The sequence below is a fragment of the Rutidosis leptorrhynchoides genome, chromosome 9 (genome assembly GCF_046630445.1).
Source record: "Rutidosis leptorrhynchoides isolate AG116_Rl617_1_P2 chromosome 9, CSIRO_AGI_Rlap_v1, whole genome shotgun sequence".
Taxonomy (NCBI): domain Eukaryota; kingdom Viridiplantae; phylum Streptophyta; class Magnoliopsida; order Asterales; family Asteraceae; genus Rutidosis; species Rutidosis leptorrhynchoides.
Genome location: NC_092341.1, coordinates 277,946,718 through 278,018,806, shown reverse-complemented (window position 1 = coordinate 278,018,806; position 72,089 = coordinate 277,946,718). Strand labels below are relative to the sequence as shown.

The following is a 72,089-nucleotide window of genomic DNA, read 5'->3' as shown; positions in this document are numbered from 1 at the left end:
AGTGTCTATGGTGATTCCAAATAATATATATAGATGTGTCGATATGATATGTCAAAACCTTGTATACGTGTCCCGATATTTAAAGTGCGTAAAAAAATAAATAACAGAAATTTAAATGACGATAAATAAAGTGCGTAAAGTAAATAACAGAAATTAAATGACGATAAATAAAATTGCGAGAATGTAAATTGCGATAATTAAATTGCGATAAATAAAATGTAATCAGTTAGCTAGGAACAATTAGCTAGGAATAGTTAGCGTGGATTCTTAACAAAATTTCTCATAGTTAATTTGTTTGTTTCTAACAAATTTTATTTTGTCAAATGTTTTCTTCATTATGCCACTTGTTGGATTCTGATAAATCAAAATCCAAATATAAAATTGGATGAATATGGTTATTCGGTGGTGAACGGATTTTTATATCGGTGAATGTAAGTAGGATAGTAAATGACTGTTGAATCAGCTTCGAAGAATGTACAGTATAACTTATCAATGTGAAATCTGAATATTCCTCTGGTATTACCTACCCGTTAAAATATTTTCACCATTAACAATTTGTACAAAAGATTTTTTTTTATTACAATCTTTATGAAAACATATATACATATATATTTTCTTCAGATGTAACCATGGGTTTAATGAGTTAATATGATATTAATCTCATTTGCTTTTCAGTTAGAATTAGAGTACATAATCTCTAAAGCATTAGAGATTACATAATCATCATGTCGAACGAAGATAATTAATGTAGAACGATACGTAGAACGATGATTATATTCGAGGTACAGAATGTGGTGTCGAAGCTGGTGATGCGGATGTTGTTGCTGGTGGTACTGTTGGTGCCGGTGATGTTATTGAAGCTGGTAAATTTTGCACCATAATCTCCAAATTGATTACTCGAGCATGAATCTCATTGACTTTTTCCATTACTCCAGGATGATTGTCGGTCGGAACGAGCGGATGAATCAGTGATAAGGCTAAAAAGGAACATATATTTCATAGCAAAATCCCCCAAGAAAGACAAGATTTTAGTTGCAATTGTTCCATTTTCAAGTAATATTCGTTTATTTTAAATAAGTGCGAAGACAAAAGGCGAAAACGACGAATTGAAGACACAAAGGTCCAAAAAGCTCAAAAGTACAAGATACAATCAAAAAGGTTCAAATTATTGATGAGGAACGTCTAAAAATGACAAGAGTACAAGTTACAAAACGCAAAGTACAAAATATAAAATTGTACGCAAGGACGTTCGAAAATCCGGAACCGGGACCAGAGTCACCTCTCAACGCTCGACGCAACTGTGTAAAAATTACGAGTCAACTATGTACAAGAATAAAATATAATATTTAAATAATTCATAATAAGAATAATATTAAATAATAAAAAGTTGTTAATTGAGCATAGTTCAGGGGTCATAAGTGAAAATTCAATTTCTAAATTCGCCTATAAAAGGCTTTGTAATCGTAATGTAAAAACACACCTTTTTCTATCTTTTTCTTATTTATCAATATCAATTATCAATATCTATATTCTATATCTCTATCATAATGTTAACTTAATAAGATATAACAATAATCTTAATTTTAATTTTAAATTATGATAATAATAAGATTTATGATAGAGATCGTTTGAGTGTGTAAGTCGAAATTCTGTCCGTGTAACGCTACGCTATTTTTAATCATTGTAAGTTATGTTCAACCTTTTTACATTAATGTATCGTAACTAAGTTATTATTATGCTTATTTGAGCCGAAGTAATCGTGATGTTGGGCTAAAATATTAAGAAGGGGTTATTGAACTTTGGACCATAATTAAGGTTTGGGCAAAAGACCGACACTTGTGGAAATTGAACTATTGACTATTAATAGATGGGGGGTATTGTCTAATTGAGTGACAACTCATTGGAGTCTGTCGAACCTATCTTCAAATTAATTAATCTAATAATTAATAATGATTATGGTTGTCCTATTTAGTGATGTTCATATGGAATCTGTTATAATCATTTAATTAATCAATTGGGTTGGGTAATTGATTATTCATTCTGATCAAGTGGATGAATTAATATTCATAAACTAATTAAAACAGGGGTGGATTACATACAGTGATAACTGGTGTAATTGTTGACAGAAGTGATAACTGCGTCACAGTTTAAATCCTTAATCAGTTGGAATATTTGACTTCGGGTATAAGGGTAATTTGACGAGGATACTCGCACTTTATTTTTATGACCGATGGACTATTATGGACAAAAACCAGATAGACGTATCAAATAAACCAGGACAAAGGACAATTAACCCATGGTAATAAATTAAAATCAACACGTCAAACATCATGATTACGGAAGTTTAAATAAGCATAATTCTTTTATTATATTTCTCATCGTATCTTTATTTACTGTCATTTTATTACTCGCAATTTTATTTACTGTCATTTTATTTATTGTCATTATTTTACGCACTTTAATTATCGTCATTTATCTTTACGCTTAAAATATAGAATCGACAAACCGGTCATTAAACGGTAAAACCCCCCTTTTATAATAATATTACTACTTATATAATTATATATATTTTATATAAATATAGTTAAAAATATAGTAAGTATCACCAGCTCCCTGTGGAACGAACCGGACTTACTAAAAACTACACTACTCTACGATTAGGTACACTGCCTATAGTGTTGTAGCAAGGTTTAGGTATATCCCATCCGTAAATTAATAAAACTTGTGTCATATTTTGTAGTATTTTGTATTAAAAATAATACTATTTCGTACCCTCACGCTACATCATCAAGTTTTTGGCGCCGCTGCCGGGGAGCGCTAAAACGCTATATTTTTAATTATAATAATATTGAAATAAAATATAATAATATTGAAATAGAATATAATAATATAATAATATTGAAATAGAATATAATAATATAATAATATTTTAGAATATATTTTGAATCGTAAAAGTTTTAAAAAATCGTATTTATTAAATACTTCAGGGGTATATTATGTAAATTGTAATTAATAATTTCTATAATGTCGCTTTCATGTGAATAGTAAATTAATTAATTTCTTTTCATTTACTATTCATGAATAGTAAATGAATTAAAAAAAAGTTTTGAAAAAAAAATAATAATTATAAAAAAAAGTATTAATTTGTAAAAAAAAATCATTTTTTTTAAAAAAAAAAAAAAAATTGTAAAAAAAAAAACGTTTTTTTTAGAAAAAAAAATTCGTTTTTAAAAAAAAAACGTAAAAAAAAAAAAAAAAAAATTAAAAAAAAAAGTTTTTTTTTTATTACCTTTAGATTTTTAGACTCTAGTTACAATTTTTAGTATTAAGTTTAGTTTTGCCATAGTTATTTTTTTACTTCTAGAATTTTTAGGCTTTGCCGTAAAATCCCTTAAGTGCTTATTCCTTAGATTAAGTTTTAGGTGCTTTAGAATTTTACGACGCCGTATTTCGCACTACTTTCTTATTTTTATTTTTCGACGCCTATTTTTCGACCTTTTTATTTTTCGACCTTTTTCGACGCGCAATCTTTTTCTTTCTTATTTCTCGCCATTCTAGTTTTTAGGACTTAGATTTTTTTCTACTTCTTCTCTAAATTTCTTAAAATTACGAAAATTTATTTTAAGTGGTTAAATTGATAGACATCAAAATTTTCTGGTTCGTAGTAATAGTTGGATTTGTACGTGGACCGGGTTATTGGAGTCAAACAGTACTCAATTATATTGAGACCAAACGAATCCTGCCCCTCTGCTGCATCTTTTGGCTATTCGAAACGTGGGCAAAATCAGAAAAGTCTATTGATTGGACAACTTATATAAGTTTTTCTTATTTTTATAACTAATAGGATATTCTGTGAATGCACCGAGCAAAACGTTCACCACCTTTCATACGTTCACCACCTGTAACTCGATCAAGACATCTAGCAAATATTGTCGCCGTTGATTTTTCTTTAGAATCGTCATCTAGTCGAACAAGAACTCCAACTCAAATTTCCGATAATCCATCTTTTGAACCCGACTTCACAATTAAGAACCCGGAGCATATTCAAGGACAATTCCAAGATCCTGAACCACTAATTATTCCTCCTGAGCCACAAACCATTAAATCAGAATCCTCTAGTGATTCGTATTCAACAAATTCAATTATGGAAGTAACGGAACCTCTAAGTATGGAAGATCGAATGAGAGCCACACGCACGGGCCAAGGTCACGCCATTATTAAGCCAGAAGTTAATGCGCCAGATTATGAAATCAAAGGACAAATTCTACACATGGTAACTAACCAATGCCAATTCAATGGTGCACCGAATGAAGATCCTAACGAACACCTTCGTACGTTTAAAAGAATTTGTACACTATTCAAAATCCGAGAAGTGGAAGATGAGCAGATCTATCTCATGTTGTTTCCCTGGACTTTAAAGGGAGAAGCCAAAGATTGGTTAGAATCGTTACCTGAAGGGGCGATTGACACATGGGATGTTTTAGTTGAAAAATTTCTTAAACAATTCTTTCCGGCATCCAAAGCCGTGAGACTTCAAGGAGAAATTGTTACGTTCGCGCAAAAGCCAAATGAAACTCTATATGAGGCGTGGACAAGATTTGGAAAGTTGTTGAGAGGATGTCCTCAACACGGTTTAGACACTTATCAAATAGTACAAATATTCTACCAAGGTGTCAACGTTGCTACACGAAAAGACATCGACATAACAGCTGGTGGTTCCATTATGAAGAAAACCGCAACTGAAGCTTACAAAATTATTGATAACACAGCCTCCCACTCTCATGAGTGGCATCAAGAAAAAGATATTTTTCGTTCATCTAAAGCGGCTAGAGCCGATTCTAGCCATGACTTTGATTCCGTTTCCGCAAAAATAGATGCTTTCGAAAGACGAATGGAAAAGATGAATAAAGATATTCACGCAATACGAATCAGTTGTGAGCAATGCGGTGGACCACACTTAATGAAAGACTGTCACATTGAACAAACGATGGAACAACGTGAGAATGTTGTCTACATGAACCAAAGGCTGGAAAATAGTTATCAGAATAATTATCAACCGCCAAGGCCAAACTTCAATCGAAATCAAAACATTCTTTACAATCCAAAAGGACCCGACAATAACTCGTATAACCAACAAGGTCCGAATAACCAACCAACTCAAAACAACACTTTCAATCAACAAAGACCTGGCTTGTATAAACCACCACAACAAACCGACGAGAAGAAGTCAAATCTGGAAGAAGTGGTATTTAAGCTAGTTGAATCTCAAACACAATTTATTGAAACTCAAACCCAAACGAATGAGAGGTTTGATCAGTCATTTAGAACTCAACAAGCTTCCATTTTGAATCTAGAAAAACAAGTAGGTACTCTTGTTAGATTGATGAGTGAAAGGGAACAAGGAAAGCTACCGAGTAATAATGAAGTAAATCCTCGGAATGAAAATGTTAACATGATATCAACAAATTCTGAAAAACCAATACCAGAAGATGGGAAAGTTTTAGATGTAAGTAACAATGAAGAAGTTACACCACCACCACCACCCGAGTATGTAAAGCCAGTGGTGGCACAATACAGACCACCCATCCCGTTTCCAAGAAAAGGAGTTGAGTATGAGCAAGTAATAGGTAATAAAGTTTGTGATACCTCTGGAAAGAAGAAGAAGAAGAATAAAAAAGTGCAAGAAACAAAAACAGTAGAAGTAAACCCGGTGAAGACAGTTCCACCAAATCCTCCACCTAGGGTAGGTGATCCGGGTGAATTTATTGTTCCTTGTCTACTTAGTGACTGTGTCATGTATGATGCACTAGCAGATTTAGGTTCAAGTGTGAGTGTTATGCCTCTTTCATTATATAAGAGATTAGGTGTAGGTGAGTTAACTCCAACGGATATGAGTGTTCGACTCCTTGATCAAACCATTAAGCACCCAGTTGGAATTGCTGACAACCTACCCGTTCAAGTAGGTAATTTAACCTTTCTAGTCGAATTCATTGTCATTGACATAGAAGAGGACTCAAACGTTCCTCTAATTTTAGGTCGACCATTCTTAGCGTCCACCGGGGCGTTATTTGATGTAAGAAAGGGTAGAATGACACTTAGTAATGATGAGAAATCGATCACCTTTATGATTCGACAGTCTAAATATCCACAAACCAAAACCGTTGAACCCACAAAAACGATTGGTAAGAACCATGTTGTTTTACCAACTCCAACGGTAATGCTTAACAATAATAGAACGCCTAAGTGTGGGGAAAATGAAGTAACACCTAATGATGACTTGATAATAAAGAACCCCATAGTTGATACGAAATTAATAACCCCGTTATTAACAGTTCAATGAAGAAACTTTTTAAACGGGTTATTGATGCTAAAAGTAAGGGAAACTTTAAGTTATATAACCGGTTAGTATCCAATCTGTCGCCTAAAGAAAAGGCGAAGCTAGTTGAATTTGTGGATATTACGGAAAAAGCTGGTCACTGGCTTAAAGCAAAAAGTCACGGATATGCAAGTTGATTATGGACCAAGAGAAATTAACGATGAAGTTAATCACAATTTTGACACCACGGCTACCTAAGTGTGGGGAGATTCAAATGTTCTAAAAAGAAAATGCTATCTAGAGTTAGTTGTTCTGTTCTCGTGTAGTTCCGAGAATGGAACCCGATTGGTCTTTTCCGCTAGCAGACACTAAAGAACTAGTTTTCTCCCTCCATTCTGAATTTTTGTTTTGTAGGTTTTTTTTATGAAATTAATATGCATTTTAATTTAAGTTTTTAAAAACAAAATTTACTTTAATTCATTAAGTTTAAAAAATGATTTCTAAAATTTGTCGTGAGTTAAAGACTAGGTCGTTGAGCCGAAATTACTTTACCCGAGGGCGGGGCGAAAATTTTTTTCATCATTATTTTTAATTTTATTGATTTAAAGTATGCCAAAAAAAAATATATTTGATTTTATAAATTTTTGAACGTGGGGTAATATACCCAACTTCAAAAATATGTATATATATGTTTGTATTTTATATTATGTACAAAACAGGGTAGAACAACGCACTTTCAAAGACTAACATTAAGTTCAGCAATAGCTACTGATTTTGACGACAAGAAGCAAAATATCAAATGTGATGTAAAATAATATGCTTACAAACTGGGTATTTTTAATCACTTTTCTACACTAATCACCCTCATGAATTTATAATTATAGTCTGATTTCATGCAAATGAGGGCATTGCATGATCTCAAGTGTGGGGAAGGGTTATAAATTCTCTCGGGTTTGCACTTAGTTTATTTGCCAAATTTTGTGAAAATTTGAAAAATTTTCAACTAAATGAATTTAAAATCATGTTTATACATATTTATGAACGGTGAAAACTAGGTGATAATACCGAAATTATCGTTACCTCGGAAAGGACATAAATTGAGAAACAACCTAAAATGCTTGAATTCATTTAAAATGGAATAAAGGAGAATAAAAAGGCAAAGAAAGAAACTAAGTGTGGGGAGAATGTACCAAGTTATTCAATTAAAAATTATCTATCACATATCTTTGTACAAGATTATTGCAGGTACTTTTGTTTTGGATGATACTAATCAGTTTTACCCGGTTTACTGTAATATATTTGAAAGAAAGATGGATCTACACGATGAATCAATTCCATCATTAAAAGGAAGTAAAGTCTTCCGAAAAAGACACGCGCTTCTTGATTTAGGTCAAGAAGTTGTCGTCCAGACCAGCTGTAGGTTGACGAAAAATCTAGAAAAGTCATCTCTAAAATCAGCATGAAATCCACAGACCTCAGCATCAAACAGGGTCGCCAAGTGGTCAGATTTATCCTAACCATGAGAAGGATTTATCTCGTACAATGGGGAGGCACCGTGCAAATTAGCTTGATAAGACTAATGAATCAGATCCCCAGAAAGGATAATCTCCTTAAAGATTAAAAATCAGCTTTTAAGACTGATATTACTCAATCCTTGAGATTGACCTTAAAGATTGAGAATTCAAACTCATGGAATTCAATGATATCTAAACTCGAGCTTGAACGAGAAAATATTTTGATCAAAAATACAAACCGATTTGTTTTCTGAAAACCCATTTTCAATGCGTTCATTACCATTGAACGTAAAATCCTAGGAATTCACCTGGAATTCATTAGGTCACCTGAACCAAATCGGGTGTCAACCGTAAGAACGGTGGTTGCATAGCATGGTCGGAGACAGGACCTTGTGCCAGACCGAAAAATCATAGGATGATCGTTACTATCGCTCCTACCAAGGATAGTTCTAGCATCCGACACGTTAATAAGACCATAATCATCTGCATGTCACGGGACATTGCCTTAACAGTTTCTTGCTCATCGCTTTCCTTTACAACCGGACGGTAGTTTACCGAAAGATAATATACGGAACAAGTAAACTGGATGTGTACTTTCCGATACCGGGATAGCAGTGGATTACACGAACCTAAAAGTTTTAGCCAAAATATTGATCCACAAATATATTTTGCAACACCGATGATGGATCAAATCAGAAAACTTGTCTAGGGTAAAATCTAGCTTGAATTTTCAAAAGATCAAATGTTTTCATAAAGATCCAATTTCCTTAAAGGATCTAAATTTTTATAGTCATGTGGGACTGTAAACCGCCTTTCAAATGTGCACTTTGCTTTGGAAACCGAAAGTAAATCGGCTATTTGATTGCAAGTGTCGTTGTCCTAAACCCAAGGCAACTGTGGATGACACACCCACCTTTAACCATATCGTTACTATCATTGTTTATACCGCTCTATCAAAATCACTGATGTACAAAGTGTGAAGAATAAAGAAGTGATTCGTGTGATGTATTATATTATTTCAAGACTGTATTGCTTGAGGACAAGCAACGCTCAAGTGTGGGGATATTGATAAGGCTAAAAAGGAACATATATTTCATAGCAAAATCCCCCAAGAAAGACAAGATTTTAGTTGCAATTGTTCCATTTTCAAGTAATATTCGTTTATTTTAAATAAGTGCGAAGACAAAAGGCGAAAACGACGAATTGAAGACACAAAGGTCCAAAAAGCTCAAAAGTACAAGATACAATCAAAAAGGTTCAAATTATTGATGAGGAACGTCTAAAAATGACAAGAGTACAAGTTACAAAACGCAAAGTACAAAATATAAAATTGTACGCAAGGACGTTCGAAAATCCGGAACCGGGACCAGAGTCAACTCTCAACGCTCGACGCAACGGTGTAAAAATTACGAGTCAACTATGTACAAGAATAAAATATAATATTTAAATAATTCATAATAAGAATAATATTAAATAATAAAAAGTTGTTAATTGAGCATAGTTCAGGGGTCATAAGTGAAAATTCAATTTCTAAATTCGCCTATAAAAGGCTTTGTAATCGTAATGTAAAAACACACCTTTTTCTATCTTTTTCTTATTTATCAATATCAATTATCAATATCTATATTCTATATCTCTATCATAATGTTAACTTAATAAGATATAACAATAATCTTAATTTTAATTTTAAATTATGATAATAATAAGATTTATGATAGAGATCGTTTGAGTGTGTAAGTCGAAATTCTGTCCGTGTAACGCTACGCTATTTTTAATCATTGTAAGTTATGTTCAACCTTTTTACATTAATGTATCGTAACTAAGTTATTATTATGCTTATTTGAGCCGAAGTAATCGTGATGTTGGGCTAAAATATTAAGAAGGGGTTATTGAACTTTGGACCATAATTAAGGTTTGGGCAAAAGATCGACACTTGTGAAATTGAACTATTGACTATTAATAGATGGGGGGTATTGTCTAATTGAGTGACAACTCATTGGAGTCTGTCGAACCTATCTTCAAATTAATTAACCTAATAATTAATAATGATTATGGTTGTCCTATTTAGTGATGTTCATATGGAATCTGTTATAATCATTTAATTAATCAATTGGGTTGGGTAATTGATTATTCATTCTGATCAAGTGGATGAATTAATATTCAAAAACTAATTAAAACAGGGGTGGATTACATACAGTGATAACTGGTGTAATTGTTGACAGAAGTGATAACTGCGTCACAGTTTAAATCCTTAATCAGTTGGAATATTTTACTTCGGGTATAAGGGTAATTTGACGAGGATACTCGCACTTTATTTTTATGACCGATGGACTATTATGGACAAAAACCAGATAGACGTATCAAATAAACCAGGACAAAGGACAATTAACCCATGGTAATAAATTAAAATCAACACGTCAAACATCATGATTACGGAAGTTTAAATAAGCATAATTCTTTTATTATATTTCTCATCGTATCTTTATTTACTGTCATTTTATTACTCGCAATTTTATTTACTGTCATTTTATTTATTGTCATTATTTTACGCACTTTAATTATCGTCATTTATCTTTACGCTTAAAATATAGAATCGACAAACCGGTCATTAAACGGTAAAACCCCCCTTTTATAATAATATTACTACTTATATAATTATATATATTTTATATAAATATAGTTAAAAATATAGTAAGTATCACCAGCTCCCTGTGGAACGAACCGGACTTACTAAAAACTACACTACTCTACGATTAGGTACACTGCCTATAGTGTTGTAGCAAGGTTTAGGTATATCCCATCCGTAAATTAATAAAACTTGTGTCATATTTTGTAGTATTTTGTATTAAAAATAATACTATTTCGTACCCTCACGCTACATCATCAATCAGGTTTAGAATTTTTGATAAAATATTATCGTGGCGAGATATTCTGGAAATGAGTGTGAAAATGGTGTTTCGAATGGGTTCGCCGGTAAATGCTTCATGTTCATCGCCAAAAGGTAAATTCGGCTGGTGGGAGGGATCGCCTTCTTCGCGCCTCCATTGATTGAATCGATCACGAACTCATCATATGAATTGGGGATGGATGATTGGTTGATTTATTCTGGTGATGCTGCTTTCGGAGCTTAGGTGAACGTCCATGTCGGAATAGCCGTCGGAATAACTATCGGAATAGCTATCGGAATTCGAGGGAATCAAACTGGTTGAAGAATTCATCCCGTACGATCAGATGAAGGATTTTCGATAAGAAATAGATTATAGGATGTATATTAGTACCCTGCAATGCATAATTTACATATGCATATATAATACTAAAATCCCATAAGTTACGGAGGAATCTACGGAAGCTGTCAGGAAAAGTCTACAGTAACAGATACACTAAGATATAAACTTATCTATACACTGTCTATGCAATAGAGGCAGTAAGATGTGTTTAGACTTTAAGGATGATAAGCAAGTAATTTCGACACGAAATGATAAGCAAAACTTTTGACATGCAGACACGGTCGAAGTCCAGACTCACTAATGCATCTAAACAACTATTAGTTAGACACACTAATGCAAGACCTGGTTCGCTAAGACCACCGCTCTGATACCAACTGAAATGACCCGTCCTAATCCATCTGGACGAAGTCCATATCGATTACAAACGATTCACAATAGTTGATTACATCGCGAGGTACTTGACCTCTATATGATACATTTTACAAACATTGCATTCGTTTTTAAAAGACAAACTTTCATTTCATCTACAGTTGACGACTTGCATATCATTTCATAAAATATCTAACTATAATTGACTTAATAATAATCTTGATGAACGCCAATGCAACATCTTTTAAAATATGTCACGAATGACTCCAAGTAATTTCTGTAATATGAGCAAATGCACAGCGGAAGATTTCTTTCATACCTGAGAATAAACATGCTTTCAAGTGTCAACCAAAAGGTTGGTGAGTTCATTAGTTTAACATAAATAATCATTTTCATCATTTTAATAGACCACAAGATTTTCATTTTCAGTTCTCATAAAAAAAAACGTCCCATGCATAGAGACAAAAATATCATTCATATGGATGGAACACCTGGTAACCGACATTCACAATATGCATATAAGAATATTCCCATCATTCCGGGATCCTCCTTCGGAAATGATATAAATTTCGAAGTACTAAAGCATCCGGTACTTTGGATGGGGCTTGTTGGGCCCGATAGATCTATCTTTAGAGTTCGCGTCAATTAGGGTTTCTGTTCCCTAATTCTTAGATTACCAGACTATATAAAAAGGGCATATTCGATTAGATAATCCAACCATAGAATGTAGTTTCGATCACTTGTGTCCATTTCGTAAAACATTTATAAAAGCAGCGCATGCATTCTCAGTCCCAAAAATATATATTGCGAAAGCATTTAAAAAGGGAGTAATGAAAAATCACAATACGATATTTTGTAGTAAAAATATTCATACGACGATACTGAACAATGCAGGGTTGGCCTCGGATTCACGAACCTATATCAAGTGTATATATATTAACATATATAATCATAATCGAACAAATTTCTATATATCATTAGTGATATAATGGTTAAATTATATGTTTTATTAATAAATTAATTAAATATATTTATTTTATATATTTTACAAACAAAAATTAATATTTATTATAAAGATATTAATATAGTTATGTTATATGTGTTAAATATTTTTTTTATATAACTAATATTTATTTGATAAAATAATAACAATAGTAATAAATAAATATTACGGCTCTATTGAGTCGACAGCAATTGTCGATTTATTGGCGACTTGACTGACTCTTAGAGCATAAATTAAATTTTAGGCAGGATTTAAAACTCATGGAAATTTGATTCTACCATTTTCATGGCGTCTATTATTATTTTTATTTTAGTATTTTTATTTTATTGTTAAAAAAAAAAAACTTTTTCCCACTTAAAGGCCGGAGGTCCACTCGGAAGCAATATCTTTATCCGTCGAATAAAGGGAGGGATGACTTTCTCTACTTTTGAGAGTGTTTCATTCTAGATGGAGAAATGATTTGTCTTTATTCTCGGATAGGGGAATGATTGTCTACATCTTACCTCCCCCATACACCACTCATGATGTATTGGGTTTTGTTGTTGTTGTAGTAATAAATAAATAAAAAAATTTCATTTTAATAATAATAATAATAATAATAATAATAATAATAATAATAATAATTTATCTTTAAAATGACCCAATTAAATATGAGTTCCTCGGTGCATTTTTTTTTTTTTAGTCGAACAAACAAGTTACTCCGTATTAAATTATTTAGCAATATTTAGGTGTATAAAGTGGGTGATATGTAAATCTATGAATCTAATAATCTTATTTGTAACAATATATATAGTTTAGGGGCTAAAACTGTAACTTGGTAATTAAATCCAATTGCTTCATCTCTTTAAATTTCGTGTGAACAAAACCCAGATTAAAGTATGTTTTGATATGTCCCTTCTTTTGTTTAATTTTTCTTCTACAACTAAAATAATTTAAGAAAACTCATCGTAACACACTGGAATATATTAGTCTAAATTTTCATGTCCCGATTCGCAAGAAAAGTTATCGATTTTAAGATGGGAACTTCCCGTATCATTATCATTTACAATATCGACGATTTGAAAATATGTACATCTACATACGTATATGTATAGATGAAAAAGTCTAGATTAACAACTAATAAATAATATTCTTTTGTGTTTAGTTTGAAATATACCTTATATATAAAAACAACTTATGAAGGCCTTCTGCTTCGTTTCCTACTCGATCAGCTCGAAATTTCTTTTTATTTTATTTTATTTAATTTCATATGTGATATGTGATGTGAATATATTACCACATGGGAGGATTAAATGGATTCTCTTTTTTATAAGTGAAGTGTATGTAGTATATGGATATGGCCATATAGGTTATATATAAAGAGATAAAATATAATAAAGTATAAAATGAGTTGGAAGGTTAGGAGGCTTTTGAATGTTTGGTGGCTTTGTATGGTCGGGAGGATTTCGAGGGTTGGTGTAGTAGTTTTTTGTCAATTAAGCATGTGTAGCAAGTATAGTGTCCTACAGCCTTCGAATATTAGCAGCACAAGGACGATCAGAGGTAACCAAAATGGGTTGTGGGTACGTGGCGGTTGTTGGTTTGAGATGAAGTGTTGGTCGATAGTTTATTGTATGGTGTGTGGATTTTGAAGTTAAATGAAAGTGGTGGCGGTGGAAGTGGTTTGTAGGGTGGTGGCGGGTTTAGGTGGTTGACGATGGATGTCGGTGGAAGTGGGTTTCACGAAACAGAAAAACAAGAAGGAAGGTGGTCGTGGTGTTTGCCGATGGTTCATCAAATTTAATGAAAGTGTTGGTGATCCCATGTCTTAGTATATGTACATATATATAAACTAATTAGAGTTATAATATATATAATATATAATATAATATATAATATATAATTATAATAATTATATCATGTTATAATGATACCTAATCATGCGATAATGGAGTCACCAACTCAAATAGTAAGACATCGGATAATTTAACTTCATCTACCGACACTCTTCTACGGATATTATATCGTGTCCTTTGCTAAACAGTTAAAATATAAAAGTGTTCTTAAAAATCCCAAATTTTTAGATTAACTATATTTATTTATTTCACTCAATAACTGTTTGAAACCTGATCAAAAAGGTTCAATAATTATTTATTTTATGTTCCAATTTATATGTACGGAGTGCTAATATTTAATCTTAAAAGGGTAAAAATATTTTTGACAAATCTAAAATCTTCGTAATCAATTTACAGTTCAACTTTTATTTCAATCCTTCATGGACATGTATAATATCTATATTAAAACTAACAAATCTTCAACCGAGTGCTACTGACGTTTACTAATTAAACTCGAAATCATTTATTTTTAATATATTTTCTTTCTATATATAAAGAGTTTTAAATAGCAAGTTTAACTACTAAAAAAAATATATTATATATCTTTAAACCATTGAATTTAATATAATTTATATATTTACAAGTAATATTTATATACATATTTATATATATAAATATATATCTATATATTTATAATCATAGTTTTCATTACATCGCATATTATTTTTCATATTTATATTTTCAACAATTAAATCATATATTATTTCAAATAATATTTTCAAATTAATGTATATGTATCTATTTACAAATAGTGGTTCGTGAATCGTCGGGAATGGTCAAAGGTCAATTGAATATATGAAACAGTTCAAAATTTTTGAGACTCAACATTACAGACTTTGCTTATCGTGTCGGAATCATATAAAGATCAAGTTTAAATTTGGTCGGAAATTGCCGGGTCGTCACAACAGGACTTATGGAAAAGTTGATTTCCAGATAGTTCGATTCGAGTAGATGACTTTTCGTTTAATACTTGCCTAAATCCGATATATGGTTTAGGATTTATAGCCTCCCGAAAGTCACTACGCCCTTGTAACGACGTGCTGAAAAATTCTGACATGCTCGCGCTTGAACCGTCGCCAGGGTCAAACGACATCGAGTTAGGATCTGAAAATTGGAAAGCGGTAAAAGGACTCACATACGGAGCCTTGGCCACTGACCGCGCGTCATTTTAGATTGTATAGAGGTTGTAACAGCTGAACGAAGTCAGCCTTTGTTTCGATCTCTATTCTTGATTGAAAACTTACTTTACTTTTTACGTACGATGATGATGATGATGATGATACCTAAGACTTAATTTAGTTACTTTTAAACCTTTGGGGAAAACATACTGACTTAGTGACCTTTGACTTAGGTTGACGACCTTTCGGACCGACTTACTACTTGCATACTTTGCACATCGACTTTTACCGCATTTATCACTGGGAGTAATAGCTTCCTTTTTACCTTACTATTTTTGGGACTGAGAATACATGCGTTTTTTATGTTTTACTTACTAGGCACGAGTACTTAAACTTTATATATGTTTGGGTGATATAACGGCATAAATTTTCCCCTTAGCTAGGTAACGTTTAGTCATTGGTTTATGAACCGGTGAACGCGAATCTTAGATATGGATCCATGGGGTTTGACATCCCCACTCGGGCTAGTCGCGCTAGCATTTAACGGGTGTTTAATACTTCGTAAACTTACGCACTCGCCAAGTATACTTATAGGGGGTGATATTTACGTTAAGTTAGTTACCAAGTGCCCACGGTTAAGCATATACTTTTCATAACTGTTTTGAATACGAAATCTCGTGGCCTACATTACATCATTGTTATAATCAAACTATAGCTCACCAACATTCGTGTTGAAATTTTAAAGCATGTTATTTCTCAGGTGCTTAGACGTTTGTCTCTTCCGCTGTATTAGACCCGCTGTTAGACTGCTGTATTAGACCCGCTGTTAGACTGCTGTGTTAGACTTCCGCTGCATTGTTTAGTGATGTCTCAATCATGGAACTTTTATGTTGCATTCATAATTTATGTTACATTTGATCAATGGCTTTGTAATGACCTTTGTGTCATGTACTTATATTAATGCTTTCTATTCGTAGAAGCATGTTATCTTTTGTAAAACGCTATCTTTTCATGAATGCAAACTTGTTTTAAAACAACATATAGTGTTGTAACCTTGTAATGGACATGTTGTTGATGATCCGCACACATTGATTTTGTACGGGGCGTCACAGTCATCTCTAAAAAAATATATATATTTTTGTCGTTTTCGGGCGAAAGTTAAGGGCGTTATATTTGAAATTTTTACTTGTCGTGCGAGGCAAAAAAGACTTCCGACTCGGGTGGAGTTAGACAAACGAGGTATAGATTTGGGTACGGTTCGTTGCCCTGTTTGTGATGATGGTTTGGAAACCGTCGAACTTTGCATCATAAATTGCAAAGTGGCGAGTGACATTCGGCATAAAGTTCTTCATTGGTAGGGAATTCGTATCCCAGCCAACCTATGTTTCGATGAGATGTTCTTAGGTAACGGGCACCCTTTCGTGTCCCATAAAGGAAAGCAACTTTGGTAAGCAACCGAGTGGGTAACGAGATTTATGATATGGAAAAATCGTAATATTACCACTTTCTCCAAATCCAAGCTTACGTGTGACATGATCCTCAAAGAAATTCAGCTTAAAACCTTCGAGTGGTTCTCAAATAGGAATAAAAAAATCATAATGGAGTGGGATCCTTGGATTAATAACCCACTTGTTTTCGATGCGGACTTACCCAACAGAACTGGAATCGGCTAATTAGCTTGTACAAACCATCTGAACTTGCGAACCATTTCGTTGTGTCTGATCCTAAAAAGGGGCTACCATATTGGCGAAATGGGCCTTGAACGGGCTTCTTTGTCGCTGAATTCTCAACACTGCGGCCCGGACTTGGCCCTGCTTGTGCTCACAAGTTGGCCTTATGTATGTTTCTCTTTTCGGTGATCCTTATTAGTTTGCAAGTTTATGAATATCTCGGTTGACTTTAGCTGATATTGTCCCTTATTTATCGTGTTTTGTCTAAGGTCGTGTTTGTTTTGTATCTTTGTTTCATGGGCGATGCCCTCTTACTTGTAAATACTCATTTTCGTATTAATAAAATATATAATCTTTGCTGTTAAAAAAAAAAAAAAAAACAAGAAATAACTCACCAACATGGCACAAACGATTCAATTATTATTATTTTCACTTCTAATTCTTCATAAAAGGATTTCATAAGATTTACAGTATCATTTCGAATTTTTAAGAAAACCACTAACCATAAAAATCACACATACATGCAAAAATATTAAAATAACTTTCAAAATACGAATCAACATCATGAACATATCAAACAACCACCTCTAGTAGACTTAACTAACAATTCTTGTGAACACAATAAATTTCAAAATTGAGTAACAAATTAAAACTCCTACATAACACCTAGCAATTTTCCCATCACGTACATAATAATTTCGCTCAAAGTACCATATGCGCCTTGCCGTAATAACGATTTACATATTTAGCCTTTTGACGAATTGCGAAATCAGGGGAGTCAACAGGATAAAACTTATAAACCTTCATATTTTCAAATGCAGTCACTTTATGTTGATCCATTTCTTCCTTAGCTTTCTTTCTCTTCTTATTTGCATCACGATTAGCTCTTTTTAATTCTCGAACCTTTTCCCTAACAAATTCCTTAAACTCGTCCATTCGATCTTCACATAAAGCTTCTTCATCAATTAGCCCATTAGTAAACTTTTCAAGTTCATCAAACTCATAATCAAACGTGCACACAACCGGTGGATACACAATATCCACAATAGTACTGTTATCCGTCTCATCTTCCTCAAAGGGATTGTAAATGTACGGTAAGCAGTAATCAAATTTCTTGATACGATCGATTGTCATTTGTTTTAAACCAGCCCTTCTTTGAACGCATTGCAAGATAAATATCTGAAATTGTTTAACTCTTTCAATTGAAGACGCGCGTTTACTTAATGGAATATAAGGAACCCAATCCATTTTCATGTGCTTCATGTTGACGATTTCTTCAGTCTCCCTTTGTACTGACTTAATTCCAATTTTATCAGACGGTGGAATTGGAGATACAACTGCAACGATTATAGGTATGCAGGTTAGTTTTTCTTTTTCATCGTCTTGTTGAAATTCTGTAGAGCCGAATAAGTAGACTTTTTTGTCATGTAACAATCCGCCTTGTTCGAATGCTTTTTCAAGATTTGTGAAATTCCAATTGTGTGTATATAGCGAGTCGATGTGTTCCCATTCTGTTCCAACTGAGAAGATTTGTTTCCATAAATCCTCGAATTCACGCTGTTCGTGAATGGACTCGGGTTCTGTTTCATGTTTTCGCTTAGTTCCCTCCCTCTTTGGCATGTTGACTTTTTTGTAAATTCGCTGCAATGAAGATAAATAAGAAATCATATGAAGTCAGTTTTTAACATAAAAACGTACGACAATTATAAAAATACAAACACCAACACAATGATTAATCAATCTAAAACATCTTAAACATCTTAAACATAATAGCACATATTAAATATCTTAAACATAATAGCACATAAACATAATTAATCAATCTAAAACATCTTAAACGCACTTGACAAGACATGCGAATATATGATGAGAATCAAGATTATATAAAGGTTAATTACTTTATGAAACATATATAGCACATGAACATTACATCAACGGAACTAGAACGCATGTTTTTAACATAAAAACGTACGACGATCAGGATCACTGTTGAACTAAGCCAGAGAGAATTAAAAACACAAATTGATAAACAAACAGAATTCGAATTCCAAATCTGTAGTTCTCTGCAATATGTTATTTTTGATTTTTAGTTGATTTAGTATAAAACTAACTAGGTATGTTCGTGCTCGTTTGTTAAGATGCTAAACGAACATATACCAACACAAAACGCACGAACATGAAACACAAACAAACAGAATGGAACATAAATTTAACACATAATAAAAAAAAAACGAAGTGAATGTGATAATTCAAGTGTATCAATAAACATAATTAATCAATCTAAGCGACTAAGCATCATTATCTAAACATGTTCAGTTTAAACACACTTGATGATAAGACATGCGAATATTTATGATAAGAGAGTCAAGTTTATATAAAGGTTATTTACTATATAAACCATGCACATATAGCACATGAACATTACATCAATGGCAATAAACAATTGCTCGAACATAAACAATCCACAAAGAAGTCGATGATACTAATTCGTTAATTTACAACAGAAGAATTACGATATATATATATATATATATATATATATATATATATATATATATACGCATATATAAATTAATGGACATGTATGTATGTAGAATCGAAAATATATGAAGAATGATAGTGGTATCTTACGTACCTTTTTTGATTCCAGATGAACGACCACGAGTTTTAATATACGAAAATTCGCTTTTAGAACCCTAAATATATTGAGTTTAGCTGCAGCTTAAAGCTAAAGCTATATAACTCTAAATATAATTGAGTTTAGCTTAAAGCTAAAGCTAATTATTTAGCGGTTATATATTTGGAAGTTTTGATTATTTGAATTCTGTTATAATATAGAATATATATATATATATATATATATATATATATATATATATATATATATATATATATATATATATATATATATATATAAATGGATAGTCAATTATTGATACACAAAAGTAATATTATTGTATTACCTAAACTTGTGATATTTTTGCTATAAATAGCCATGAATGCAAGCATTAAACTTGCACCATTTCTCACACTTACAAAGTGTTTCTTTCTTTCTCTCCATTATCATCTTTGTTCTTACACTTCATTATTAGTATTCTTAATCAAGAATCAAATCACTAAAGGTAGTTATAAGCCTACTAAATTATAACACGTTATCAGCACGATAATCTTAATACTAAATATGGTTGGCTCTGCCACCTAAATGATATATGGTCGGTTATACCACCTGAAAAATATATGGTCGACAATGTCGCCTAATTATCATTTATGTTACTAACATTTATATTTCTATTATCTAACAATTATATGGTCGACACTGTCGCCTAATTATCATTTATGTTTGATGTGGTAGCGGAGTGTATATAAAATAGCTTTATATTTTAGCAGGAAATACTATTAAATACGATACAATTTTACACAAGATATTTATTTATTTAGAGAATGGATATACTTAAACCTTGCTACAACACTTATAGGCAGTGTACCTAATCGTACAGTAGTGTAGTTTTTAGTAAGTCCGGTTCGTTCCATAGGGAAAATCTTTAAACAAAGCTTAACGCTATATTAGTTTACTTTTATAAAAATACAAATATATATATAAGTAATATTATTATTATAAAGGGGGGTTTTTACCGTTTAATGACCAGTTTGTCGATTTTAAAACTTTAGTCACAGTTAAAACCAAATGTAAAATATTAAAAATAAATACAAGACTTAAATTAAAGCGTAAAGTAAATAACGATAATGAAATTGCGAATAATAAAAGTGCGATAAAATAAACTTGCGATAATTAAAAAGTACGATAATTAAAAGTGCAATTAAATACAATAACAATAAAAATGCGATAATTAGAAGTGCAATTAAATATAAAATAAAGGAAATTAAATATGAAATAAATGAATTATGCTTATTTAAACTTCCGTAATCATGATGTTTGACGTGTTGATTTTTAGTTTATTCCCATGGGTTAATTGTCCTTTGTCCTGGATTATTTAATATGTCCGTCTGGTTTTTGTCCATAACAGTCCATCAGTCATAAATATAAAGTGCGAGTGTCCTCGTCAAATTATCCTTATACCCGAAGTTAAATATTCCAACTAATTGGGGACTTAAACTGTAACAAGATTTTAATACTTTGTTTAATAATTACACCAGGATGTCGACTGAGTGTAACCCAAGGTTTTAATATTTTGTTATCAATTATACCAAGTGACGTTGTACATAATTTCACCCCTGTTTTAATTATTTTAGTGGCTATTAATCCATTCCCGTGTCCGGTTAAATGAACGATTATTCGTACATATAAATACCCCGCCCATCGTGTTCGATCGAGTGTATATGGTTATTTATAGGGACGCCCAATTGTAAATCTTTATATTAACATTAACAAACTATCATTTAGTTAAACAAATATAAAGCCCATTAATAGCCCATAGTCTAATTTCCACAAGTGTCGTTCTTTTGTTCAAACCCCAATTATGGTACAAAGCCCAATTACCCAATTTTAGTAATTAGCCCAACATCATGATTACTTCGGATTAAATAAGCATAATAATAACTTAGCTACGAGACATTAAATTAAAAAGGTTGAACATAACTTACAATGATTAAAAATAGCGTAGCGTTACACGGACAGAATTTCGACTTACACACTTACAATATTCGCTAACATACCCTTATTATTAGGATTAAAATTAAAATTAAAATTAAAATTAAAATATAAATATAAATATTTACGTATAGATATAGAGAGGATGGATATATGTTTTATTTTTGCGATCAGAATTCGTTTGCTTTTATAGGGAGTTTCAGAATTTGGGGCTCCGCAACTCGCGGCATTTTTTGCCTTCAAACTCCGCGAGTCGCGGAGTTTGAAATTCCAGCTCACTCCAAATTGGATCTTAGTCTGCCGACGGTTTTAAATATTAATATAATATATATATAATTTTTAAGAATTATTTATATATTATATTATATTCATGTGCATAGTTGACTTGTAATTTTTAGTCCGTTGCGTCGAGCGTTGAGAGTTGACTCTGTTCCCGGTTCCGGATTTTCGAACGTCCTTGCATACAATTTAATATCTTGTACTTTGCGTTTTGAATCTTGTACTCTTGTAATTTCGAGACGTTTCTTATCAATAATTGGAACCTCTTTGATTGTATTTTGTACTTTTGAGCTTTTTGGTCGTTTGCGTCTTCAATTCGTCGAATCTGTCTTTTGTCTTCACCTTTTATTATTTAAACGAATATCACTTTTAAATAGAACAATTGCAACTAAAAGCTTGTCTTTCTTGAGGAATAATGCTATGAAATATATGTTCGTTTTTAGCATTATAAAATATTCCCACACTTAAGCGTTGCTTGTCCTCAAGCAATATCGTCTTGAAATACTAGAATCACTTCTTTATTCTTCACACTTTGTACATCAGTGATTTCTATACGGCGGTATAAACAATGGTAGTAACGATATGGTTTACAGTCCCACATGACTATAAAAATTTAGATCCATTAAGGAAATTGGATCTTTATGAAAACATTTGATCTTTTGAAAATTAAATCTAGTTTTTACCCTAGATAAGTTTTCCGGAATAACCCTTTACCGGTGGTTGCAAAATATTTTTGTGGGTTTGGTGGGTTTCAGATTTAAAAATTTTAGCTCAAAACTTATGGTTTTGTGTCACCCACTTGCTAACCTTGTATTTGGAAAGCAACACGTCCAGTTTACTTGTCCCGTATATTACCTTTCGGTAAACTACCGTCCGGTTGTAAAGGAAAGCGTTGAACAAGCAACTGTTAAGGCATTGTCCCCTGACATGCTTTTAATTATGGTCTATAACGTGTCGGACGCAATTACTATCCTTTGTAGGAGCAATAGTAAAGCTCACCCTTATAATTTGTAGGTTTGGCACAAGGTCCTGTCTTTGACCACTATGCAACCACCGTTCTTACGGTTGACACCCGATTTGGTTCAGGTGACCTAATGAATTCCAGGTGAATTCCTAGGATTTTACGTTCAATGGTAATGAACGCATTGAAAATAGGGTTTTCAGAAAACAAATCGGTTTGTAATTTTATCAAAATATTTTCTCGTTCAAGCTCGAGTTTAGATATCATTGAATTCCATGAGTTTGAATTCTCAATCTTTAAGGTCAATCTCTAGGATTGAGTAATATCAGGCTTTAAAAGCTGATTTTTAATCTTTAAGGAGATTATCCTTTCTGGGGATCTGATTCATTAGTCTTATCAAGCTAATTTGCATGGTGCCCCCATTGTACGAGATAAATCCTTCTCATGGTTAGGATAAATCTGACCACTTGGCGACCCTGTTTAATGCTGAGGTCCGTGGATTTCCTGCTGATTTTAGTGATGACTTTTCTAGATTTTTCGTCAACCTACAGCTGGTCTGGACGACAACTTCCTGACTTAAATCAAGAAGCGCGTGTCTTTTTCGGAAGACTTTACTTCCTTTTAATGATGGAATTGATTCATCGTGTAGATCCATCTCTCTTACAGTAAATCAGGTAAAACTTTTTAGTTTAGTCCAAAGCAAAAGTATTTTCAGTTATTTGTACAAAAATATGTGATATATGTTTTGAATAACTTGGAGAATTTTCCCACACTTGGCTTTTATCTTCCTTTTTATTGTCCTCTATTCCATTTTAAATAAATTTTAACATTTTAGTTTGTTTCTCAATTTATGTCCTTTCTGAGGTAACAATAATTTCGGTGTTAAAACCTAGTTTTATCGTTCATAAATATGTATAAACATGATTTTGAGTTCATTTAATTGAAAATTTTGAAAATTTTTACTAGAATTGGGTAGTCAGTATATAAGACTAGGGCTGTTCTTTATTATCAGAGAGCACTAGATTCTAATACAACTACTGTTTTACTAGTATTTTTAATGGTAACCAAGTGTTTAAGATAAAAATTATAAAATCCGAAAGAATTTAACCCCTTCCCACACTTAAGATCTTGCAATGCCCTCATTTGCAAGAAATCAATAACAATTTAAATTATTGAGGGTGATTTGTGTGAAAATGATTACATTTTACCAAAGTTTCCAAATATATTGGCGTTTGTTTGCTGAATGATAAATGGTGCACATCATTTGTTCATTCCGTCTTTGCTGGCATTAGTTGCTTTTGCTGAACTTAATGCCAGTCTTTGAAAATGCGTTGTTTTACCCTGTTGTGTACATAAGATAAACTGCAAACATATATATATATATATTTTTGAAGTTTGGTATATTACCCCACATTCAAAAATTATTAAAATCTAAGAATAAAAGTTAGAAAATTATAAAAACTATTACAATATTAACATAAGTATTAAACGTATCAACATTACAAATTACAAAATAAATAAAACTAAGTAGACTAGGGATGATACTGATACCAATAGGGGTTCCATGCATAACCATAGGTGCTATAGAATGCTTTGGCTGGGTTATATGTAGGATACGGTGGTTGCATCTCTATAGACCAGGGAGGGAATATGGGTTTTGGAGTAGGAATATAGTTTCTACCTATATGTTGGCAATGAGCTATGATTTGGTTTTGATGAACTTGCCAATCTTCAAATGCTCTCTGTCTAGCATTTTCGTACTCCTGTGAAGCTATAAACCTTTGCATTTCTTGCATTTCATTTCCCCCTCCTACATTACCTTGCTGTTGGTTTCTCTCAACCTGTGGATGTCTACCATGGTATTGTACTGCTGCGTTATTTTGCCTCTTCAAAACTTTCGCACCATGGTATACATTTAAACCTATTGTATCGCGGGGTTCTGGTTCTTCGACTAATAATCCCCCCCGACTTATATCCACACCGAGATATTCAGCAATCAAAGTAATAAAAATACCACCTCCTATTATGCTATGCGGTCTCATCCCCCTAACCATAGCTGATAAATAATAACCCACACAATAAGGTATACTTACAGCGCTTTGTGGGTCTCGAATACACATATGGTAAAACAAATCCTGTTCATTTACCTTTTCCTTGTTCTTACCTCTTTGTGTAATCGAATTAGCTAAAAACCTATGAATCACTCTTAATTCAGCTCTATCTATATCCAAATAAGAGTAATTTCCCCCTTTGAATCGGTGATGGCTTGTCATTTGACTCCATACACCATGTGTATCAAAATTTTCATCTATCTTTCTACCATTTAGTATCAACCCTCTACAATCGGCAGATGCTAACTCCTCAGGCGTATATATACATAAAGCCTGAGCCATGTCTAGTAAAGACATGTGGCGCATTGAACCTCCTAACAAAAATCTAATAAAAGATCGATCGGTTAAACTAGCTACCCGATCATTTAATTCTATACTACACAACAATTCTTCACACCATACTTTATATACAGGTCTACGCATGGTGAATAAACGTACCCAGTCGTTAAAAGTAGAATTACCATACCTCTGTGCAAGTAATTCCCTAATTGGCCCGGCCAATTCTACAGCTTCTAATGGTCCCCATTCTATGACCCTCAGTACCTCAACAACTTTAGAATGAAGAGTATGCAAACCCCTTTGGTATTTTGGATAATCTATCCAAAGTCTGTCAAATCTCAGGTTCGGGTGCAAATCTTCCAAGTGCATATCAGAAAATGTCATGACTGGATGAGGTATATCTTGCTTGTAGTAGTTATCCACCTACTGTTGTTCCGCATTCTCAGCAGGAGCATTGCGAGCTTGGGATGAAGATTCACCCCTTTCAGTCTGCAAAACACATAAAACACAATTTTTATGCATCCAAATATGCATTAGTGTCAGCAAAATCATCAATCAAAATAATTACAATGACATGATCAATTTATATCAAACTTAAGCTCATTTTCACATTTTTATCAAATCTACACTTTTTCAAATAAGCATATACGAAAATGTTCGCCAAGTTCATAAGCATTCAACTCAAATAACATGTCAAAATAATCATTACTAGCAATTAAACAAGTTTCAAATGGCATTATCTCTCAAAAATCAAGTTCATGAATTTTAGACTTGAAAAAGTCCACTTTAATTCTCAAAATCATGTTTAGGCTCAAAGTTTGGATCATTTAACTACCTAAACATGTTACACTACTTAATTTAGCAACAATTCATGACAAAAATCGGCCATAACCTGTTTATATCAAAAAGCCCCAAATTTGCTCAAGAACACAAACCCCTAGATTACTCAAAATTTGAAGTTTAAGGCTTCTAATCATGTTAAATAGCATCAATCTAGGTTATACAAGCATAATACATAAGCAATTTAAGCATAATTACACTAAAAAGCATCAAAATCAAATTGGGAAAAAAAATTGCTCAAGAACACTAATTTTCGGATTAAATGGTGTTTAGGTGTAGAAATTTACCGTTTTTCTTGAGTAATTCCTTGATAGCATCCTTCTCAACATGATTTTAGTAAAAGATTTGATGATTAACGGTTAAAAATTGTGATTTTGGGGGTGTTTTTGCGGATTTTTTCGGCAGTTTTTTCGCAGTTTTTTTTGAGTTTGTGGTGTGGACTGAGCTGTTCTGCGTTTATATTTTTTTTTCTGGATTTTAGTCCCTCCGCGAGTCGCGGGGTTTAAAGCTTCAAACTCCGCGAGTCGCGGAGTTTGTTTTTTTTTTTTTTTGTTTTTTTATAACATCTTATATTAATTAAAACAATTAAGTAATTAATTTTAAAATTTTATTTCCCTTGTTATTTAGGACGAGGTCGTTTCGGATCGATGTCCTAGTCCGTCCTTCGACAAAATTTTAAAATTTGTCTTTTTGTAGCGATTGTTTTAAAAGCTAAGATTTTTGGGTTTTTTAATGTTTTTGGCATACTTTAATTCAATAAGATTAAAAATAATGATAATAAAAGTTCTCGTCCCTCCCTCGGGTAAAGCAATTTCGGTTCAACGACCTAGTCTTCAACTTACGACGAATTTTAAAAATCATATTTTTAACTTAATGAGATAAAGTAAATTTTTGTTTTTAAATTCACACAATTTAAATATAAAATTCAAAATTAATATTAAAAATTAACACCAAACTTAAAATTTGAAATGCATAAAATTAAAAATTCATATTTTAAAAATTGAAAATTCACACCAAACTTAATTTAAAAATTCATATTATAAATTCACACCAAACTTATATTAATTTTTCAAATATTTACAATTTTTAAAATATTGTTTTTACAAAGTTTACAATATTAATTTAAGATTTAAATATTAATTTTAAAAACATGGTAAAAATAAAATTAAAAATCTTTTTGGCTTTTTATCCCACTTTAATCAGTCAAATATTATAAAAAATATGCGCCCCTCTTTTCGGTAAAGTAATTTCGGTTCCAAGACCTAATTTAACTCATGACGAATTTTTGAAATATTTTGGGTTGATTGATTAAAGATATTTATACCTTAAGAATAAACGTTAAATTTCGCAGTGATGTAATAAATTTTTGAATGATATCAATAATTTCGGTCGCCAAACCTAATTTTATTCAATACCAATTTAATACTTTATAGCGAACAAATTAGCGTTTATTATCAAAAGGTTAAAAATAAAAATAAATAAAAAAAATAAAAACTGTACAGACTTACCTGTGAGATAGTATTCTTAGTTATATGATCTATCCCATTCATAAGATAGTCGGTTTAATTGGTTTTCCATAGCTACATAGGCGTAACCTCGAGCATTCAGTGTCTTTTCTTCTAAACATATGAACGGTCCGTCTCTGCATAAAGTAACAAATTCGGTATTTGAATAGGTTTGATTATTTGAACATTTACCTCCATGTGACCATTTTCCGCATTTGTATCATCTTTCTAGGTGTCGTGCTCTTCTTTTCGCTGCGGATTTTGATTTTCCTTTACCAAATTGTAACTTATTATCTTCGCATCTGGATTCTTTTCTAACTCCGTCCATTCTTTCTCTGATTACTGATACTATTTCACTCGGAAGTGTGTCATTATTACGTTTAGTGATCAAAGCGTGTAGCATTAGACCATGGTTTAGTTCACAGGCAGTCTTCATTTTGTAAAAACCTAAAAAAATAAAAATTCAGAATGGGGGGAGAAGACTAGTTCTTTAGGGTCTGCTAGGGAAAGACCATTCGGGTTCCATTTTCGAGAATTACACGAAAACAGACAATCTAACTCTAACATAAATACATATTATCTTTTAAAGACTTGATTCTCCCCACACTTAGTTAGCTGTGGTATCGAAATTGTGATTAACTTCGTTGTCGACTTCCATCGGACTATCTATGTAGTGTTTAACTCTGTGACCATTAACTTTAAATTCAATCCCATTTGAATTTATTAATTCTATCATTCCGTAAGGAAAAACTCTTTTAACTATGAATGGTCCAGACCATCTTGATTTCAATTTTCCAGGAAATAGCTTGAATCGTGAATTGAAAAGAAGAACTCTGTCTCCTTCTTTAAATTCTTTTGAACTTCTGATTCTTTTATCATGCCATTTCTTCGTTCTTTCTTTATAGATTAACGAATTTTCGTATGCTTCATGTCTTAATTCTTTTAATTCGTTTAGTTGACTTAATCGTAGACGTCCGGCTTTATGTAAATCAAGATTACATGTCTTCAAAGCCCAAAATGCTTTGTGTTCAATTTCTACTGGAAGATGACATGCTTTTCCATAAACAAGTCTAAAAGGTGTGGTTTCAATTGGAGTTTTGTAGGCTGTTCTAAAAGCCCAGAGTGCATCCTCCAATTTAATGGACCATTCCTTCGGATTTGATCCTACGGTTTTCTCTAGAATACGTTTTAAAGCTCGGTTGGTATTTTCAACTTGTCCACTTGTTTGTAGATGATATGCGGTGGAGATTTTATGAGTTACTCCATATCTTTTAAGAACTTTCTCAAGTTGATTATTACAGAAATGAGTACCCCGATCACTTATTAAAGCTTTCGGTGTTCCAAACCTTGCAAAAAGACATTTTAAAAAGTTGACTACAACTCGTGCATCGTTAGTTGGGAGAGCTTGTGCTTCCGCCCATTTAGATACATAATCAATGGCTACGAGTATATATAGATTATTATGAGATTTTGGAAATGGACCCATAAAGTCAATACCCTAAATGTCAAATACTTCACATACTTGAATGACATTTTGTGGCATTTCATCACGTTGACTTATTTTCCGGCCCTTTGACAAGCATCACAGGATTTGCAAAGAAGGTGTGAGTCTTTGTAAATTGTAGGCCAATAGAATCCAGCATCATAAACTTTTCTTGCTGTTAGTTGAGGCCCATAATGCCCTCCTGTTGGTCCTGTGTGACAATGGTTTAATATTTTACTGGCTTCATATCCGAATACACATCGGCGTATTATTCCATCGGGATAACTTTTAAACAAATGTGGATCTTCCCAAAAATAGTGTTTTATATCACTGAAGAATTTCTTTCGTCTTTGGTACGATAATCCTTTTTCAAGGAATCCACAAACTAAGTAGTTTGCATAGTCTGCAAACCATGGAATTTCTTTATAATCTATCTTCAATAGATATTCATCAGGAAAGTTGTCTTGTATGGTCGATTCATTTAGAACTTCTAACTCGGGATTTTCAAGACGAGAAAGATGATCAGCGGCGAGATTTTCTGCTCCTCTTTTATCTCGGATTTCAATATCAAACTCTTGTAAGAGTAAGATCCAACGGATTAATCTTGGTTTAGCATCTTGTTTTGAAAATAGGTATCTAAGAGCAGAATGGTCGGTATAGACCACCGTTTTTGCTAGAACGAGATATGATCGAAATTTGTCAAAAGCAAAGACAATAGCAAGGAGTTCTTTTTCAGTAGTTATATAGTTCGTTTGTGCTCCTTGTAATGTCTTACTAGCATAATATATAGGTTGAAATCGTTTTTCAATCCTTTGTCCTAAAACGGCTCCCATTGCAAAATCACTTGCATCGCACATTAGTTCAAATGGTAGATTCCAATTTGGTGTTATCATGATCGGCGCATTAGTGAGTTTCTCTTTAAGAATATTAAAAGATTTGATACACTCATCTGAAAAGATGAATGGAGCATCCTTTTCTAGGAGTTTATTCATAGGAGTTGCAATTTTAGAAAAATCTTTTATGAAACGTCGGTAAAAACCGGCATGCCCTAGAAAACTCCTAAATCCTCTAACATTGGTGGGATGTGGAAGTTTAGCAATTACATCTACTTTAGCTCTATCCACTTCAATTCCTTCTTTTGAAATTTTATGTCCAAGAACGATGCCCTCTTTAACCATAAAATGGCATTTCTCCCAATTAAGAACTAGATTTGATTGTTCGCATCTAATGAGCATTCGTTCCAGATTAGCTAGACATGTTTCAAATGTATCACCGAAGACTGAAAAGTCATCCATGAAAACTTCCATGCATTCTTCTATCATGTCATGAAAAATCGCCATCATACACCTTTGAAAGGTTGCAGGGGCGTTACAAAGTCCAAATGGCATGCGTTTGTAAGAAAAAGTACCATAAGGGCACGTGAATGTGGTTTTCTCTTGGTCCTCGGGTGCTATTGGAATTTGAAAATATCCGGAAAATCCATCTAGAAAACAATAGTAACTATTTCCGGCTAATCTTTCCAACATTTGATCTATGAAAGGTAAGGGAAAGTGATCTTTTCTGGTGGCGTCATTTAATTTTCTATAATCAATACATACACGCCATCCTGTTACGGTCCTAGTAGGAATAAGCTCATTTTTCTCATTTGTAATGACAGTCATGCCACCTGAAAGGACCCGTTCATATACATTATAAATGATTCACAATAGTTGATTACATCGCGAGGTATTTGACCTCTATATGATACGTTTTACAAACATTGCATTCGTTTTTAAAAGACAAACTTTCTTTACATCAAAAATTGACGGCATGCATACCATTTCATATTACATCCAACTATAATTGACTTAATATTAATCTTGATGAACTCAACGACTCGAATGCAACGTCTTTCAAAGTATGCCATGAATGACTCCAAGTAATATCCTTAAAATGAGCTAATGCACAGCGGAAGATTTCTTTAATACCTGAGAATAAACATGCTTTAAAGTGTCAACCAAAAGGTTGGTGAGTTCATAGGTTTATCATAACAATCATTTCAATATATTAATAGACCACAAGATTTCCGTTTATAAATATATGTACACTCGCAAGTGTATAAAAGTATTCTATAAATTGTAGGCACCCGGTAACAAGCCTTAACGTTCATGTTTTACCCTCTGAAGTACACCAGATCAGGTGTGTTTAAAATAACCTCGAAGTACTAAAGCATCCCATAGTCAGGATGGGGTTTGTCAGACCCAATAGATCTATCTTTAGGATTCGCGCCTACCGTACATAGACAAGTAGTTTAATGTTACCAAGCTAAGGGTATATTTCTGGTTTAAACCCACATAGAATTAGTTTTAGTACTTGTGCCTATTTCGTAAAATATTTATAAATCAGCGCATGTATTCTCAGCCCAAAAATATATATAAAAAGGGAGCAAATGAAACTCACCATACTGTATTTCGTAGTAAAAATACATATAACGTCATTTAATAAGTGCAAGGTTGGCCTCGGATTCACGAACCTATATTAATTATATATATTTATATGTTGGTCAATATTTGTCTAACAATTTTTGGTCAAGTCATAGTGTACCACAATCCTAATGCTCGAGACTAATATGCAAAAGTCAACAAAAGTCAACTTGACCCAAAATGACTTCTAAAATTTATACGTGTTTATTATATAACTTAACTATAGTCGTTTTATATATTTAAATATATTTATTAGATTTTATAATAATAAAAGTCATTTATTAATAAAAATTTATATTAACGTTTATATATGATAGAATATACTTTTATATATCTTAAGTAGTAAAATTTATAAAGTTCACTTAATATCGTAAAACTATAGTGGTAAGTATTATTAATGTAATTATATTACGCGTGGTGAAAAATATCTTTATATCCCCTATTTATTTGATAAAATAATATTGATCATAATAATAATAAGTAAAAGTTGTATTATTTTGTAATAATAATTATTATTATTCTATAAAAAAATAACAATATTTATATTTACTAAAAATGGTATTATGATAAAATGATAATACTAATATAATAGTAATAATGATATTTTATAATAACAATGATATTTCTATTAAAATAATAACGACGATAGTAATAATAATCATTTTAACAATAATACTAAAATTCAGTTGACTATAACTTCTAATCCGTTCATCGAAACCATTCGATATCTAAATGAAAAGTTCTTAATTTTTCGCTAGCTTTCCAATGATATGCATATCATATAACCTATCTCAGTAGCATATGTATCTAATTCAGGATTCAACAAACCTATCTAAGGACAATATCGAATGTACAAGCATGCATAATCCTATATACTCGAGCACTAGTCAGGGATACACTATTGATATATAAAAGTGAAGTTATGAGTGCTCACGTATCAATATTGAGATTCAATATTGCAGGAAAGTACGTAGACGCAACGGAGATGATAAACACTAGATTGACATCACGAGCATACCCATGAACCATACCCATCACCTCCATAGCTATAACCCATAATTTCCTTAGCTTCGACTCATTCAAAAAAACTATTTTGAAATCACTCGGACAGCACTCCGTCGTAATATTTTATGTATACTAATAATATCTTGAAATAATATAAAGAAAATATATATATGTAATTCGATTGAGAGAGTTTAGAGAAATATATTTTCAAGTTTCTATGAAATAATGAAACCTATTGAATTCTATTTATAACAGATTTTTGAATTATTAAAGTGAATTATTAAAGTATGAATTATTAAAGTGAATTATTAAAGTATGAATTATTAAAGTGAATTATTAAAGTATGAATTATTAAAGTAAATTATTAAAGTATGAATTATTAAAGTGAATTATTAAAGTGAATTATTAAAGTATGAATTATTAAAGTATGAATTATTAAAGTTAAAGTAAAGTAAAAGTAAAGTAAAGGTAAAGTTAAAGTATAGTAAAAGTATAAATACTATGTATGTATAATACACGTATAAATATATATAATATTAATTTAAATTGTTATATATATTTAATAAAATAAAATATAAATATCGTTATCTTTATCATGCTGGTTAAGTAATGAGTTGTCAAAAGTGGTTCTAGATATTTATAAAAGATATATATGTTTTAATAATAAAGTTCTTTTTAAACTGAAAACGTTTTTTGTACTTTTAAAACTAAATTAATAGAATATTATGGAAACCAATTCTTCACTAACTTTTGTCTAACTTTCGTAAATGACACTTTTTGTTTTTATTTATAAATAGCTTTACAAATTATTCTGAATATCGTTAAGAGGAATAGATTTTCTCAAATCATAGTGGACCTCTCAACAGAGACTTGTAACCATAATTCAATGTTTCTGATAATCCAATCATTTAATATATTTTTTTTTCGTCGAAAATCATATTGAAACAAATACGTTCGTGTAAAGTATTATACGTTTAATACTTTATTAATATTCTCAAGTTATAATATATATATATACATATACATATCTATTTATATATAACGGTTCGTGAATCGTCGGAATTTGGTCGAGGTTATAATGAATGTATGAACACAGTTTAAAATTCTTGAGATTCAACTTAACAAACTTTGCTTATCGTGTCGGAATAATATAAAGATTAAAGTTTAAATTTGGTCGGAAATTTCCGGGTCGTCACAGTACCTACCTGTTAAAGAAATTTCGTCCTCGAAATTTGATCGAGATCGTCATGGCTAACCATAAAAATGTTTTCATGACGAATATGAGTTGATAAATAGAGTTTTATAATCATTGAGTAATATAGATAAAACAATTTGATTACGCGAAGAGTATAAGTGAAGCTATCACAAAAGAGTGAAATGAATAAATGCAGATTCGTTTTAACCAGTGACGTAGTCACGGTTGATTTTCAGATTTAGAGGAAATCTTCGTCATAAGATTTGGGTTCTTCGATAATTAAGGAAATTAGAATCCTCTTTGGTTAAATGCGATGATCTGTCTTGATTGTTCTGTCTGGTACTTCACTATAAATCCACCATCTTCGTTTCCTTACACCTTCTATTCTTTCTCCCTCAACTCATATTTTAAAGTATTTGTCAATATGCTCCATCCAGTGCTGATTCTTGATATACTCCTCACTTTCATATCTGTCGTTCTTCTTTTTCATCTGCCGCCAGAAGAATCTATTTACTTCTACTATACTCTTGGTTTTATAGTGTTTTTAGTTCTCCCGTGTCTTTATATTGCTATATGCATTGATATATACGGTTTGTGATTTCTGGGTTGTTGTTGGGTTTTATATCTTCCCTTATATTTCAAAGTCCTTGCTTCTTCTATAATCATTGTCATCCACAGTTAATGCTCTCTTCTATTTGCTATGATTTATACTCCCATTTCTAGTTCGGAGCTTTGTCCTTCCGTTTCTTCTTCTTGCGATTAAGCACCGCTTGTAATGGTCCAGAATTCGCAGATATAAATTTCGGAATGAACATTGTTAATGTTCTAGGAAGGAAATTGTAATGACACGATCTTGACTTGTCAAATTACCAGAATACCTCGGAAAAGGCCGAATCATCAAGAAATATTTTCTTGATATTTAGAGATCAAAGAGAATACAAGAGTCGTGTAACATAGCACATGATGACGTTATGATCTGTGAATCATCATGTTTCATTTAGAAACTCAGCATGAATTACTGTAATATAATCACGTTGATCAAGTGTCATTATATTATACTAACTCATGCTTCAGCTCCCAACACTTCTTCAAGAATATTCCTATTTTAAACTCGAATGTTTCAGAATTTAGAAACTAAAATAGTTTCTTTTATGATATAATACAGATAGCGCGAAGAGGTAAATGATTTCAGATAAGAATAATTATAAAAATATCTTCAGAAGTATGGATGATATTTATAATGAAAGATACGATGATATCTTAGAATGTCTAATATCAGAGGATGATGAAGGATATTGTCCGCAAGGGTTTAGAGTCAGGAGCAAGGTATTCGTTAATGACTTCAGCAAGTACTGAATCATTTGGATTCTTTAAAGGCAGGTTTAGTCTTTGTGATTTGTCCACAGCCTCCTTCATACTTTGCTCAATCCGTTTTCCAGTTCCAAACCTTCTCTTTTTCTGAGTTTTTCCAACACACTATTTTTTATCATCAAACTTTTTACTGTTAAGATCGTTGACAGTTTCTGCTGCTTCATCAGCATTTTTTTAAAATTTCGAGAACTAGTTCGCAGTTTAGGCGTTTTTCAGAAACTTCACATTCGAAGTATGTAAGTCTTGGAGGTAGACGTTATATGTATATATAACTGTTGATATAGACATGCTGCAAGATTTCAAAATACTGATTACTGATTCTCAATAATTGGTATGGCAATTCTTGTTACAAAGTGCGGATGAGTATATGATAGGGTTCTAATGAATATATCGATTTTTATGAAAATCAAAGATCAGTGAAATTGTTGGTAAGTTTATTGCTAATGTGATGGGACATAAACGGTTCTCCGGTAACGATGGCGAAAGGGCATCGTATATATCGAGATTATAATAAGACCGTTTTAATTGAAAAGTCGAAGTTGACTTGTGGAGCTGTGACACAACTGTCTACTTTGGTAAGGAATTGAAAAGTCATTTTTGCTAATAAATGCCAAAGAGTCTGACACGGATACGTGTTAAACTATGACTTTAGTTTCGAGAGTTTTTCAGGTGTATACTGTGGGTAACATGTGGTTGGATCATCATCTCGATTTTTCATTATTTGAAGCGTCTTCAGGAATTTCGAAGGGTTTAGACACAGATTGTAATCGTTAATATACCTATGATGTTCTAACACAGTTTTGAAGTCAAAGTATAGCTTTGAAAGATGTAAGGATTTAAGAGTGATGATTTTTGGCTATATCTCGAATTAAATTTTGCGATTTCAAAATCAGAATATGTAATTGAATTTGAATGAGTATGGTTATTTTGATTTCTATAAAAGAATGTATATTGTTGTGAAAGTAGGGAGTATAATGGATGATTTGCTGAATCAGATTCGAAGAATGTAATATATTAATTGTGAATTTATATATCTCTCGGGTATTACCTACCCGTTAAAAAAATTGTCACAATTAATATTTTGTACAAAAGAATTTTATTACAGTCTTTATGGAAATATATGTGTATATTTCTTCAGATGTAATATTGATTTAATGAGTTAATATTAAATTAAACTCACTTAATTTATGGTTAAGGCTAGGATAGATAATTTCTAAACTTTAGAAATTACATAATCGTCATAGAATGTTTTCCCAATGAAGTTATGAATCAATACTTCATCGTTGTGGTATTCCTTAGTATCTACAGGGCGTATGACGTTGATGCTCATGGGACAGATTGTGAAGTTGAGGTTTGCGATGCGGTTGTTGTTGGTGGTGGTAATGGTACTGTTGATGTTGTTGATGGTGGTACTGGTTATGTTGTTGGTGCTGCTGCTGGTGTTTGTAACCTTTGCACCATATTCTCCAAAGCCACTACCCGAGCGCGAAACTCGTTGACTTCTTCTATTACACCGGGGTGATTGTCGGTTCGGACGAGCGGATAAATAAGATCTAGAATTTGGTGTAGTATATAATCATGACGAGATACTCTGTAGATGAGAGAGAAAATGGTGTTTCGAATAGGTTCGCCGGTAAGTGCTTCAGGTTCTTCGCCAAGAGGGCAATGTGGTGGATGGAAGGGATCACCTTCTTCTTGTCTCCAATGATTAAGGTTGCTACGAACCCATCCCCAATTCATCCAGAATAGATTATGACTAATTGGTTGATCCATTCCGGTCACACTGCTTTCGAAACTTGAGTGGGATTCCATTTCAGAATCCGAGGGACTTGAACTAATGACGAATTCCATTTCGTACGATTGAATAAAGAATTTTTCGATATGAAATGATTTTCCGGCTATCAGGTGGTATTCTAATTATATAGAGGAAAAGGTTTCGTAGATTACGGAGGAATTTATGGAATATGTCAGGCAAAGTTTACAGTAACAGATACGCTAAGATATGAATTAGCAGATACTCTAAGATATGAATTTTGTCTATACACTATTCATGTAATCAATGTAATAAGATGTGTCTAGACTAAGAATGATAAGCAGATAATTTCCGACAAAAATGATGAGCAAAACTTTTGACATGCAGACACGGTCGAAGTCCAGACTCACTAATGCATCCTAACGACTATCAGTTAGACACACTAATGCAGACCTGGTTCGCTAAGACCACCGCTCTGATACCAACTGAAAGGGCCCATTCATATACATTATAAACGATTCACAATAGTTGATTACATCGCGAGGTATTTGACCTCTATATGATACGTTTTACAAACATTGCATTCGTTTTTAAAAGACAAACTTTCTTTACATCAAAAATTGACGGCATGCATACCATTTCATATTACATCCAACTATAATTGACTTAATATTAATCTTGATGAACTCAACGACTCGAATGCAACGTCTTTCAAAGTATGCCATGAATGACTCCAAGTAATATCCTTAAAATGAGCTAATGCACAGCGGAAGATTTCTTTAATACCTGAGAATAAACATGCTTTAAAGTGTCAACCAAAAGGTTGGTAAGTTCATAGGTTTATCATAACAATCATTTCAATATATTAATAGACCACAAGATTTCCGTTTATAAATATATGTACACTCGCAAGTGTATAAAAGTATTCTATAAATTGTAGGCACCCGGTAACAAGCCTTAACGTTCATGTTTTACCCTCTGAAGTACACCAGATCAGGTGTGTTTAAAATAACCTCGAAGTACTAAAGCATCCCATAGTCAGGATGGGGTTTGTCAGACCCAATAGATCTATCTTTAGGATTCGCGCCTACCGTACATAGACAAGTAGTTTAATGTTACCAAGCTAAGGGTATATTTCTGGTTTAAACCCACATAGAATTAGTTTTAGTACTTGTGCCTATTTCGTAAAATATTTATAAATCAGCGCATGTATTCTCAGCCCAAAAATATATATAAAAAGAGAGCAAATGAAACTCACCATACTGTATTTCGTAGTAAAAATACATATAACGTCATTTAATAAGTGCAAGGTTGGCCTCGGATTCACGAACCTATATTAATTATATATATTTATATGTTGGTCAATATTTGTCTAACAATTTTTGGTCAAGTCATAGTGTACCACAATCCTAATGCTCAAGACTAATATGCAAAAGTCAACAAAAGTCAACTTGACCCAAAATGACTTCTAAAATTTATAGGTGTTTATTATATAACTTAACTATAGTCGTTTTATATATTTAAATATATTTATTAGATTTTATAATAATAAAAGTCATTTATTAATAAAAATTTATATTAACGTTTATATATGATAGAATATACTTTTATATATCTTAAGTAGTAAAATTTATAAAGTTCACTTAATATCGTAAAACTATAGTGGTAAGTATTATTAATGTAATTATATTACGCGTGGTGAAAAATATCTTTATATCCCCTATTTATTTGATAAAATAATATTGATCATAATAATAATAAGTAAAAGTTGTATTATTTTGTAATAATAATAATTATTATTCTATAAAAAAATAACAATATTTATATTTACTAAAAATGGTATTATGATAAAATGATAATACTAATATAATAGTAATAATGATATTTTATAATAACAATGATATTTCTATTAAAATAATAACGACGATAGTAATAATAATCATTTTAACAATAATACTAAAATTCAGTTGACTATAACTTCTAATCCGTTCATCGAAACCATTCGATATCTAAATGAAAAGTTCTTAATTTTTCGCTAGCTTTCCAATGATATGCATATCATATAACCTTTCTCAGTAGCATATGTATCTAATTCAGGATTCAACAAACCTATCTAAGGACAATATCGAATGTACAAGCATGCATAATCCTATATACTCGAGCACTAGTCAGGGATACACTATTGATATATAAAAGTGAAGTTATGAGTGCTCACGTATCAATATTGAGATTCAATATTGCAGGAAAGTACGTAGACGCAACGGAGATGATAAACACTAGATTGACCTCACGAGCATACCCATGAACCATACCCATCACCTCCATAGCTATAACCCATAATTTCCTTAGCTTCGACTCATTCAAAAAAACTATTTTGAAATCACTCGGACAGCACTCCGTCGTAATATTTTATGTATACTAATAATATCTTGAAATAATATAAAGAAAATATATATATGTAATTCGATTGAGAGAGTTTAGAGAAATATATTTTCAAGTTTCTATGAAATAATGAAACCTATTGAATTCTATTTATAACAGATTTTTGAATTATTAAAGTGAATTATTAAAGTATGAATTATTAAAGTGAATTATTAAAGTATGAATTATTAAAGTGAATTATTAAAGTATGAATTATTAAAGTGAATTATTAAAGTATGAATTATTAAAGTGAATTATTAAAGTATGAATTATTAAAGTGAATTATTAAAGTATGAATTATTAAAGTATGAATTATTAAAGTTAAAGTAAAGTAAAAGTAAAGTAAAGGTAAAGTTAAAGTATAGTAAAAGTATAAATACTATGTATGTATAATACGCGTATAAATATATATAATATTAATTTAAATTGTTATATATATTTAATAAAATAAAATATAAATATCGTTATCTTTATCATACTGGTTAAGTAATGAGTTGTCAAAAGTGGTTCTAGATATTTATAAAAGATATATATGTTTTAATAATAAAGTTCTTTTTAAACTGAAAACGTTTTTTGTACTTTTAAAACTAAATTAATAGAATATTATGGAAACCAATTCTCCACTAACTTTTGTCTAACTTTCGTAAATGACACTTTTTGTTTTTATTTATAAATAGCTTTACAAATTATTCTGAATATCGTTAAGAGGAATAGATTTTCTCAAATCATAGTGGACCTCTCAACAGAGACTTGTAACCATAATTCAATGTTTCTGATAATCCAATCATTTAATATATTTTTTTTTCGTCGAAAATCATATTGAAACAAATACGTTCGTGTAAAGTATTATACGTTTAATACTTTATTAATATTCTCAAGTTATAATATATATATATACATATACATATCTATTTATATATAACGGTTCGTGAATCGTCGGAATTTGGTCGAGGTTATAATGAATGTATGAACACAGTTTAAAATTCTTGAGATTCAACTTAACAAACTTTGCTTATCATGTCGGAATAATATAAAGATTAAAGTTTAAATTTGGTCGGAAATTTCCGGGTCGTCACACCACCCTTCTTAGGTACGCATTGAACTGGGCTTACCCATGGACTATCAGAAATTGGATAAATTAGACCTGCATCTAGCAGTTTAATAATTTCTTTTTTAACTACATCTTGCATATTAGGATTTAGTCTTCGTTGGCGTTGCACATACGTTTTATGACCTTCTTCCATAAGGATTTTATGTGTGCAATACGAAGGACTTATTCCTTTAATATCATGAATCTTCCATGCAATGGCTGGTTTATGAGCTTTCAACACAGAAATGAGTTGTGATTTCTCATTTTCAGTAAGAGAAGACGATATTATTACAGGTAATTCAGATTCACCATGTAAATAAGCGTATTCCAAATGGTTTGGAAGTGGCTTTAACTCTAATTTTGGAGGTTCTTCTATCGATGATTTGTATCGATATCTGTCTTCTTCTTTTAGCATTTGAATTTCTTCTGTTGTTGGTTCATATCCATTAGCTATAAGTGTAGCTAACATTTCAGCTTCATCAATTGGTTCATTACCTTCTCCTAAAGAACATTCTCCTGTTCCTTGTAATTCTGCAAATTCTTCTAATAATTCTGCATGTGCATCTATGGTTTGAATATAATAACATGTATCATCTGCAAATTCTGGTTGTTGCATTGCTCTATCAACTGAAAAGGTAACACTCTCATCCTCTATACTTAGGGTCAATTTCTTACCGAACACGTCTATCATTGCTTTAGCCGTGTTTAAGAATGGTCTTCCTAATATGAGAGGAACTTGAGAATCTTCTTCCATGTCCAAAACAACAAAATCTACTGGGAATACTAAAGTACCAACTTTAACTAGCATGTTCTCCATTATCCCTCTAGGATATTTTATTGATCTATCGGCTAGTTGTATGCTTATTCTGGTTGGTTTCAATTCTCCAAGGTCTAGTTTAGCGTATAGTGAATACGGCATTAGATTTATACTAGCACCTAAGTCTGCCAATGCTTCTATTGAACTAAGACTACCCAGAAAACATGGAATTGTGAAACTTCCTGGATCAGATAATTTTTCTGGTATCTTATTCAACAGCACTGCTGAACAATTAGCATTCATAGTAACAACCGAGAGTTCTTCCATTTTCTTTCTATTTGAGATTAGATCTTTCAAGAATTTAGCATATCTAGGCATTCCTGAAATTACATCAATGAAAGGAAGATTTACATTTATCTGTTTAAACATATCCAAGAATTTGGATTGCTCGGCTTCAAGTTTCTCTTTCTTCATTTTACTCGGGTAAGGAAGTGGTGGTTGGTATGGTTTAACATAAGGTTTAGCCTTAACTGTGTTATCTTCATTAACCTTTTCAACTACCGGTTCTTTTTCCTTATCTTGATTAGGTTGTGGTTCTTGTAGAGTAGGAATAGCTTCATCAGAAGTTACAGGTATTTCAGGTGGTTTAAGCGTTGTACCACTTCTTGTGGTAATGGCTTTAGCTGTTTCATTCCGGGGGTTAGCATTTGTATCACTAGGTAGACTTCCCGGTTTTCTTTCACCTATTAACCTTGCTAGGTTACTTACTTCTTGTTCCAGATTTTGAATAGAAGCTTGTTGATTTCTAAATGCTTGAGCATTTTGTTCATTGGTTTGTTTTTGAGATGTGAAAAATTGCGTTTGAGTTTCAACTAGCTTCGTCATCATATCTTCTAAATTCAGCTTTTTATCATCGGTTTGTTGTAGTGATTTGTTTTAAAAATTAGGTCTTTGCTGATTGTAAGTATTATTGGATACTTGTTGATTGCTAGGATATTGTTGGTTGTTGTAAGGAATATTTCTGTTATAATTCTGGTTTTGATTGTAAATCGGTCTTGGCGGTTGATAATTATTCTGATAATTATTTCCAGGCCTTTGGTTTATGTATGAAATATTCTCTCTTTGTTCTATTGTTAATTCAATACTGAGACAATCTTTTGTCAAATGTGGTCCTCCACACTGCTCACAACTAATTCGTATTGAGTGAATATCTTTAGTCATCTTTTCCATTCGTCTCTCGACAGCATCTATCTTTGCGGAAATAGAATCTAAGTCATGGCTAGAATCGGCTCTAGCTGCTTTAGATGATCTAACGATATCTTTTTCTTGGTGCCACTCATGTGAGTGGGAAGCAGTGTTATCAATAATTTTGTAAGCATCAGTTTCGGTTTTCTTCATAATAGAACCACCAGCTGCTATATCTATGTCTTTCCTTGTAGTGATGTCGCATCCTTGGTAGAATATTTGTACTATTTGACAGGTGTCTAAACCATGTTGCGGACATCCTCTTAACAACTTTCCAAATCTTGTCCATGCCTCATATAGAGTTTCATTTGGCTTCTGTGTAAACGTAAAAATTTCTGCTTGAAGTCTTACGGCTTTAGATGCCGGAAAAAATTGTTTAAGAAAATTTTCAACTAAAACGTCCCATGTATCAATCGCCCCTTCAGGTAACGATTCCAACCAATCTTTGGCTTCTCCCTTTAAAGTCCAGGGAAATAACATGAGATATATCTGTTCATCCTCCACTTCTCGGATTTTAAATAGTGTGCAGATCCTATTAAAGGTACGTAAATGTTCATTTGGATCTTCCTTCGGCGCACCACTAAATTGGCATTGATTAGTCACCATGTGTAGAATTTGTCCTTTGATTTCATAATTTGGTGCATTAATGTCTGGATGAGTAATTGCGTGACATTGGCCAGTGCATTTAGCTCTCATTCGGTCTTCCATACTTAAAGGTTCCAGATTCTCCATAATTGAATTTGTTGAATCGGAATCACTAGAGGATTCTGATTCAATGGTTCGTTCCTCAACAATCTCTGTTTGAATGATTGGTGGTTCCGGAGGAAAGTTTAATGGTTCAGGATCTACGAATCGTTCCTGAATATTCTCCGGATTCTCAATTGTGAGGTCGGGTTCAAAAATGGATTATCGGAAATTTGAACTGGAGTACTTGGTCGACTGGATGACGATTCTAAAGAAAAATCAACGGCAGTAATATTTGCAAAATGTCTTGATCTAGTTACAGGTGGTGAACGTACAAAAGGTGGTGAACGTCTTGCTCGGTGCATTCACTGAATATCCTATTAGTTTTTAAAAGGAAAGAAAAATTATAATAAGTTATCCAATCAATAGACTTTTCTGATTTTGCCCACGTTTCGAATAGCCAAAAGATGCAGCAGAGGGGCAGGATTCGTTTGGTCTCAATATAATTGAGGACTGTTTGGCTCCAATAACCCGGTCCACGTACAAATCCAACTATTACTACGAACCAGAAAATTTTGATGTCTATTAATTTAACCACTTAAAATAAATTTTCGTAATTTTAAGAAATTTAGATAAGAAGTAGAATAAAAATCTATGTCCTAAAACTAGAATAGCGAGAAATAAGAAAGAAAAAGAGTTCGTCGAAAAAGGTCGAAAAAGAAAAATGGTTGAAAAATAAAAGGTGACGGAAAAATAAAAGAAACTTATAACACTTAAAAACACTTGACTAACCTAACCTTATTACTACAACTAACTTAAAATTATAGTCGCAAATTGAGACTACTAATTGGAATGATAATTGATACATAGGTAAAAGTCGTCTAAAAATATTAAAGCTTACAGGAAAAACTAAATCCCAAATGGAAATAACTTAAAAAGAAACTAAAACTTAAAAAGGCGTCGCAAAATTCTAAAGCACCTAAATCTTAGTCTAAAGAAAAAGCACTTAAGGAATTCTACGGCAAAGCCTAAAAATCTAGAATTAAAAATAACTATGGCAAAAACTATGTTTAAAACTAAATATGAGCTAAAAATACAAATATTACGCTAAAACAATTAAAAAGGGACAAAATATAAAAATATACAAAAAGTTGTAAAAAGTTACAAATTTTTATAAAAATATTCTTTTTATATTATTTATTTATTAAAACTATTAATTTTACAATTTAATTAAACTAATTTAACTAAAATATAAATTAAATAAAAAGTAAAACTTTAAAATAAAACTAATTATAATAATAATAATTATTTAGGGTTAATAATAATAATAATTAATAATTACCCGTAATTAATGCTGAATTAGGGTTCTGTCGGTGTCAGAGTAGCTCCGTGAGTTGCGGTATTCCAAGCAGCAAACTCTGCGAGTCGCGGGGTTCCAGAATTCAACTTAGGTACAGTTTTTAATTCGACGTTTTTTTTTTCTTTTCTGTTTTATATTTTTCTGTTTTAAAATCTAAATATTTATATAATAAAAACTTATATTTAAAAACTAAAATAAAAATAGAACTACTTTATAATTTTAAAAATATCTTAAAAATAGATTTATATATATTAAATTTTTTTTTCGGTTTTTTTTTAATTTTTTATGTTTTAAATAAAAATAAAATACTTAAATAAAACTTATAAAAAAATAAAGAAACTTCATAAAACTTAAATATTTAACAAAATCTTAAAAATACTTATATTTTTGTTTTCTTTTTTATATTCTCGAATATTTAAAACGTATTTTTATAAAAACGAATTTTAATAAAAGTAAACTAAAAATCTTTTTTTTATATTAGCGTTGCGCTTCCGGCGTTTAAGAGTTCCCCGGCAGCGGCGCCAAAAATAACTTGATGGTTATGCGAGGTGTATATAAAATAGCTTTATATTTTAGCAGGAAATACTATTAAATACGATACAATTTTACACAAGATATTTATTTATTTAGAGAATGGATATACTTAAACCTTGCTACAACACTTATAGGCAGTGTACCTAATCGTACAGTAGTGTAGTTTTTAGTAAGTCCGGTTCGTTCCACAGGGAAAATCTTTAAACAAAGCTTAACGCTATATTAGTTTACTTTTATAAAAATACAAATATATATATATAAGTAATATTATTATTATAAAGGGGGGTTTTTACCGTTTAATGACCGGTTTGTCAATTTTAAAACTTTAGTCGCAGTTAAAACCAAATGTAAAATAATAAAAATAAATACAAGACTTAAACTAAAGCGTAAAGTAAATAACGATAATGAAATTGCGAATAATAAAAGTGCGATAAAATAAACTTGCGATAATTAAAAAGTACGATAATTAAAAGTGCAATTAAATACAATAACAATAAAAATGCGATAATTAGAAGTGCAATTAAATATAAAATAAAGGAAATTAAATATGAAATAAATGAATTATGCTTATTTAAACTTCCGTAATCATGATGTTTGATGTGTTGATTTTTAGTTTATTCCCATGGGTTAATTGTCCTTTGTCCTGGATTATTTAATATGTCCGTCTGGTTTTTGTCCATAACAGTCCATCAGTCATAAATATAAAGTGCGAGTGTCCTCGTCAAATTATCCTTATACCCGAAGTTAAATATTCCAACTAATTGGGGACTTAAACTGTAACAAGATTTTAATACTTTGTTTAATAATTACACCAGGATGTCGACTGAGTGTAACCCAAGGTTTTAATATTTTGTTATCAATTATACCATGTGTCCTTGTACATAATTTCACCCCTGTTTTAATTATTCTAGTGGCTATTAATCCATTCCCGTGTCCGGTTAAATGAACGATTATTCGTACATATAAATACCCCGCCCATCGTGTCCGATCGAGTGTATATGGTTATTTATAGGGACGCCCAATTGTAAATCTTTATATTAACATTAACAAACTATCATTTAGTTAAACAAATATAAAGCCCATTAATAGCCCATAGTCTAATTTCCACAAGTGTCGTTCTTTTGTTCAAACCCCAATTATGGTACAAAGCCCAATTACCCAATTTTAGTAATTAGCCCAACATCATGATTACTTCGGATTAAATAAGCATAATAATAACTTAGCTACGAGACATTAAATTAAAAAGGGGAACATAACTTACAATGATTAAAAATAGCGTAGCGTTACACGGACAGAATTTCGACTTACACCCTTACAATATTCGCTAACATACCCTTATTATTAGGATTAAAATTAAAATTAAAATTAAAATTAAAATATAAATATAAATATTTACGTATAGATATAGAGAGGATGGATATATGTTTTATTTTTGCGATCAGAATTCGTTTGCTTTTATAGGGAGTTTTAGAATTTGGGGCTCCGCGACTCGCGGCATTTTTTGCCTTCAAACTCCGCGAGTCGCGGAGTTTGAAATTTCAGCTCACTCCAAATTGGATCTTAGTCTGCCGACGGTTTTAAATATTAATATAATATATATAATTTTTAAGAATTATTTATATATTATATTATATTCATGTGCATAGTTGACTTGTAATTTTTAGTCCGTTGCGTCGAGCGTTGAGAGTTGACTCTGGTCCCGGTTCCGGATTTTCGAACGTCCTTGCGTACAATTTAATATCTTGTACTTTGCGTTTTGAATCTTGTACTCTTGTAATTTCGAGACGTTTCTTATCAATAATTGGAACCTCTTTGATTGTATTTTGTAATTTTGAGCTTTTTGGTCGTTTGCGTCTTCAATTCGTCGAATTTGTCTTTTGTCTTCACCTTTTATTATTTAAACGAATATCACTTTTAAATAGAACAATTGCAACTAAAATCTTGTCTTTCTTGAGGAATAATGCTATGAAATATATGTTCGTTTTTAGCATTATCAATGTTTACTAATATTTATATTTCTGTTATATAACATTTATTTATGATTGCTTACACATGGTCGACACTGTCGCCTACTTATCATTATGTTATCTTAAATTTATGTTTAGTGTTTATATACTTATGAATATAAATTGACTCTAATTTATAATGTTGTTTGTTTTAATTTTTGATAATAGAAAATGTCGAATCTAGAAAAGCTTAAATTTACTCCTTTAGAATCAACTGGAAACAACTACATGCCATGGGTTATAAAAGTAAAAATGCATCTTAAATCAATGGGCATTCTTGAAACCATAAATGAAAACAACACTTGTTCTGAAAAAGAACAAGCAACGGCATGTTGCTTTATTCATCAATATATTGATGAATGCTTACAAAATAATTATGTGACTGTAGAAGATCCCTATGTTTTATGGGAAGGTCTCAAAAGCAGATTCAATAATCAAAGAGAAATTTTACTTCCAGCTGCTATGGAACAATGGAGAACATTAAGGTTCCAAGACTTTGAGAAAGTAAATGAATACAGCTCAGCTCTGTATAATACATGCTCACAACTTAAATTCTGTAGACATGAAATAAGTGATGCAGACATGATGAAGAAAACTTTCTTCACAATGAATGCTGCAAACATCATAGTGCAAAGAAATTTGAGAATGCTAAAGTTCAAAACATATCCTGAACTTAATTCATATCTCTTAGTTGCAGAGCAAAATGATGAGCTATTAATGAAAAATCAGCAATCCCTTCCTACAGGTACACTTGCAATCCCTGAAGCAAATACTGAAAATAATTATAAACAGGGACAAGGACGCGGGCAAGGTCGTGGTTATAATAACCATCACCATCATCATGCCAAAAGCCATAACTATGGTAGAAACCATCCTTATGGTAATGGTAATAGGCGTGGATGTGGTGGTGGTCGTGGCCGTGGTGGTCAAAGAAATAATAATCCACGAAAATATAAATATCAACCACAAAACAAGCCCACTAAACAAGATGTTGAAGAAAATTCTTCTAAAAATTCTGAAGAATCTTGCTACAGATGTGGTAGAATGGGCCACTGGGCTAATACTTTCCGAACATCTAAACATATTGTTAAGATGTATCAGGATTCACTAAAAGATAAAGAAAAGGAAGTAAACTTTGTGGATAACCTCGATCCAACAGTCACTGAGAAACCATCTGATTTATATGAAGATTTCTTGAATGTTTAAGTTGTTGTGTATCTTTCAAAAAATAAACGATTTAATATCGTCTGTCTTTGTCATTATGTTTGCTAAATGTTTCAGTACTATCTATTTGCGTGTAAAATATTGTGTAATATTAATGTACTCACTATTTATTTCTTATATATGAAGTTCAATATGAATTTTGCTGGAATACAACATCAATCAAGTGGTGGAGATCTCTGTATAGCAGACAGTGGAACTACACACACTATACTTAAATCCGAGAAATATTTTATTGATTTAAAACCAACGGAAGGAACTATACATACAATATCAGGACCTGCTAACTTGATAAAAGGGATAGGAAAGGAAAATTTCATACTACCAAATGGTACAAAATTTTTAATAAATGATGCCTTATTTTCTCCTAAGTCAAGCAGAAATTTATTGAGTTTCTCCGACATATACCTTAATGGGTATGATTATCAGTCAGTGACAACAGAAAATGAGAAATATTTAAGTATCACTGACAAGAGTCACGTGATTGAAAAACTGCCAAGACTTAGTTCTGGATTACATTATACACATATAAATATACCAGAAACACATATGATAGTTAATGAAAAATATATTGATCCTGGTGTATTCAGTTTATGGCATAACAGATTAGGCCATCCAGGATCAACAATGATGAAAAGGATTATTGAATGTACTCATGGACATCCACTAAAGGATAGAAAAATTCATCATGATACAATGGTTCCATGTACATCTTGCTCTCTTGGAAAATTGATAACTAGACCCTCACCACTTAAGGTTGAGAAAGAATCACCAATGTTTCTTGAAAGAATTCAAGGTGATATATGTGGACCAATTCATCCACCACGTGGACCATTTAGATATTTCATGGTTCTAATAGACGCATCTAGCAGATGGTCTCATGTTTGTCTGTTATCAAGTCGTAATGTGGCATTTGCAAAATTTCTTACCCAAATTATTAAATTGAGAGCACATTTTCCTGATTACACCATTAAGAGGGTGAGACTTGATAATGCTGGTGAATTTACATCTCAAGCATTTAATGACTATTACATGTCTATAGGAATTGTTGTTGAACATTTTGTTGCTCATGTGCATACACAAAATGGTTTAGCCGAGTCAATGATTAAACGTTTACAGTTAATCACTAGACCATTGATAATGAGAACAAAACTCCCTGTATCTATATGGGGTCATGTAATTTTACATGCTGCTGCATTGATTTGCATCAGACCGAGTGCAAGTCATAAATATTCTCCCCTACAACTTGCTTTTGGTCGAGAGCTAAATATTTCCCACCTTAGAACATTTGGTTGTGCAGTGTATGTTCCAATTGCGACACCACAACGTACAAAAATGGGTCCTCAAAGGAGGTTGGGAATATATGTTGGATATGAAACATCTTCAATCTTAAGGTATATTGAACCTATGACAGGTGACGTTTTTACAGCACGTTTTGCTGATTGTCATTTTAATGAAACGTTGTTCCCTAGATTAGGGGAGAAATGAAAAATAAAGAAAATGATGTTTCATGGTGTGAACCTCAATTAAAGTATCTTGATCCTCGCACAAAAGAATGCGAGACAGAAGTTCAAAAGATAATGCATATACAAGAACTTGCAAATCAATTGCCTGATGCATTTACAGATACAAAAATGGTGACAAAATCATATATACCAGTAGTAAATACTCCAGCTCGAATTGAAATTCCAAAAGCTGGCAATAACGTCACTCATGAATCTTTGCCACGTCAGAAACGTGAAAGACCAATTGGTTCAAAGGATAAAAATCCTCGAAAAAGAAAATCAGCCGATAATGAGGTAAAAGAAAGCGTTCAAGAAGAACCACAAATCAGTACTCCTACTGCAGAGGAGATTGATGATGTCAATACAAAAATTGCAATCAATTATGCATATTCAAAAATATTATGGAACCGAAATGAAATGAAAAATCTTGATGAGAAATTTTCATTTAATGTTGCATATGACATCATGAATAATGATGATGATCCAGAACCAACATCTATGGTTGAATGTTAAAATAGACATGATTGGGCTCAATGGAAAGAAGCAATACGAGCTGAATTAGAATCACTCAATAAAAGAAAAGTATTCGGATCCATCATTCTCACTCCTAAAGATGTGAAACCTGTAGGATACAGATGGATTTTTTTCGAAAAAGAAATGAGAAAAATGAAGTTACAAGGTATAAAGCTAGACTTGTAGCTCAAGGTTTTTCTCAAAGATTGGGAATTGATTATGAAGAAACTTATTCCCCTGTTATGGATGCAATTACTTTTAGATACTTAATCAGCCTGACAGTTTCTAAAAATTTAGAAATGCATCTCATGGATGTTGTGACTGCTTATCTATATGGATCACTTGATAGTGATATATATATGAAGATACCCGAAGGATTTAAGGTACCAGAAGCATCAAATGTAAAATCCAAAGAAATGTATTCGATTAAATTACAAAGATCTTTATATGGGTTAAAACAATCGGGACTTATGTGGTATAACCGATTAAGTGATTACTTGATAAGCAAAGGGCATACAAATAACCTTACTTGTCCTTGTGTTTTCATTAAGAAAACAACATCCGGATATGTGATCATAGCTGTTTATGTTGATGATCTTAACATCATAGGTACAAATAAAGAGATCCATGAAGCCATTCAACTTCTAAAGAAAGAATTTGAAATGAAAGATCTCGGAAAAACCAAGTATTTCCTTGGTTTACAAATTGAGCATATGCCTAATGGTTTACTTGTACATCAAACAACATATACTGAAAAGATTTTGAAACGTTTCAATATGGACAAGGCAAAACCATTAAGTACTCCTATGGTTGTTAAATCACTCAATGTTGAAGCTGATCCATTTCGTTAATGTGAAGATCATGAAGATATTCTTGGACCAGAAGTACCATATCTTAGTGCAATTAGAGCTCTTATGTATCTTACAAATTGTACAAGACCTGCCATTTCTTTTGTAGTTAATTTGTTGGCAGGGTTCAGCTCTGCTCCTACCAAAAGACACTGGAATAGGATCAAACACATATTTTGATACCTTCGAGGAACTATTGATTTAGGATTATTTTACTCTAACGAATCTAAACAAGATTTGGTTGGTTATGCAGATGCAGGTTGTTTATCCGATCCACATAAAGCTAAATCTCAAACTGGATATGTATTCCTAAATGGAGGTACTGCAATATCATGGCATTCTCAAAAACAAACACTTGTTGCAACATCATCAAATCATGCCGAAGTGATTGCATTACATGAAGCTACTCGGGAATGTTTTTGGTTGAGATCAATGACACAACTCATTACTGATTCTTGTGGACTAGAACGCGATAAAAGTCCAACAACTATCTATGAAGATAATGCAGCTTGCATAGTACAGATGAAAGAAGCGTATATCAAAAGTGACCGAACAAAACACATACCTCCTAGATTCTTCTCATACACTCAAAATCTCATTAAGAACAACCAGATTGAAATGAGATATGTTCAATCCAGCAAAAACTCTGCTGATCTTTTCACGAAATCACTTCCAACTGCTATTTTCAGAACACACGTTCATAACATTGGCATGAGACATGTTCAAAAGATGTAACAGCTGAAGCGATGTCTACTTGAGGGGGAGTTAACTCCATGCTGCACTCTTTTTCCCTAAGCTAAAGTTTTTTTCCCACTGGGTTTTCTATAGCAAGGTTTTTAATGAGGCAGTAACTTACAGTTGATCTTCAACAAACAAAATTGCTATCCAATGGGGAGTGTTATAATATAGAATATATATTATATAAATGGATAGTCAATTATTGATACACAAAAGTAATATCATTGTGTTACCTAAACTTGTGATATTTTTGCTATAAATAGCCATGAATGCAAGCATTAAACTTGCACCATTTCTCACACTTACAAAGTGTTTCTTTCTTTCTCTCCATTATCATCTTTGTTCTTACACTTCATTATTAGTATTCTTAATCAAGAATCAAACCACTAAAGGTAGTTATAAGCCTATTGAATTATAACAAATTCTTTTATTATAAACCCCGCGCTAGCTATTTGTTAGAGTTGTGCGTTTTATTAGGTTTTGAATCAAACTCGAATTTTTCTATTATATGGTATTAGGAATTAATTCTCCACACAATTGTGGAAGTTGATATTGATCACTATTTATAATAGAAAATACAATGACATAGATTACAATACATATTCCTGATTTAATAGAGTCAAAACTTAAGGCCCAAGTAAATATAATTATTATTTATCGTTAATACCCCCCCTCAAGCGAATAGGAGGTGGACTGACTTGAAGCTGTCAAAACCCGACCTTAACCATAAGGACGAATACAATAACATATGATTTCATCGCGAGGTATTGACCTCTATATGCGACGTTTTTCAAAAACTGCATTCGTTTTTACAATACAAACCATAACTTTTATTATAAATACAAGGTTTAAACAAGATAATAATGATTATCGTTTAGCGATAATCTTAGACTTACAAACTTTACATGTGATAATAACAATACGACTTCCAACATATTTTACATTACAAATCCTCCGATATGCAGTTTTATTTTTGACACAAATATGCATACTCAAGATCTTGCTTAAATTCAACATGTTGCAGCGGAAGCTTTTAGTTATCACCTGAGAATAAACATGCTTAAAACGTCAACATAAAGTTGGTGAGATATAGGTTTAATGCCGGCAGCGTTATGAATATAGACCACAAGATTTCATATATAAACGTTTTAATAAAAATATTCTAAGTTGTTGAGCACTTGATAACCATACTTAACATTTAATCAATGTCGCATATTCCCTTTATTATGAAATCTTACTACACCGTACCAAGTGTAGTCACCGAAATGAAGTACTGTGCAACCGTTGAATACTGGTCGTCCAGTCCGGTTGGGGTTGTCAGGCCCGATAGATCTATCAACAGGATTCGCGTTTACAATACCGCATGTAAATAGTAGTTACCAAGTTACAGGGAGATATGCCAGTGGTACAACTCAACGTAGAATATATTTTTAAGTACTTGGGTCTATAACGTAAATCATAAAATGCATGTATTCTCATCCCGAAATATTTAGAGTTTAAAAGTGGGACTATATACTCACCTTTTCCTTGAAGGTATTTAACTCGACTTGGTCTCCGATAGATATCACGAACCTAACCATATATATAATATATCAACATATTTTCTTTTCAAGTAATCGTTACATATATATATATATATAAATACTTATAATACTTTTAATATTTTCTTAGTCCGTAGTTAGCAGTCTGTTGTTAATGGTCCACAATTAGTTGCTCAATAAAATAAATAAAGACCCCATCGTATTCGTATTGATCAGAATTAATCTCGACCCATGGTACCATGTTGTCAAATGACGTGTTGCGTACATAAAGTACCGTGTTGTCAGATGACGTGTTGCGTACAATCATGAGGTCTTATGATTAATCTTCTCGTGTTGTTTACGAGTGGTCCTGAAATATATAAAATCAAATCATAAGTAAATATATATTAAATATTATGTTAATTAGCCAAGATATGATTAATCCGATTTTGTCATAATATGATATATTACAGGTTTTGAAGTGTTTTAAAAATCAAATTAGAAGGATCTATTTAGTTTGCGAACAGGTTTGAAATCATTCAAACTATGTTCTTGTTGTTAAAAATTTTATAACACAAAATAAGATAGCTATATAAATATGAATCGAATAAGATTATGAATAAGGTTACTACCTCAAGTTACTTGGATAAAGCTACTGGAAAAGATAGAAAATAATCTTGATCAAACTTTCTTATGATGATTATAGGTTGTTCATGAAGCTAGTTCTTCATGAGTATTTGCTGAGATTGTGAAGAACACTTAGAGTTCCTAAGAGTGTGTTTTTGGTTAGAGAAAGATGGTTGTAAGAATGAAATGAAAAACCAAGGTGATGGTGATACTTATAGGACAGTCTGGTTGTTGAGGGAACAAGGACAAATTATTGTGTTGAATTTTTGAGTAATAATGTATGCTAGCTTACAAATAAGATTCCCTCTTATCTAGGGCAGATCTAAGGCTGATAAGGATATTGATTTGATGTGTATTTACCAATAGTAAATACGTATAGATGATGGGTATGATAAGGTAAAAGAAGCTCAAAATTGGGCTTTTATTTTGGGTCCAACCGGGCCAAAAATAAAATTTTAAGACATTTTTAATAAAGCAATGTTAGCCCAAAAAAAATTTCCAAGCTGACCTGGCAGCTCGACCCCAGCCAGGGGCTCTGCCCCTTGGACCCCGCCAGGGGTTGCCACCCCTTGGACCCCGCTTATCGGGGGCGCTTCCCCCGAACCCCCGTCATAATCAAGATAAGTTCAAACAAGTGTGCACTCCACACTTCCCCAAACTTGTTCGATATTTATCAAGATTATTTTGGTTACAAATTAATCCCATTACACTTAAATCATATTGGTGACATAAATCACAACATATTATAGATTGTAAGTATATATGTCAAAGAACGTTACATATAGTTATCGTTTTGAAAACTTAAGCTAGTGGTCTCAAAGTATACTTATAACTCATTGTTGTTAGTTCACAATGAAATGTTAAACCATCCTTAAATCATGTTAAATATGTATAGATATGTACATATACATAATCGTATAATTATCGTGTGTTATATAGTTCGTGATATCATCGGTCAAATTGGACGGTCAAACGTTGTGTAAAACTCTTTTCAAAAATATAAGTCTCAACAGTTTGGATTGCTTATTATGTTGGTAAGGTTTTATTTATGTAAATATTAATCTCATAAGTATAGAACGATCGGAAAATTCCGGGTCGTTACAGAAGCTTGGCTCGAAAAGATTCAAACAAAGGTTGCGGAAGGCTTTTAGTAAAGATGTCCGCAAGTTGAAGACAAGTGGGGACAAACTTCGTGTACAATTTCCCCGAAGATACTAGCTTAAGAACAAAATGATAATCAATATCAATGTGTTTAGAGCGCTTATGAGACACATGATTCTGACTTAAAAATAAAGCACTTTTGTTGTCGCAAAGAATAGTTGGCCGATCAGGAGGCAAGATGTAAAGCTCACGTAACAGATGAGTGATCCAAACAATTTCAGCAGCGGTATTGGCAAGTGCGTGATACTCAGATTCACAGTTTGATCTTGAAACCGTAGGCTGCTTCTTGGCACTCCAAGAAACAAGATTACCGCCAAGAAAAATAGAATAACCATAGGTGGAACGACTAGTTTCTATACAACGAGCCCAATCCGCATCAGAATAGCCAAGAATATTAGGCTTGGGCGAGTGATGAAACGTTAAGCCATAGTAAAGAGTTGTAAGACTCAATTATTTGTAGTGTACATAAAGTGTATTTTAGATACTTGAAGTGGGGTTTTGTTGTACATATTTAAAAGGAGACAGAATCTGATCTGGGGGTGTGGCGCGCCGCGCAGGCCTTTGGCGCGCCGTGCCGTTGGTCTGTGACAGATTCCTTTCTTTTTAAATTAGATATTTTGAGGGCTTTTTGGTAATTACACATGGGGGCCCGAATTAAAGGCCCTAGATCAGTCTTGGAGCTTCATTTACTCCATCTTCAACAACCCTTATCACCTCCATTTAATTTCTAGAGAGAGAGTGATATTCTAGTGAGGGAAAACTCATTTTGGGGAAGAAGAAGAAGGAATCTTGCTTAAGCTCAAGTTCTAAAGTTGTTCATCTACTCCCTAGCCACGTTTTAAGTGTGGTGGTATGTTCTAACTTTGTTTCCCTAATTTAATTTTGTGTAAGGGTTAGAGTTAGGGTTAATGGTGAACTTAAAACCCATTTTGTTAGTGAATTGGGTGTTTTGGGTGAATTTGGGTCATGTAGACTCAAAGATGACTAACTAGGGTTTTTCAAGTATTAATTGTTGTTTATGAGCCTTAATTAGTTAGTAAATTGCTAGCACACCTATATATATATATATATGTAAATGGGTGTTGTGTGGGCTAGTGGATGACCCGAAATGGGGGTGTTGACCTTAAATTGGTCAAACGGGTCAAAATGGACCTAAGTTAGTTAATGATTGTGATTAATGCATAAACCTTGTTTTGAAATGTGTTTTAAACCTATCTTGGCTAATGTTAGGGTTTTGGTGTGAGTTGACCCAATTTTAGGGTTAAGGGTGCAAATGGGTCGGAATTGCACCGCGGGTCAAAATGACACTAGAATGGAGATTTAGTTGGTTGACCAACTTGAGTTTGTGATTGATATTATGTATAATGTAATAGGTACGTTACATTGAAGATTTCCGAGCTTGATTATCTTTCACAAGAGATTTGAGGTGAGTGGAGTAATTATACATGTATGTATATGGTGTATTTATTTGTATGCTATGGTATGACCCACGGAGCCAGGAGTGCCATAGTGTGTGTGTGAATGTGCTATGATGTGAACCACAGAGCCGGTAGCATCAAAGTGTGAACCACGGAGCCGGTAGCACTATAAAATTAGGTGTGAACCACGGAGCCGGTAGCATCGAAGTGTGAACCACGGAGCCGGTAGCACTATAAAAGAGTATGACTCGAATGCGTAGTGACGTGAACCACGGAGCCGGTAGCGTCATAGCATTGCGTATGGTGTGAACCACGGAGCCGGTAGCACCATGACGTGTTTATGGTTAACCATATAGTTGTTTATGTATATGTCGTGATGTATTATATTATGTTATTGCGGAGTTATGATATTGATATTGCTAGTTGCAGTATTGGGGGTATTTAGCTTACTTGGAGTTTGTATGCTAATCGTTATTGCTAGCAATTATACGGTGTGTGTAAGTGTATGCAAGTAGGTATATTATATATGTATGTGTATAATTATTGCATTCACTAAGCTTTGCTTACCCTCTCGTTGTTTATCTTTTATAGGCTCCGGTGTGGACAAGGGTAAGGGCATTATCTTGGAATAGAGATCCCGCTTTGTTGTTAGGGGACGCTTTTTGGATGTGTTAGCTTTTGGAGTTTGATCGAGACTTGGGTAGTTTAATCTCAAACACCATGCTCGTAGTGTTGTTTGGTACTTAAACTTTTTGGTGGTCGAAACTCATGTTTTGTATTAAACTTGTAATTTGGGTCGTGTGGGCCCCGCTTTGTAAAACCTATCTTATTAATGGAACGTGTTAGTTTTACATATATAAATGTGTTGTGAAAAGCATTTTGCCTAAATACGTCGGGAAGTGGTCAAACATTTTCATGTTTTTGACTTTTTGGGTCAGCAGCCTGTCCAGGCCTTTTTGCGCGCCGCGTAGAAGGTTGGCGCGCTGCGCCACTAGCTGAACAAAGAAATTTTTTTTTGTTTATGATATTTTCGCATGGTTGATTGTATATCAGGTTGGATTGTTACAAGTGGTATCAGAGCATGGTCTAAGGGATTTAGGCGACTTGGGATAGGTGCCTAGACTTAGACTTTATTGTGTGTGCGCTTTATGCGGGACTTGTAGGACTTTGGGTCGGAACGGGAATTGTTAGTGCTAGTGTTTATGTGAATTAACCTTGCACTAATTGTTTTGTGTTGTTTTAGCAATCATCAAGCGAGATAGACGTTGTACTAACGAGTTAATGCGACGCGCTCGCGTAACAACGATTAGCTACCGTTGTTACGGGTGCAAATCGTGTCAAACAAGTAATGTACGACGATTGTTGAGCAAGATGGAGTAGTGTGGTATACATGTATATACTTACATGTTATGTCCTTTCATTCATTGTTTAACCTTCTCCGTTTTATAGAATGAAGATGAGAAACGAACACGATAATGATAACGGAGGTACGAGTGAGGACGCCGAATTGACAGCTAAGATTGAGGCCATCCTTAAAGCTCAAAAGGCGGAGTACCTCGTAGAGATCAAGAAGATGTTCCTAGACTCAATTGACGAGCAATTAGTCAATGTGGTCAAGGAGCAAGTTAAGGCCGTTCTTCACGAAGATAATGTGGGAAGACGGGAATTTTTCTATAAGAATTTCAAGGATTCTCAACCTCCCACCTTTGAAGGTGAAAGAGACCCTCTTAAGAGTGCCCGATGGATCTCCGATATGGAGGGGGCCTTCCGTACTTGTGAATGTCCTCTCGATAAGAAGACAAGGTACGGGTGTAGTATGTTGAGGGGCGATGCTAAATTGTGGTGGGACGCGAAAATCCAAGTCTATGGTGAAGAACAATGTATGGACTTCACTTGGGATGAATTCAAGGCGGAATTTTTCGACGAGTACCGAACTTCGGCCGATCTTACTAGGCTTAAGGACGAGCTACGTTCCTTGAGGCAAGGGTCGATGGATTTGAACACTCTCAAATCCGTGTTTTTGTCCAAGACCCAATTTTGCCCGGAGTATGTCGAGAATGATAAAATGTTGAAAGAAGATTTCTATCGGATCTTGAATGATAGTTATCAAGAGAAGATAAGTGTGAATGTAGTGAAGAGCTTTGATGAGTTGTTCAATATGGCGAAGGGTTTTGAAGCGCCTGTGATAAGAAAGGGCGGTTTTACTTTTGGTAAGAGAAAGTTCGAGAATTCGAGTCATTCGAACTTTTCAAACAAGAAAAGTAAGAAAGGTTCCGAAAGCGTTGGTAGTGTGAAGAAGGATACGTCCGGGGGTTTTGGGCCCAAATGTTATAATTGTGGGCAACAAGGACACATGGCTCGCGATTATACAAGTGCGACTTCAACCCCAAAAGTCACTTGTTATAATTGTGGTAAAGAGGGGCACAAGAGGCCGGAATGTCCCGAATTGAATAAGGATAATGTTTATAACGACCCTCACTTTTCCACTTCTAGAATTACTAAATTTCCCTTAGGATTTTTTTTGTGTGCTCGTAAATTTCTATTTAGCAAAACGTTGACCAAATATTAATTTTTTAGTCGACACATCTTGTTAATTAAAGTTTATATTATTTTTAATATACTTTAGTTAATAATACAAGTATTAAAATTAATGTGTGACTATGTGTTAGTACATTCCTACGTATAACGGTTATCTTTCGATGAATTTTCTCGGTTTCCAAACCAACGATTTATATTTTTGTGATTTGTAAATCCGAATTATTTATGTACGACATTCCTTTATCGTATGAGTTAATAAAATATTCCTATATTTTATTTTGTAGTTTTTTTTCCTTCTCGCGTGTTAAAATTTCGTAGCGTTTTCTTTATCGAATCATGTTCGTTCAATCGTTTGGACCAAGTTGCAAACCCAAATTTTGATGGATGGCCCATCCCCTAGCCTATTTTTGGCCGAGCCCTTTTAGGATGGCACATGAGTTATTATCTTCCTTTTTATTTGATTTTAGCCTACCTTTATCTATTTAAATTAATTAATTAGGATAAAATTTAGTTAATTGTAGATAAGATTAAAAAATAATAATAACAATATAATGAGGATACATGGGTCGGCCGACTCTTGAGATGATATCCCAAGATTTTTGGTAATTTAACAATTGCTATTTTTATTTAATATTATCTCTAAACATTTAATCGTATTTCATAAACCCTAAACACATTTATTTTATTTTTTTGCTCTCTTCCTCTTGTTCTTTCGGCCGTACCTCACAACATCACCATCATCATCATTTATTAAACTCATCTCCATTATTGTTGATCATTGTTCAAGTTAATTGGTGTATTCCTTCCCCACTCGATCCGATCTACATCTTGATCTTTTTAGATTTATTGTTGGGTAATTTTTATAAACCCTAACTTTTCTATAATTTATATATTCATACTATTTTAATTGTATGATTAGTATAGTGCTTGAATTTATGTTGTGGTGAAAGTTGGTATAAATAAATAAAATTGTTAAAAATCATGATTTTCGTTTTATATATTAAAAAGTCAGAACTGAAATCTACGTTTTTGGGAATGCGTGTGTTGGTTTTTGATCTCTGATTTGTTGTTTAACGTATTGGACTTGTCGAGTAGTTAATTTTTCATGTAGACCTTGTTCAAATCCGATAAACGAATCAAAAGTTAGGGCCAAATCAAAATCATATGTTTTTAATATATAAATACATTTATAGCAGGTCTGATCGGGTCGTCTCAGTTTGTGTGCGACCCGATATTAAAATTCCGAGTTCACGAGTGTGTGCGTATCGAAAAATTAATAAGTTTGGACTCTTGTTTCATGTCGTTTGCAATTTTTATGAATTAGTTATGATTTTTCAAAGTTTATAAAAATAAATTTTCTTAAAATAATGCTGATTGAGAAAATGAGTTTTTGTCGAAATCGTGTCGATCACCACGGTCATTTGAAAGCTGTAAAAATCTTAAAATAAATCAGGTAGTATCTTGATAGCAAGGGGAAGCTATTGGTTTTACTCGTTTTCCAAACCGAGTCCCGAGCATCGTTTTAAAAATTGTCAAAGTGGGTCACCTGAGCGCACTTATACTTTTTCTGAAAAGCTGAAACGAAATTACTGAAATATCAAAACGGCATCGGTTGCCACGAGTTGCTCAAATTGAGTTGGATCCTGAAAATTTTTGTGTAGTCTCTTTATCGTAAAAACTAACACTTGGCATTTGCCGTTTATCAATTTAGGTCCCACTGATTTTTATAAAAATTTCCAAAGTGGACAGTTTAGACATTTTTACCATATTTTTGAGTTTGTAATTTTTCTAAGTCATTAAATTACTAATACTAATTATATGATAATATGATTTTAAAATGAGTATAAATAAGTTTTAAAGATTGTTTTGAGTCTTGTTGACTTTCAATGCTGATCGTTGACTTTTGGGTTGACTTTTCAGTTGACTTTTTCGTTTGACTTTTGTTTGACTTAAGTGGACTTTCTAAATAAAGACACTTTATAATAGAAATTTACTATAAAAAGAAACTTTCTTTAAAAAAAAAAAAAGAGAAGAAGAATATTTCTAAAAATAGAAACTCACTAAAAATAGAAAGTACGCGTAATAGTTATTCAAAACTTTTGTTACATAATTCCAAAACCACTTCAAGTACTAGGACTATCATACAATGACATGACATAATTTTGATATACTCTGATCTATCGTATTACTTAGGTTGGGGTCTAGATCACTCTTGATCTTCTTCATTCATGTACTCGTTATATCTTCAATGCACTATAAGGTGAACTTCATAGCCCCACTTTTAACTGTCTCTATTACTTATTTTATAACTTTTGGGGTGAGACACATGCTTGCTTTCAAACTATTTTACACTTAGACACAAGTACCCAAAAACTATTTAACTGTGCTGACATGCTTTGATTCATGCTAAATCTCTACCATGATATCGTTAATTGCTACGTATAAAGGCAAACTTAGTTATTGTGAATAGCGCTATTGAGAGTGACGTCTCTAACCATTTGACCGTTGGTCTTTGGTTACATAATAATGATTAAATGATACTGACAGTTCAAGGTATCCTAGGGTAACTTTGTTTACGTCTCGATATCATAACTTCAGCATTTACTTTTGATAACTAAATCTTGTGGTCTAAAACTATATATATTAAACCTATGTTGTTCACTCAACCTTTTTGGTTGACACTTTAAGCATATTTTGTCTCAGGTACTTAGATATATTGCTTCTGCTGTAGAACTCTGCTGTTACTTAGAAGTCAAGCCGAGCACTGGGACCAGAGTTAACATCCGCGTCAATGGCGATTTTGGCGGGGTGTTACAGTTGGTATCAGAGCCAGGTTATAGGGAACTAGGTTACACTAGTGTGACTAACATGAATAGTTAGGATGCATTAGTGAGTCTAGTCTATAACCGAGTTGTTCATTGGCATTGATTATTTGCATTACATTCTAGATTATGTACATTAAGTTCACTTATATTTGTTATGCCTAGAATTCCTATACCATTCAAATCTTTAGAAAACACTTTGCTATAGGAACTATACTTACACGTCTGACTCTTAGAATAAGGGCCATAACTTACTTGTATTCCAATAATAGAACGCCACCATACCTATCTCATTATGTAATTTAGGAGAGCCAAGGCTTGTTATAGAGAACCAGGATTGCATTTTATGTGTGCCTTATGTGTTAGTTAGGTGCCTTAGAAATCTATAGGACTATAACCTTTCCTGCCTTAGTTTTAAGCGCTTTCCTTAAATCTTTATAATGCTATTTCATCTTACTTCCTGCTTTTACCTCTGTTGATATTCTGTATCTTTTCCTAAGGATATCTAGCCAAAACCCTATCATCTTGCCTGATCCCGACTCTAAAGGATCGGTTAGTATGTGATTGTTATCATATCCATACATATCTTATGTGAAAGGACCCGTCCTAATCCATCCGGACGAAGTCCATATCGATTACAAACGATTCACAACAGTTGATTACATCGCGAGGTAATTGACCTCTATATGATAAATTTTACAAACATTGCATTCGTTTTTAAAAGACAAACTTTCATTACATCGACAGTTGACAGGCATGTAAAACATTTCATAATATATCCAAATATAATTGACTTAATAATAATCTTGATGAACTCAATGACTCGAATGCAACATCTTTTGAAATATGTCATGAATGACTCCAATTAATATCTCTAATATGAGCAAATGCACAGCGGAAGATTTCTTTCATACCTGAGAATAAACATGCTTTAAAGTGTCAACCAAAAGGTTGGTGAGTTCATTAGTTTAACTTAAATAATCATTTCATAATTTTAATAGACCACAAGATTTCATATTTCCATTTCTCATAAACATACGTCCCATGCATAGAGACAAAATATCATTCATATGGATTGAACACCTGGTAACCGACATTCACAATTTGCATATAAGAATATCCCCATCATTCCGGGATCCTCCTTCGAACATGATATAAATTTCGAAGTACTAAAGCATCCGGTACTTTGGATGGGGCTTGTTGGGCCCGATAGATCTATCTTTAGAGTTCGCGTCAATTAGGGTGTCTGTTCCCTAATTCTTAGATTACCAGACTTAATAAAAAGGGGCATATTCAGTTTCGATCATTCAACCATAGAACGTAATTTCGATTACTTGTGTCTATTTCGTAAAACAGTTATAAAAGTTGCGCATGTATTCTCAGCCCAAAAAAATATAAAGGGTAAAAAGGTAAATGAAACTCACCTAATGTATTTTGTAGTAAAAATACATATGACGATATTGAATAACCGAACAATGCAGGGTTGGCCTCGGATTCACGAACCTATATCATGTATATATATTAACACATTATAAATCAAGTAAGTTTATATATATATATTTTTTGTTATGTATTAAGATTCATATTCTTATATATAATTTCATTACTACTTATAATGTGTTATGATACTTATTTGATATTTAATTAATGTTACATCAATAATCAATAATATTAGTTAAAACAAAATTTTACGTAATATTAGTATACTTCATATATTTTTATATAAATATCGCTCGTTTGCAAAATTAATAATTTGTAGTAATACTAGTTTAAGGATAATGATATCAATGATAGTAATAATAGTAATAATAAAACTGTTAATTCTAAAAATGTTAGTTTTAATAAGGATAATAACTTTCATATTAATATTATATGATAGTTTTAATAATAGAAATGATACAATGATAATAATACTACTAAAATAATAATAATAATTATAATGTTGATAATAATAATAATAATAATAATAATAATAATAATAATACTAATAATAATAATAATAATAATAATAATAATAATAATAATAATAATAATAATAATAATAATAATAATAATAATAATAATAATAATAATAATAATAATAATAATAGAAATTAAATTAAAAGTGTTTACCCATTTAGAATCTTTTCTAAGAAGAATTGCCCCGGACGAGAATCGAACTCAAGACCTCTAGAAAAACCAATACAACACCTTAACCATCTGACTAATTCTGTTTATCTATATTATTTCCAGACCCCAATTTACTTAACCCGTCGCCCATCATCTGACCCAGCTTCCTTTTGGCCCAACTCCCCTATCTAGCCCAACATCAAACACTTGTCTCGGCCCAACATCAAATGGCAGCCCAATAATATTACAGCCCAAGGAAGTTTTCAGTTTGTAATTAAAAAGAAAAACGGAACAGAAGCTAGTAGACAGGAATAATAGCAAACTGCAGTTTATGTTTATTTTCATCATCATCGTATACATACTATGATCATTGTTCCATCTTCCTCATCAGATTATCATCAACGTTATCATCTATTGTTATTTAATCTCTTCTTAATCTCATTATCACCATAACCATCATTATCTAATCCTTTATCACTAATCACACGTTTTCATTCATCGTCATAGTCAAACCATTCGTGCAGCAGTAGAAACAAGATGTATACTGCAGCAGTGTATAATTTAGCCTATGTATATACTTCGGCCCTTATGGGAAACCTACATGGCTCTTGTCCCAATTACATAACACGAGTTTCCCATCCCTAAGAAAAATTATAGAACTAGTAACCCAACAAATCCATTCACTATCCCGTTAATCCAAATAGCATGATTGTGGTCTGAACCCTTTGATTATTACTTTATGTTAAGAGTTTTTTTTTTTTTTTTTTTTTTTTTTTAAACAACGTCCACCTTGAAAAAATTGGTATAAACTTATCATGCTAATTCAATTACAAGCCTAAAAAGTCTAAATGGGTCCATGTATCATTCGGTTAAAAAAAAAAATAGAAACATGGTGAGCTGTAGTAGTCACAAATGACCACTCCCATCATTTGGTTATTTATCATCATCCTTCAACTCTTTATTAAAGCAAGTGGTTGGAATTTGTCTGCCATAATGAAGAAAAAGAGCACTCCTTAATAATATAACCTAATAACCTCATGTGCTTTACACATTACATACTAGTAACGTCCGCATACATCATCCCATAAATAAAGGATAATCAGATTGTTGCCCATGCGTGAAAACCAAAAGGATAAACCATGTATTTACTCGATGTGTTTGGTTATATTATATTGAAATGTTGGACCCTCTAAAATCAAGGGTTTTTGAATAAGATAACACGACAATTAATACTAGTATTGTGGCTCCTAATTCGTGCAAGCCCACTAAACAAAAGTGTATGATATTCGTTTAACTAAACAACCTCCCATGCATGACTTTAACTTTAACTATTTTCATTGCTACCCATTGGCGAAAAATTTTTGTAAGTGGGGTAATCCCACTTGATAAATGTCGGCCTAAATGAGCAGGGAAGATATATATAAAAACCGCTATTTATTCGTTAGTTTACTTTATGGAAGTTCAATATTATTTGTTACCTTGATGATTGTTTTGAGCTGTTTTGTCTCGGTAATAAACCATCAAGAAACGCATTCAAGTAGCCATAATGGGCGATGGTGATTCAAAGAGGGTTTTGTTGTTGTTTACAGTGTAGTGGCAAAGGTAGCGATTTTTAAAAAGGGTTTCAGATGGTTTGATAGTTGTTTGATCCAAAATAGAAGAAAGTATAAGATAAATAGAGACGTAGAGAGAGAGAGTGAAGATGAGGGTTGTAGTGGTGGTGCTTCGGCTCGTTGGTGGTGTTGGTATTATGAGGGATAGAGGTTAAACAGAAAAAGAATTCGGTCTTGTGGTGTAGCTGGTTGAAGTTCCTAAGTGGTAAGATTGTTGTGGGTTTTATCAAAGGAGGTAATGAAGAATGAAAATCGTTTGAAGTGTTTAAAAGCTACGTTGATCGTTTCATGAGATGTTGATAGGCTTTTTTTAATCAGACAAAAATAAGAAAATGGAATGTCAAAGTAAATATCTATGAAATCGACTTTAACAGATTTCGTTTTGTAATTTGATTAATTGGATTGGAATCAATTTGTACCTGTTACAGACAGCAATCAATTTATGAAAAAGTTTGATAGTTACATTAAACAGCATTTCGATCCTTTACCTTAATTTTACATATATATATAAAATATATAATTTATTAATAATTAATAAATATAATTATATAAATAATAATAATACTTTCAATATTATTAGTAGTAATAATATTAATATCAAATAATACTAGTAATATCCATAATGATGGTAACAATAATAAGAATCATAATAGTTGATAATTTAAATTAATACATAGTAATAATAATAATAATCATAAAAAAATAACTAACATAAATTTAACTTTCAATATTTATCCATTAGAATATACATGTTATATTAATTATGGTTAAGAATCATATATATCTATATATATATTTACATAGATCTTTATTACCTAATATTTTATACTATTTAATTCTAATGTTTCAGTTGTATTTTATTACTTCACATTATTAGATATAATTATATTTATATATATTTACAAACAATTGTTCGTGAATCGTCGATAATGGTCGAAGGGTAATTGATTACATGAATATAAATTTCAAAGTTTTCGAGACTCAACATTACAGACTTTGCTTATCGTGTTGGAATCATATAAGAATAAAGTTTAAATTTGGTCAGAAATTGCGGGGTCGTCACAGTACCTACCCGTTAAAGAAATTTCGTCCCGAAATTTGAGTGAGGTGGTCATGGTTAACCATAAAAAATGTTTTCCTGACGAATATGAGCGGATAAATAGAGTTTTATCATTATTGAATAATACAGATAAAATAATTCGATTATTCGAAGAGCACGAATGAAGTTAACACAAAAGGGTGAGATGAGGAAAATCAAGGTTGCCTTAACTTTTGACGTAGTCACTGTTGTATTTAGAAAGTAAGGTTCGTCTTAACTTTTGACGTTGTCTAGATTGAATTCAGAGAATAAGGTTTGTCTTAACTTTTGAGAGAGTCAAGGTTGAATTCCGAAATTCAAGGGATTTAAAGAAGATCTTCGGAATCTAAAAGATTTGATTCTTCGGTGAATAAGTAAATTAAGATTTCTATAATTAATTGCGATGATCTGCCTCGATTACTCGGTCCGCTATTTCCACTTTAAATGAACTTCTTCCGTTCCCTTATTTCTCACCACTCCCATTTTCTATATTTTAATTCATACTTTCAAATTATCAGTCAATATGCTTCATCCAGTTTTAATTCTGGATATATTCCTGACTTTCGTATCTGTCATCCTTCTTTTTTATCTTCCACCAGAAGAATCTGTTTACTTCTACTATTGCCTTGGGGTGATACTATTCCTAATTATACTTTGTCTTTATATTGCTATTCGTATTAATATTCACGGTTTGTAACTTCTGGGTTGTTGTTGAGTTTTATATCTTCCCTTATATTTCGATGTCTCTACTTCTGTCTTTCTGTAATCATTGACACCCACAGTTAATACTCTCTCCAATTTACTGTGATTTATACTCCCATTGATATTTTGAAGCTTCATGCTTTTATTTTCTCTTCCCGACTTTAAGTCAAGCGAGATATGGTCCAGAATTTGTAGATATGAATTTCGGAATGAACATAATTAATGTTCCAGGAAGAAAATTATAATGGCACGATCTTGATTTGTCAAATTACCAGAATCACTGAGAATAGAACTATCAAGAATATACTTTCTTGATGTGTTCAGAAGTTATGCAAAATGAAAGAGTTATGTAACATGGCACATGATGACATTATGATCTGTGAATCATCATGTCCCATTAGAAACTCAGCATGACTTACTGTAATATAATCACGTTGATCAAGTGTCATTATATTATACTAACTCATGCTTCAGTTCCCAACACTACTTCAAAATCATTCATAATTTAAACTTGAAGGTTTACAGAATATAGAAACTAACAGTTTCTATATGATGTAACACTGATAGCACGAAGAGATTAATGATTTTAGATAAGATTAGTTATGAAAATATATTCAGAAATATCGAGGATATTTATAATGAAAGATACGATAATATCTCGAAATATCTAAGATCAGAGGATGATAGAAACTATTGTCCGCACGGGTTTGGAGTCAGAAGCAAGGTATTCGCTAAAAATTTTATCAGTAACAGAATCATCAGGATTCTTAATGTACAAGTTTAGTCCTTGTGTTTTGTTCAGAGACTCCTTCGTAGTTTGCTCAATCAGTTTCAAACTTTTTCTGAGCTTTGCCAACATACAATTCTTTATCGACAACTTTTGGCTGTTGAGGTCGTTTACAGTTTTTGTTGCTTCATTCAACTATTCAAAATTCAGAGTATTAATTCGCAGACTGGGTGCTTTTCAGAATTTCAGAATGAAAGATCGTAGTTCTAAGAGATAAATGTTATATGGATACATATAGTTATTGGTGTAGAAACGTTGCGAGACTCACAATACAGATTTGTTAATTCCCGGTAATTGGTATGGCAATTCTTGTTACAAAATGCGGATGAGTACATGATGAGACTTCAATAGATAAATTTAGTGATTTGTCGGGGAGATTTAAACCAAGGAGCGACGAGGTTGTTAGTACATCTGCTGGTAATATGGTGGAATTTAATAAAAAAAAATTCCGGTAATAATAAAAGAGCACACAAATAATTCAAGGTTATAATAAGGTTGTTTCGAACGAAAAGTCAAAGTTGACTTGCTGGAGCTGTGACAAAATTTGCTAATTTGAAAAAGAGTTGCAATGTTATTTTCGGTAATAACAATGCCAAAGGAGCTAGCACAGATATGTGTTAAACGTTTGCTCAGGTTCTGAGTGTTTTCAGGTGCATTACTATACGCATCAATCTTTTCTTTCTGTAGATGAAGTGTGGTTGGTTCATCCTCTCGATTGAGGTGTTTTCAAGAATTATGTAATGTTTGAACGCAGATTGGAATCGTCAAGATACAAAAGAGGTTTAAGATGAAATCAAGTGGCAAACTTGAAGATTTGTTTAGTTTCATATGTTATAATCAATATTTTAATTCATTTTAATTGTCCAATGTTGGTAGTCCTCGATTGATAGTCCACAGTTAGCAATTCAACAATTCATATATAATTTAATATATAATATTCGAATTAATCAATACGTATCGTGACCCGTATTCATCTCAGACTCGATCACAACTCAAAGTATATATATTATTGTAGAATCAACCTCAACCCTGTATAGAGAACTCGATCATTACTGCATATAGAGTGTCTATGGTAATTCTAAATAATATATATAGATGTGTCGATATGATATGTCAAAACCTTGTATACGTGTCCCGATATTTAAAGTGCGTAAAATAAATAACAGAAATTAAACGACGATAAATAAAGTGCGTAAAGTAAATAATAGAAATTAAATGACAATAAATAAAATTGCGAGAATATAAATTGTGATAAAATAAATTGCGATAATTAAAATGTAATACGGAATTAACAGTTAGCTTGGATTTTGTTAGCTTGGATTCTTACCAAAATTTCATATTGTTAATTAGTCTGTTTCTAATCAATTTTTATTGTGTCCATTATTTCTTCATTATGCCACTTGTTGGATTCTGATAGATCAAAATCCAAATATGAAATTGAATTTGAATGAAAATAGTTATTCTTTGGTGAACGGATACGTAAATCGGTGATTGTAAATAGGATAGTAAATGATCGTTGAATCAATTCCGAAGAATGTACAGTGTAATTTATTAATGTGATATCTAAATACTCCTCGGGTATTACCTACCCGTTAAAATATTTTCACCATTAACAGTTTGTACAAAAGAATTTTTAATTACAATCTTTATGAAAACATATATACGTATATATTTTCTTTAGATGTAATCATGAATTTAATGAGTTAATGTGATATTGATCTCATTTGATTTATCATTAGAGCAAGAATATATAATTTCTAAAACATTAAAGATTACATAATCGCCATGTCAAACGAAAATAAAATAGATAGAACGATACGTAGAACGATGATTATACTTGAGGTATAGAATGAGATGTCGAAGCTGGTGATGCAGATGTTGTTGTTGGTGGTACTAGTGTTGTTGGTGCTAAGGTTGGTGATGTGACTGGTGTTGGTGATACTGCTGGTGTTTGCCGACTGTGTACCGTGCTCTCTAAAGTTAACACTCGAGCTCGGAGTTCTTTAACTTCTTCTACTAACCCTGGTTGGTTATCAATGTGAGGTAGAGATTGGATATCTTTTCTAGTTCCATTAATGGTAGTCTCAAGACAAAAAATTCTGGCAAAAAGGGTATAAACGGTGTTGCGAACAGGTTCGCCAGTGAGCGGGTCGAGTACTCCAAGGTTAGGTGGTAGATTCGATTCATGATATGGAGTACCTTCTTCCCTTCTCCATAGAGTGAGTATGTCGCGAACCCACCCCCATTTTCTCCAGTAATCACGATAGTTGATTGATTGATGTGCTCCTGTCACGCTGTCTTCGGAGTCAGAGAAATTTGATCGATTCGTAGAGGCCATCTTACGCGATCTCAGGAAAGATTTTTGATATGAAGAGTTTAGTGATAGTAATTGATAGTTGGATGGTATTCTCAATGCATAATTTACATAGATATATATAGTACCAGGATCCCTTAAATTGAGGAGAAATTTACGAGAGATATCAGGCAAGGTCTACAGTAACAGATACGCCAAGATATGAATCGTCAGATACGCTAAGATCTGAATTTTGTCTATACACTATTCATGCAGTCAATGCAGTAAAACGTGTCTAGACTAAGAATAATGAGTAGGTAATTTTCTAAGGATGATAAGAAGATGATTTTCGACACAGAATGATAAGCAAAACTTTGGACATGCAGACACGGTCGAAGTCCAGACTCACTAAAGCATCCTAACGACTTATCAGTTAGACACACTAATGCAGACCTGGTTCACTACGACCACCGCTCTGATACCAACTGAAAGGACCCGTCCTAATCCATCCGGACGATGTCCATATCGATTACAAACGATTCACACCAGTTGATTACATCGCGAGGTAATTGACCTCTATATGATAAATTTTACAAACATTGCATTCGTTTTTAAAAGACAAACTTTCGTTACATCGACAGTTGACAGGCATGTAAAACATTTCATAATATATCCAAATATAATTGACTTAATAATAATCTTGATGAACTCAACGACTCGAATGCAACATCTTTTGAAATATGTCATGAATGACTCCAATTAATATCTCTAATATGAGCAAATGCACAGCGGAAGATTTCTTTCATACCTGAGAATAAACATGCTTTAAAGTGTCAACCAAAAGGTTGGTGAGTTCATTAGTTTAACTTAAATAATCATTTCATAATTTTAATAGACCACAAGATTTCATATTTCCATTTCTCATAAACATACGTCCCATGCATAGAGACAAAATATCATTCATATGGATTGAACACCTGGTAACCGACATTCACAATTTGCATATAAGAATATCCCCATCATTCCGGGATCCTCCTTCGAACATGATATAAATTTCGAAGTACTAAAGCATCCGGTACTTTGGATGGGGCTTGTTGGGCCCGATAGATCTATCTTTAGAGTTCGCGTCAATTAGGGTGTCTGTTCCCTAATTCTTAGATTACCAGACTTAATAAAAAGGGGCATATTCAGTTTCGATCATTCAACCATAGAACGTAATTTCGATTACTTGTGTCTATTTCGTAAAACAGTTATAAAAGTTGCGCATGTATTCTCAGCCCAAAAAAATATAAAGGGTAAAAAGGTAAATGAAACTCACCTAATGTATTTTGTAGTAAAAATACATATGACGATATTGAATAACCGAACAATGCAGGGTTGGCCTCGGATTCACGAACCTATATCATGTATATATATTAACACATTATAAATCAAGTAAGTTTATATATATATATTTTTTGTTATGTATTAAGATTCATATTCTTATATATAATTTCATTACTACTTATAATGTGTTATGATACTTATTTGATATTTAATTAATGTTACATCAATA

General features: G+C 32.4%; 1 protein-coding gene and 1 non-coding gene across 2 annotated transcripts; one reads left to right on the top strand and one right to left on the bottom strand.

Moving 5' to 3' along the window:
- Positions 1 to 17,661: 17,661 nt before the first annotated feature.
- On the bottom strand, positions 17,662 to 19,572 carry LOC139867609 (protein HEAT INTOLERANT 4-like). The gene is made up of 2 exons (XM_071855976.1): positions 19,481 to 19,572; positions 17,662 to 18,732 (listed from the first exon to the last, which is right to left on the bottom strand). The coding sequence occupies exons 1-2, from the start codon at positions 19,544 to 19,546 to the stop codon at positions 17,794 to 17,796; spliced, it is 1,005 nt and encodes a 334-aa protein (XP_071712077.1). The 5' UTR covers positions 19,547 to 19,572; the 3' UTR covers positions 17,662 to 17,793.
- Positions 19,573 to 42,698: 23,126 nt separating this feature from the next.
- On the top strand, positions 42,699 to 42,805 carry LOC139869771 (small nucleolar RNA R71). The gene has a single exon (XR_011766351.1). It is a non-coding gene; the product is annotated as a small nucleolar RNA R71 (small nucleolar RNA).
- Positions 42,806 to 72,089: the final 29,284 nt, after the last annotated feature.

Coding starts and splice junctions, on each gene's coding strand:
- LOC139867609 (XM_071855976.1), bottom strand. CDS start 19,546: ATGTTCGAGCAATTGTTTATTGCCATTGATGTAATGTTCATGTGCTAT. Junction 18,733..19,480: donor ATATGTGCATGGTTTATATA/GTAAATAACCTT, acceptor TCTTCATTGCAG/CGAATTTACAAAAAAGTCAA.